Source organism: Colobus angolensis, unplaced genomic scaffold (assembly GCF_000951035.1).
Source record: "Colobus angolensis palliatus isolate OR3802 unplaced genomic scaffold, Cang.pa_1.0 Scaffold369, whole genome shotgun sequence".
In the NCBI taxonomy this organism is placed as follows: Eukaryota; Metazoa; Chordata; class Mammalia; order Primates; family Cercopithecidae; genus Colobus; species Colobus angolensis.
In genome coordinates, this window is record NW_012117032.1 from 1 (window position 1) to 72,089 (window position 72,089).

At 39.1% G+C, this 72,089-nt stretch overlaps 1 long non-coding RNA gene and 1 pseudogene across 2 annotated transcripts; one reads left to right on the forward strand and one right to left on the reverse strand.

Moving 5' to 3' along the window:
- Positions 1-17,850: 17,850 nt before the first annotated feature.
- On the forward strand, positions 17,851-38,435 carry LOC105520013. Its single transcript, XR_001003061.1, has 3 exons — positions 17,851-17,914; positions 18,468-18,624; positions 38,042-38,435. It is a non-coding gene; the product is annotated as an uncharacterized LOC105520013 (long non-coding RNA).
- A 9,215-nt stretch (positions 38,436-47,650) lies between these two features.
- LOC105520014 lies at positions 47,651-55,390 on the reverse strand (annotated as a pseudogene). Its single transcript, XR_001003062.1, has 2 exons — positions 53,534-55,390; positions 47,651-47,678 (listed from the first exon to the last, which is right to left on the reverse strand). The product of XR_001003062.1 is annotated as an aspartate aminotransferase, mitochondrial-like (transcript).
- Between the last annotated feature and the right edge of the window lie 16,699 nt (positions 55,391-72,089).

Consider the following 72,089-nt stretch of genomic DNA (forward strand, 5'->3'; position numbering starts at 1 on the left):
AGGCAGGGTGGGACCCTATCTAGGCAGGGTGGGACCCTATCTAGGGCCACCTGGTGCTAACTTTTTAGGTTTTGTAAGGCCTACTAGTTTCAAGATTAGGGATGGGGAGGAGGGATTTTAGGGCATCTGTTTGCTTATTGGCCTTACCCCATGGAAAAGTAAATTTTCTCCTATCTTCAGGACAGGAGGCAATTTTACAACTTGGAAAATGTTACGCTCCGATCCTCCCACAGAAACTGGGAGATAGGGATGCTATCTTTTTTGATGATTTCCTTTCAAAGAGATGACTCCCAGATCTCTGAGAAAGACAGTCCTGAGTTGCAAAACTAGCAAGAGGCTTTTTTTTTTTTTTTAAGACAGAGTCTGGCTCTGTCTCCCAGGCTGGAGTGCAGTGGCGCCATCTCGGCTCACTGCAAGCTCTGCCTCCCAGGTTCACGTCATTCTCCTGCGCAGCCTCCCGAGTAGCTGGGACTACAGGCGCGCACCACCGCGACCAGCTAGTTTTTCGTATTTTTAGTAGAGACGGGGTTCACCGTGTTAGCCAGGATGGTCTCGATCTCTTGACCTCTTGATCCTCCCTCCTCAACCTCCCAAAGTGCTGGGATTACAGGCGTGAGCCACCGCGCCCGGCTGGCAAGAGGCTTTCAGTAAGATTTGCAACTCAAAGACGTAGAGGAAGAATTGAAAATTGCAAATTTTTAAAAGTAAACACTTATTTTTAAAAAGGAAGGCGGGGATTCTAGAGGCATGAAGAACGGTCTAAAGTTTAGAAAAGCTGAGAGGAACATTGAGGCCTCCTTGAGCAGACTCGTCATAAAGGAGTTTTAACGAGAGAACCTGGGCTCCCCCACACTTCAGAATGTTCTATAATATCTCAGTACATAAAATGTGTCTTTGGGTTCTCATTCCACTGTCCCTTCTGACACCCTCATGTTCCACCTCCTAGCTTACCCCCATAGGCAGCCTCCCCACACACAAATGCACCTGCAAATCATTCCTACCTCATTTTCCTTCTTCTTTGCAAAGTCCTCAGGCTGCAAAACCTAATTTTTTTCCTCAGTGAGGCTTCCTTGCCTCATGCACCTCATCTGTGTTCTCAGTGGGTTGCCTGATGCCATAAACTCTGTGTTCATGCCCTAATGGAAGGCTCATGGTAGATTGTTGTGTCATCCTTCTAAGGATGCCTGCATATGTACAGTGGATATTTGGGAACACAATATCTAACTCACTAGACCGGCCCTCTAGAAATTAGTGTTAATGAAATGTGAATAAGGCAGACAATTTGGGTTGAAGATAAGGTAGAGATGAGTGTAGTCTTCAGAGCCTCCCCTAAATTTCAGCACAGGGCTTTCCCTTTCCCTGGTGTATTCTTTCGAAACCAATGGTGGCACTAAAGCATCCCAGATAGCTGACGACAAATGGGTGCAACACCTCAGCCCTGCATGGAGGAAGGTAGGAGGAGGGAAAAGGGCGTGTAGAAGCTCTCAGAAAGTTTTCAGGCTTTTTACCTCCTTATGTATATGTTCTTTTATGATCATCACAACACTCACTATCTTTATGCACAAGCTCATTTTCAAAAAAACATGAAATAGGCCAGGAGCGATGGCTCATGCCTGAAATCCCAGCACTTTGGGAGGCCGAGGCACGTGGATCATCTGAGGTCAGGAGTTCGAGACCAGCCTGGCCAACATGGCAAAACTCCATCTCTACTAAAAATACAAAAATTAGCTGGGTGTGGTGGCATGCGCCTGTAATCTCGGCTACTCCGGAGGCTAAGGCAGGAAGGAGAATCACCTGAACCCGGGAGGTGGAGGTTGAAGTGAACCGAGATTGCGGACTTACACTCTGGCCTGGGTGATAGAGGGAGATTCCATCTCAAAAACAACAACAACGACAACAACAAACAAACAAAAACCCATAAAATACATGAATATTTTTATGAATAAGTATCAAAGGAGATATCAGAAAGTTCCAGTATTGACATAGAGTGTAAATGTCATCAATCAAACCAGAATCCTCCTGACTCATAGCACACCCAGAATGTCCACTTAGTCCCATTCAGCAATCCTCTGGTTAAGGAGTTGGAATAAGAAATTGAGGCACCCGTCTCCTCTCCCAAAGTAGAATTCAGAAGACATCCCTAAATATACAGGCAGGGAGAACCTCTTTGGCAAGTTTGCACTGTAGAACCCTGAAAGTTATCTTTTCTTTCACTTTTATGTGCTTCCCATAAATTTCATGAATCTCTGCTTAAGATTTTGTAATTATTTGTTAACATAACAATAGAAATGGATATTTGAGAGAATTACAAGTTTCAGTGTGCTTTAGAAAGTCTACAGAGTCAGCCCCCAAAGAAACATTATGGAAAAGAGCAGCCTCTTCGTATCCATGACTGGGTGGGCTCCCAGCAGCAAAGATCAAGGTTATTGATCTCTTCTCTACACGTCTGCCCTACACATTTGGGTCTACTGCTGAAGTAGAGTATTACTGGCCATCTTTTCCCTACAGGTGAAACAAGGGCTTTCGGGTAATATAGCACAAATACAGCACTTACACTTTTCCCTGGAACTGGGAAGACAGCAGAAAGCATGTCTCCTCACTCTCATGGGCAGTGTAACTAACTTAGAGGTCTAAGCCTGTGGGTCTTCTAAGTCCTGTAAGTGCTTACCTTCCATTATGTGCAAACTACCTGGGGAAGGGTGCAGGGGCCAGGAACTTGGAGGGCACAAATTTTGAACTTGAAAGAAATAGTCAAATCAAGGAAAATAATTAAATAATTTATAGCTCTTTTCCAGGATAAATATGCAACTACTCTTCTTGGGGTAATAATGATAATAATCTCTTTTTCTGCTTTTTACTCAGACGTAAGCATTGTGCTACATTATCTGCTAGGTTTTTATTTTAAATTGGAAAGCTAAGTATCATTTTCACTGGAAAACTAAGTACATTGGTAAGGCAGTAAGTGGCAGAGTGAGGTGTGGTTCCCTGGTCCCTCTGACTATAGCCCACGCTTGTGCTGTCTCTGCCTCTGCTCTTACAGTATCTACCAGAGTAGGGAGTAGTTAATTCTAGAATACTGTGCAAGAGTGGAAAGACCAGGAGTTTGAGTGTCAGAATAACATGGCTTTCTTTGAATGCAAACTCTGCAATATACTCAATGTATAACCTTAGAAAAGTTGTCTAACACCTCTTACTGTCAGTTTCCAACCTATAAAATATAAGAAATCGTCATGATAGCTCTCAGTAGAAGGCTCAGGATATAGTAATAGGGTCACAGTAACTATTCTTTTCCTCCCTGGAGTATGGGGGGTGGGGAGAACTATTGTTTTCTTAACAAGGAATTGAGAAAAACCCAGTAAAATTGCTGGCATCTCAGTAGGGGGAATACTGTGCCCAGATGAAAAACCAAAAGTCATTGATTATGAAGTAAAATAGAAAAGATTCTTTCTGGAAAGAGAGATCAATGATTAGGGAAAGACACCCAGGTTAGAGCAGGTTGAAGATAGGCAAGATTTGTAATAAATATTTGTAAAACAATGAAGAGGGGAAATAAAAGAATTAATAGCCAGTCTGATAAAATGCTGCCCAATCCATAAGTATAGAATCTTGCTCCTCAAGATCAACAAAATCATACCACTAAATTGTATTATATTATTGTCCTCTGTTCTCAATAAAAATAAACACCAGAAATAGCATTTATCTTTGAGAAAAATGCATATGCTAATCTTAAGTCCACATATTTTATTCCAATGGAAATATGAATATTTTCCTGGTAAATCTGCCTTAACATCCTATGATGGATGTTCCCATTGTTCTTCAGGAACAAACAAGGTAGGATTTTTTTTTAAACAATGTGCAAAATGGAAACGTTTGAAAAATAGTTTCTTAAATCACAGTGTGTAGTCGCTAATGGGCTATGACAAGCTATTTTTCCAGTCTTCCAATTTCAATCCATATTTCTGAATAGCTTTGTGAGATTTTGCATTAGTTTCTCAGATTTCCCCAAATGATTATGCCGCAGTAATAGAATAAGGAGCATCTGCGGCAGGCTGATTGTATCACACAGTGTTTACTGAGAATGAAGGACTGTCACATGCATGCTGATCGGAGAAATAAGCTTGAAGATTACTATTATTAAACAACCAACTGTTAAAAGATCCACACAACATATTAAAGGGAAATACAGAATAAATTGGTTTTGTTGCTTAAGCCAAGTATTTTGGAATTCATCCACAATAAGCTCTGACTTTTTCTCACCATGGTCCTTGATTTTGTGATAAGTTTGCATACATTATTCTTCCCGGAGGTGCATTTAGTTTAATTAAATTTTACTATTAAAAAGTATTAAAGCCAGCTTCTCATAATCCTTAGGAAACCTGGCGTGGAAACACATTGCTTCCCTAACACTTTCCTGGGGGAGCTTGGACGACTTGACTCAGGCAGATTTAGAGACCCGAAAGCCATCCAGAGAGGGCAGGGACCCAGCCATCCACCACCTGGTTCTACTCCCACCCTAAGGTTTGCCTCCTCCAGGCAGCATCATACGGTAACAGGGTTAGAGGTTAAGATATTTGTGTTCTACTTTGGAATCTACCAGCTGACTTAGTCTTTTCATATTCTGTTTTAAAATATTATGATTACGTCTTTTCCTTACTATTCTATAAACAAGAATTCACATTTGAAGCACCAAAAATGACAGGGTATCAGGGAGCTTATTTTCCATTTTGGGCTGCACTCAGAAGTTTCTGCTCTCCTTAGACTCTCCCCCGGTGTTGGCTGAGAACCTACCGGGTGCCATATATTAGGCTGGAATCTGGGCGTACAGAGGTGAGTAAGGTCAAGTCCTCTCCGCCAGGAGATTTACAGTCTCATCCTGAAAATGCCCTGCCTTAATCCCTATCTCACACTGACAGCTGGTCTTGAAGGAGGAAGAGTTGCAAGTTCTGCTAGTCATTCTGAAGGGAGGAAATGGAAAAACACGGTATGCCACAATAAGGCAACCATCTTGACGAAATAAATGTGAAAGTATGCAAACTATATATTTGAAGGTAGTTTGTCATCTATTTTTTCTCACATAGTCTTCCCTCTGATGGATTACTGAGTGCTTATTTGATCCATGATTGTCAATCATCCATCCTTGCAATATTTAACAAAATAGAGACCCACTCGGTTCTCAGAAAGCACTGCACAGAGATTCTAAAGCACTAATCAGGATATACAAAAACACCCCAGTCACCCTGCATTGGAAACAGAGAAGTGCTTTCAGAGCCATACTTCCTGCTGCGAGGTCATTAGCAGTGCGTCCATTCACAGCAAAGTGTTTTGCCACAGGTAATAATGGCTTAGTTTTTCCTAATGTTTTCCAAGTATAGCATGCATGAACCAGTCAGTGTTTCTATCAGGCCAAAGCAAAGGCTCTTCTGTTGTTGTTTATTTTATTCTACATTTCTTACTTAGCAGCAGAGATCTTTTTAAACTTCTAAATAACTCGTGAAAAAAAAATTATCTAAAATATGGACACAGATACAGGTAAATGTCTAGAGAAGGCTAAGTCACTTCCAAAAAGAAGGCCCCCAAGTCCTCTGTGCCAGTAACTTTGTAGGTCACCATAAAAAAATCTCAAGCATTTTTTTCTTCAAAAAATGTCCCATTTATACCCCCAAAGTCTTTCCAATTTACCTTTCTATGCTACCATTCCTCTATAGTACTGTCAGTCTAGTATAACCCAGTTAGCTGGTTACATTGTTCAAACTATTTTACTATCATCCAGTTGTAGAGACAGAAACAGACAGGCTTATACTCCAGCTGAACTGAATGTGCAATACCAGCTTAAGGTATGTTCCTGTTCCAAGCCTCAGTTTTCTCAGTAAAATGCAACTAATAAGCAGATATTCTGTGCAGAGTGAGGAGAGGTTAGGTTATGCTACAATAACAAACAATCCTTCACTCAGTGGCTTTACACAATAAAATTTTATTTCTTATTCATGCAAAATCTTCTGTGGGACCAGAAGGCCTCTCAGGGATCCAAGATACCTAATAATTTTGACTCTACTATCTCAACACAAAGCTTCCTTTTAGATGTCCAGGAGAAGATGGAGTAGAACCGGTGTGTCCAATCTTCTGGCTTCCATGGGCCACATTGGAAGAAGAAGAATTGTCTTGGGCCACACGTAAAATACACTAACACTAACAATAGCTGATGAGCTAGGAAAAAAAAAAAAAAAAAAAAATCGCAAAAAAAAAAAAAAAAGAAAACCCTCATAATGATTTAAGAAAGTTTACAATTTTGTGTTGGGCTGCATTCAAAGCTACCTGGGCCACATGCGGCCCACAGGCCAAGGGTTGGACAGCTTGGAGTGGAGGGTCTTGCATTGGCAATTAATTGAGTAATTTAGCCTGAAGGTGGTGCACATCAATCCTCTTCCATGTCCAATGGCTAGAACAAAATAAATGGCTACATCCAACCACAGGGAGTCTAGGAACTGCAGTCTTCCATGTGCCAGGAAAAAAACACAAGATATTTCTGAACATTAGTAATAGTTATGTCTACCAGAGTTATTGTTAAGATTAATGAAGTTACAGATAAAAAACTTCCCAGCATACCCAGTATACTTTCAAAACTGGTAGATGCTGAATACATAGAAGACATGATCGTGATGATGATGATGAGGCCAATGATGACAGTGAATAGATGACTCAATATGTAAATAAGCAAATTATGAGTGTTTCATTTAATTACTTAAATATTCACATGCTTTATCACATGAAACACAAATTTGTTGTTAGTTCCAATTGTAAGCCTTCTGACCAAAGCTGTCCTGATCAGTAAGAATCATGGTCTTTTCCACTTAATTTCTCCAACCTTTCACACCGTCTTGCATTACAGGAGGTTCCTAACATGACAAGCTATCATACTCTTTCATTAATGGGAACCCTCTTGAGGTCTGTTTCCTGTACACTGACCCCAATTAAACAACTTTGTATTGGTGTCCCTGTTTCAAGACCCTGTTAGCCTACTTGCTAATGTTAGTCTCTTAAATTACTCATCAGAGTACCTCCCATGGCATCAAATACATTTTTCTCAAATCCTAAATGAAATTATTACTCTTCTACAAACCCATTTCACACATCTACAGCAGTGATTTTTCAAATGTGGGGGTAAGAGAGATTGATGTGTTGTAACACGTTCTAGAAAAGCTTTAGGCAGAGCTTTCTCCCCCTCCACATAGATAGGAAAAGAAATAAAAATTAGTTTTTAATCCCCTGAATGGGGAAAATAGCATTAGATGTATTATGTTTCTTTCTTTTTCTCCAGGTTCCATCTTCCATTGCATAAATACTTTGCAGTCTTTGCCAAGGCTCTACTCTATATGTTTTTACACAGAGGGATAGGTGAAAAAAATATATATAATCAAAGTATGTATTGGGTCCAATTGTACACTTGTTCAGGGCTGGTTCCTTAGTGACAGTGTCTACTACACACCTAACACTATCAGATTGTGGATGTGACTTTCTTGCCCTCCATCCTAGGGGCTGTATATGTAAGCACAGATAAGGAGTTGTTTCTCAATTCTTGTTTGTTTCACCCTTTATTTTCTTATCACCTCACATTTGTTCATCTGGTTCTAATTTATTCGTCCTGGGAGACAACTCAGGACTTCAGTGACCAAGGAATGGGAATATAAAGTCCTTGGCTCCAAAACAGCAGTAGCAGTTATGGTTAAACTAGCATAGTTACCTACTTCTCTGACTTGAGTTTTCATCTTTCCTTCTCTCTGTGCACCCACCTGAGGAGGGCGAATGGACCACCGTCAGCTTATCATGCTAACCCATGATATTCATGTGTTTCATTTCTTTCTTTTATGATTTCCCCTTATCTCTCATTTTTCAGGCACCCCAAGCCATCCTTAGCTTCCTTTATAGATTTAAGCAAGTTCTTAGCATGCTGGCAATTTTCCAGGAAAATCTTACCCTTCCTTCAACTTTAACAAAGTGGATATGTCGCTTCTTCAATTTGTAGAGTTGGATCATTCTCCAGAAATCAGAAATCCCCATTTTTTTTCTTAAGGCTAGTGGTCTCTCAACCTGGGTCTGAGGCTCTGCTACAAGTAATAGAAACCTGGATGTATAATTCTGTGCCTTTACCTTCATCAGTAGCACACCAATTGTAGATTTTTAGAGGTTGCTTGCCTGCCTTGTCTCAGCTCCCCTGCTTGTGCTCATTCTCTCCATAGTTACAGCAAAATAACTGGTGAAGCCACCTTCAGTGGCCTGAGCCTGTTCTGGAGAACCCTGCTCATGGAGATGTAGAACCAGCCTATTGTCATCCCCACGGCCTTGGATATTATGGATAGGTCTCAGGTGGTAGGGCCTTACTGAACTTTAATCCTCCCTCCAGAAGGTGGATTTCAATCCTCTAACTCTTCTCTCTAAAATCCATTGACCACATGCCTCTTCTTCTGCCAAATTAACACAAACATGAGAATCCAAAGTCCTTTTGTATCTCCAGTGTCACTCAGGCTGCAGTATATTTCTGTGCTTGGGCAAGCCTGGTTTCTATTCTCTAAACCCTCCACTGCCATGTCTCCTGGAACACATATGCAGAAGAGTTTTTCCATTCATTTTCACCAGTCAAAAATGCAGAAGGCAAAAGCCAACGCTTCCTCCATGCCCATCTGTCCCAATGCCTTCAGGTATGCAGCCATCATCACTCCAGCTCTGAAGCTTGAAGGACTTCAGAGATTTCCCTTCAGTTGCTCTCTTTCCTCGACACCATGCTGATTCACCAGGATTTATCACCTTTGTGGGAAGTACAAAACATAGGTCACAGTCCTCCTCCTTACTCCTTCACATTCTCTCTCCTCCACATGTCCCCAGTGTTTGGTAGCACAGGGCCTCTACCAAGCATTCTATTACTTGTCTTTTTTTCTGACCCAGAGTATGAGCCCGGGACAATCGAGGTTAGGCACTTCTAATCCAGGTTCATTTGCAATGAATCTTCCTCACCTCCACCAAAGACTATGATTTTCAGTGATAACTCGGGGATCTGAGCTCTTTTCTCCATGAGGCTCCACCATTTTGAATTTCTTCTCTTTCTGCCATGCAGAGATGAGAAAATGAGGTTGAGGATTTGGAAAAATATTTTACGGGCCAGGCCTGGAATTGGTGCACATCAGTTATACCCCATCTCTTAGCCTAAACATCACTGTCTGTAAACAGCAATCTGCTCACTAGCTTCCAAGATTTTTTCTTCATGTGTCATCCTCCAAGGTAACCAGGAGCCTTCATCTCTTCTGTGATCACATAAACAATGCAGGTGGCAAGTCTGCGACCTGAGCCACAATCAGGAACACAAAGAATGAAACGAAGTTGTGTTTTGTTTTCCTTTTCTTATTCTGCTTGCTCCTCTAATCCCAATTTTTCCTGCATCATTTTTCTGTTCCTTGACTCGCTGGAAGCATCATGACCATACTTGGGTCAGTGTGTTCTCATTCCAGAGATACACACGTGGGATGCCAGCCTGTGGGTTAATTATCAGAACACTGACAAGGCAGCATTGATTCAAATGACAAATTAGTGTTATTTATATATTGGGGTAGCAGAGGCATTTTGCAAGTGTCATCATAGAACCCAGAAACTCCAGATGACAATGGAGGAAGTGGGGTATGAATGACAGAAAGAGGAATGGACAGAGGGAGAGGGCATCTTTGAACATTTGTTATTGGAACTAGAAGCTTCTGGGTGGTGACAAAATAGATCTAAGTTTGTAAAGGTGGAAGTCAGTGAAACAGCCAGGAGCAGGTATGGAGTAAAGATGTGATTGCCAGGAAAGCCAGAGGGTAGGCAGAGTCACAGCCAACCTACGTCCAGACTTCTAGGCATAGCACATGTGCTCAGGTTTATGGAAACATGCTGGGAGAAGCTAATCTCAAGAGCAAGGGAATTCGGAGGCTAAGCAGAGGTGAGCAATGGATCACTGGAGAAAATATACACAACAGTTCTGAATTGAAGGGTAACCTGAAAATGCTGAGGTGCTATAGTATTAAATAAACCTTCTAAAGTTCAGGTGCCAATCAGGGCTTCAGTTTGTAGAAGTAGAAATCTCAAAGGCTAACTCTGTTAACAAATTGCTAGTATTCCCTTCCTTCCCTTAAGCCAGAATGTCATTGGAAACGATGTTACATGCATTCCTACAAACAGTAGCACCCAGGTATGGCCAATTGCAGGGCATGAGAAAGCACAGGGAGGAAAGCCTTTCTAATTATATCTCTTCATTTTCACTCGTAACTGCTATTTCTCCTAATTTGGTTGATGTAAAAGTAACTGTGAGCTATTGGAAATTGTGATGCTTCTCTCGCCTACTAATCAGGTTCTCCCTGTGTCATTTCAGAGATATTTATCATAGTATTGATATTATTGGATCAGCTGTGGCCTCTTTAAGAAAATGAGTTGAGCAACTGCGTGGATCACAATTTCATTTTAATGCAAATGTTGGGGGATAAGCACACCATTGCCATGCTATCCCTTACCATTACCATAGTGTAAATGTAAAGCATCATTTCTTTGAACACATGTATTCTACACTCACACACACCCCCCCAAAGAAAAAGAAATAACATATAATATTTATACAATTTTAGAGGGGTTTTTAAATTCTTTTTTTTTTTTTTTTTTTTGAGACGGAGTCTCGCTCTGTCGCCCAGGCTGGAGCGCAGTGGCCGGATCTCAGCTCACTGCAAGCTCCGCCTCCCGGGTTTACGCCATTCTCCTGCCTCAGCCTACCGGGTAGCTGGGACTACAGGCGCCCGCCACCTCGCCCGGCTAGTTTTTTGTATTTTTTTAGTAGAGACGGGGTTTCACCGTGTTAGCCAGGATGGTCTCGATCTCCTGACCTTGTGATCCACCCGTCTCGGCCTCCCAAAGTGCTGGAATTACAGGCTTGAGCCACTGCGCCCGGTCGGGTTTTTAAATTCTTAATGATCAATTTCACTAGATAACAGATAACATTCTTTTTTTTTTTTTTTTGAGCTGGAATCTCACTGTCACCCAGGCTGGAGTGCAGTGGTACAATCAGTTCACTGTAACCTCTGTTTCCCAGGCTCAACGGATCCTCCCGCCTCAGCCTCCTTAGTAGCTGGGACTACAGGTGTGTGTCACCAAGACCGGTTAATTTTTGTATTTTTAGTAGAGATGAGGTTTCACCATGTTAGCCAGGCTGGTCTCAAACTCCTGACCTCAGGTGATCCACCCACCTTAGCCTCCCAAAGTGCTGGGATTACAGCCGTGAGACACTGCACCCGGCCTAGAAAATATTTTTTATATGCACAGTGATACCTCAGGGAAGCTACATGCAGGTAGAAGCAGAAAAATAAAAAAATTTTTTTTCTGACTCTTGTTCTGAGGCCTTAGAGCACCCAAAGGGTTTGTGGAGGAGGTAAAGGGAGGGGAGCTGGGGGGTGGGTGCTGAAGTAGTAAAGAAAGAGACCAAGAACAGCATGCTGGAGATGCAGGGGGAGAGTGAGGGGTGTTACGCCCCCCAACCCCCACCACCGAGAATAGAACGATTCCACAGGGCCTGGAGGAGGAAGGGTAGACAGGCCTCTGGGTCCCAGGAGGCAGCCTGGGCCAGATTTCCTGGCTGTGTTAATCAGGAGAAATGGACATAAGGTGAGTGTCCAGACAGACAGGTCCCTGGGCAGCCTCAAAGAAAATCCTGTTTGTCCCAGGGAAGTGAAGAAGCAGCAGAGAACTGCCACTCCTGAAGGAGGCTCCCAAGCATAACACTTTCTAATTTCCCAAAGAGGTTTTGCCCCTTCAAGGTAGGCAGAGTCCTTGCTACTTCTCTCCCAGCAAAATAAAACAAAATCTGCTGTACAATAAATCCCAGTCAGGGAACCCAATCACTCCTCTTCTATGACATCCCCTGCCGTTGTCAAAATCTGAACCAAAGCTGCTGAAGTGCCAGCATGTGAAGGCAAGAATGATAATTGATTAAGGTGCAGATTGTGTTCTCAGGGGGAGGAATCTTCTTTCTATGGATGCTTACAGTTCAGACACACAAATGAACACTCCCTTTTCTCTGCCTCAAAATTAAGCTGAAGTCTGCCTTCCTCTGTAATACATATTATGTCTATATTTCTTTACACAACTCTCTAGAGGAAATAGAAAGCAGAGAAGATGAAGACTTCAGGAACCCACTTATTATCCAAGGAGGATGAGGAAGACTCCAAGTGATTATCCCATACCTACTCCCCACAATATGCATCTAGAAGGTTCTTTCTCAGACGAGCCTGCCACCTGCCACTCACAGTGGAAACTTCACTAGCAGCTTTGCTACCCATTCTGGGTGGTATTAGGCAATGGGTTCCTATGTAGGTACCACCTACATCTATAGGTCTTTGCAAAAGACTCAACACTATAAGAATAGAATCTTTCTTTCTGTCAAGAAATAAAAACTACACCAGATTCCATTGTAACGTAGGCAAGTCACGGATTGGCGTAAGAAATACATTTTTAAATAACCATATACATATGTAAATATTTGCCTATTTGAAAACCTCACAACGCTTTCTGTGCCTGTAATTGTGATGCTGTCTATGTCCACAGATCACTCTACATTTTTTGAGGCTAAAATTAACATCACCACTGACTCTAGTATCCAAGCAACACCAAAAGAGTAGTTAGAGATAAACACAGCATGGACAATAACTCAAAAAGAACAAATTAGGAATCTCCCCTTGGTGTAGGGTAGGTATTTTTGTCTTAAAACATACAATGCTGGTTATCAGCCATGGAGGTTAAAATTAAAAATTCAAACACATTTGGCAGGAGTTCCTGAACTGAGAAGAGAGAAAGCAGGGGAAGTATAATATTCTATAAGAAAATGACTAAAATAAAGACATACATTTTTAAGAAATGTATGAAAGAAACCAAGCCCTTGGACGGAATATAAAATCAAAATCAAACACATTTTAGACCCAGTTTAGTGAAACTGGAGAGTGCTGAAGACAACGAGAAAACAACCAGGATGAGAAGTGCCCCGAAAGGAAGATAATTAAGAGGCTTTTCATTAGTAACAAGAGAGACTGTGAATAAGAAATGCTATCCTCAGGCTACTTAGGAAAAAATAATTGTCTACCCATACTCATTTAAACTTTCAGTTCAACAGTGGAATCAAGAAATCTACACACAAATGAAGACTAAGAGACTACTATTTGAGAAAGACAGGAATTGATGAGGACAGAGGAATTAGTAGCAACATGGAGCAGAGAAAATGGCACACACATGTGGACAAATGCATACACTACAATTTTAAGTTTCTGTTTGTGTTTTATATCTTCTGATTCAGGAAGCTAGAAATAGAATGTGACCAAGAGGGTATGTCAATAAGAAAAACAAATCCAATAAGAAGAAACTAAGAGCTGCTTCGGGTGTTAGTAATCATGAGAACTAATCCACTACAGAGCGTGCTTGCCTGCCTGCCAAACATAAGTTGATCACTGGCCCGCTGATACGGTATGGATCTGTGTCCCCATCCACATCTTGCATTCAATTGTAATCTCCAATGTTGGAGGTTGGGCTTAATAGGAAGTGACTGGATCATGAGGTCAGAGTTTTCATAAATGGCTTAGCAACGTCCCTCCTTGATACTGTATAGTGAGTGAGTTCTTGTGAGAGCTGGTAGTTAAAACATGTGTGGCGTCTGCCCACTCTCTCTCCTTCTCCTGCTCCGACCATGTAAGACAAGCCTGCTTCCCCTTTGCCCTCCATCATGATTGTAAGTTTCCTGAGGTCTCCCTAGAAGCGGAAGCTATTATACTTCTTATAGCCTGCAGAACCATGAGCCAATTAAATCTCTTTTCTTTATAAGTTACCCAGTCTCAGGTATTTCTTTATAGCGATGAAAGAAAGGCCTAATATACCTACCTATCCTGATTTTTAGCATTTTGGTCATTTCTGGCATTTGGGTATGTATCTTCAGTTCTTTATTTAAATTTCCATTATATTTTACCCCTTACACTTACGTTCCCAATATAAAACAGGGGACTTGTAACCACAGAGTACGTATTGCTGGAAGCTGACATTCTAAATGTCTACTTATAATGAATCCAAAAAGTTGCTATGAAACTCTAGGGAAAGGTAGGAGATTAAAATGCTAAGTTCTATTATTGTTTTTTAGCTGTTGAGTATCAGTTAATATATCTTACCTCACTAGACCATAGGAAACGATGCTGAATGAGCACAGCAAACGGAAAATAACTGATAGACCTTTAGCCTTCTCTCATGAAAGCATTTTGTCCATTGCTGCTGAGGGCTTTGTGCTTGTGTATGTTTATGGGGCAAGTGAGGATGAATTTCAAATGTTTCTGATATGAATAGCAGTCACTGGGGCATCAGAACACAGGATGATGTTGTCGGTTTGTGAAATTGACTAGTTGTCAGGACTTGGGAAGGCACATGTTCTAGTGTGGAGTTACATCAAGCACTTCAGGAAATGTCTGGGGAATCTATTTTCCACTATAAAAATATGACTGGAAAAATGTTAAGTAGTAGCCCAAAAGAGTCAGCCACATTCAAGCAGCCATGTTCATTTGTGGGCTACAACCTACCGTGTGGAAAACTCTGGCTGTACAGTCACAGTATACTCAAGATGGATTTCCATTTGCGTAACTGATGCTGTAAATTTGGTTTTGCTCTTCTGTGAGGCTGCTGCAAGGAAATGAAGATGCCATAGAAAAATGTAGTGAGTTACACAGTGTTCCCCAAAAACTTCTTCCAGAAGAAGCTTTCCTCCCAAAGCCTCAGAATGTGACCCGATTTAAAAAAGAAGGTCTTATTAAATGTAATCTGTTAAGGTGAAGTCATAGTGGATTAGGGTGGGATGTAATTCAGTGACTGGTGTCCTTATAAGAAGGAAACTTGGACACACACACATACATAGAGAGAAGACAATGTGAACGCAGAGACACAGAGAAAATACCATGTGACAATGGGGGCAGGGATTGGAGTGATGTGGCCACAAACCAAAGAAAGCTAAAAATTGCCAGCAACCACCGGAAGCTAGCAACATTTTTCCCCAAAGCCCTCAGAGCATGCGCCTGTCAACAACTCAATTTTCTGCTGTTTTAAGCCACCCAGCTTCTGGAACTCTGTGACATCAACTCAAGGAAACCAATACAGAGGGCATTGTTCCTATATGAGCACTGTTATCTTTACCCTAAGCAGGGTGTCCCATTCTTGTCCCTCGATGCTGAGTTAATGATTATTGCTCAGGTTCATTTCATTCTGAAAATACAGCTTCTCAATCCCCTGCCCTGAACTGAGGCGATCGTGAAAAGGGGTTATCAAATACAAACCCACCATGAGATTCAACTTCGAATGGAGATAAACAGCACTTTGCAACAGCAGATGTGGGGTTGCTCAGATCATCTGCAAAGATGTCCAGCTTTGTGCTCCTGAGGGTCCAAGGGCCTTTCAAATCATTTGGAATTTTCACAGGAGGTTTTTGCGGAGGAATCCTAGAAAGGTCTCTGGAAAGCAAGCACCCTGTTTTCTCCATAAAATAAGTGAGGATACAAACACACTCTATTGCAAACAGAACAGTCACAACACTCTTCACCAGCACCCTTCCATGGGACATTCATTCATGGCTCTCCCACCCAAAAAGCCCCGAATCTGAACATAGCAGGCGGCTGCCTGATGTGACAAAACAGGAAGCCATATATGGGCGCACAGGTGCACGAGTCTCTCAAGTGCTGATTTTCAAATGCTGTAAATCCCAGGAGAAATACACAGCTATAACTGCACAGGAGGCAATTTGCCAGAGAAAAAAAGAGAACATTTATTTTTGATTTCAAGTAAAAAGAGAAAATCAATTCATTCAAAGACTTTATGAGTCATTTCAGTTATTTGCACTCACTTGCCTAGGCATGTGGGTAAAAGTAGGGTAAATTGGGCTTCCACAAATAACCAGTGAAGAAGATGGACTGATTTCACAATCCTGGCCCTGACTGCTTCAAGTTGTACTGGGAAGCCCCCTGAGGAAAAGCAAAGCTCAGCACCGGGACAGTCCTGAGGTTGTGGTGAACACACAAGCCCTCCTGTGACATTCTTTCTTCACACTTCCAAGAAGTTTCATGTAGTGGAGAGCTCCAATTGACTCTTTGTGTATTTAATTAAATGAAATATCATGCTCGAGTAGCTTTGAGGGGGTGTTAAAGAATCACACAGAGCAAACTACTTTGGTCTACACCTAATTACTTTATCTGTTACACAAGGCTTTCTATAAGGCAAAAGGATCCTGTCATAACAACCATTTCCCCTGAAGAAAAAAAAAATATTTAACTGAAAACTAGAACTTCTTGAAGTTAGTCAGCCAGCTTTCTTGTAAAAATAATTGGATATTAAGTCTTTCTTTAAAAATATATGTACTATGTCAAAGTAGGGGTGCATTATAAATAGAGACTGCTACTAATTCAGTTGCAAACTGTAACTAGCTTTCACTTCATATTAACGCCCAGAGCAATACGGAACATCTTACAGCTTTGCACAACTTTGAACTTATTTGTGTTCCGAAAAGCTGTATGTATGTTAACAAGGAACCATAGAACACATCTTTTTTGTGCCGTTTGACTGGCAGACTTTGCTTTGTAGAACATATCAATTATTCAGGAAAGGGCAACTCACAACCTGAAGGATGCAAACTACAAAATCCACCACCTGCAACGAGAAACAAGGATCCCAGTACCTAATAAAACCAAGGGGCTGGTTTTTATTCTCCCTGATGGTCAAAACCAAGTCTTTGCACTCAGTTCTGAGTTCCTACCATTACACGTTAAATCCTCTGTGAAATCCTACTACAGGAAAAAGACAAGGTAAACCAAATGAATTCAGGTGACCAGCTAGCAAAGAAGATTTTTATTTTCAGGAGTGAGACCATTTTAAACCTTAAGAGCAACTCTCTCACTGTTGGTGCCTCTTCCATCTCTGGGTCCATCTCTGCCTCAGCAGCACCTTGCATCTTACCACTGAAACCTGTACTTAGTTCTCAGCAGGTTTTAAACGTCTGCTGACCTCTCTGATTCTCCTATGAGGCTATGAGTTTCTACGACTGTGCCTCATTCATCTTTTCACCCATCACCACCTCCCCCAATGTTTGGCACAAGCTCAGTGATTAATAAGTAGGACTTCTAAATAAATGTTTAAAATCGCAAATTTAGAGAGTACACATGTATGAAATGTGACCATATTTAGGGACTATAGAATACACAAGCAAAACATTAAAAGTAATGTTTCCAGGGATACAGCATTTAATATATTATTATAAGGAATGTCTACTTTTTAAATTACAATATTTGTACCTCTTCAGACAGTAAAAGTAAACGAATGATCGGTGATAAGAAGAAGAAGATCAACAGTGGAACACAGACAGGATATCTTCTCCTCTTACTGATTTGAATAATATCCCTCTATATTCTCTCTCCTCAAACAGCCCACTTTTCTTCTATTACTGGGATGGCCGAGGTTCTTTCTCCCTCAGGTCTTTCTCCTTCCTTACATTGCACGAAACTTCAATGGTCCTTGTCACTTGGCTTAGTGCCTTGACCCTACCAAACATTTTTGTCAAATTTAAGCCAACAGCACATGTAACTTCAGAAAGAGGCTTAGGGTCATCTAAACCAGGCTGGGTGCAAATAGGGAATATGTCTAAGGCTGTACAGGTTCAGGCTTTAGATGAGCACGGATTCACACGAAAGAATGGGGGACTTTTACACTCCCGGGGTTACTCACTTTCGTTGTGTTTGGCAGCATTCACTGAAAATAACAATTTATTTTCTTTTTTCACTTGCAGGATGAAAAGCATCTGGTCCCACCCTGGATATGATCAACCTTCATATATGGTGTATTATACATGGTGAGTAACCATTTCAAATTCTTTCTTTAAAGTAACAAACCTAAGAAAACAATTAACCCTATTTATAGAGTTTGTCATAATTTGTTTCCCAAATTAGAATGTTACTTATGACTAGGTCATGAACTCACTTCAAATTTTCTACTTCTCTTTCAAGATGGAGAGCCACTGATTGAATACAGAACTGGTATGTGATCTATGCCAATGAAAAAAGAATTATCCTCCTTATCGTTGCATTCTGCACTCTGGGTTACACTTCTAACTGCCATGATTTTTATAATAACAGAACTCACTCCTGGGTCTTCATTTACTGCAGTACCTCTGAATACGGTTAGGTTTATGAAGAGCTTACAAAGGCACTAGGAACTAAGAGTTTTAAAATCTGAATATTGACATAGCAGAAGGCTTCAGATTAGATGGAGAGTTTCAACTTTTGTATTTCTAGCATTATCTTTAAAGAACAATGTTGGTCAATAATACATAATAAATCTTTAATTTTGCTGTTGGTTAGTTGTTACCACCTTGCTCTCCATTCTCTTGTCCCTTATCTCAGGAGCCATCTCTGCGACCTGCAAAGATGAAAAGGGAAAGCAGGAGGTGGAAACTGGTCAGCAGCCTTCTGGTTTATCAGTCATACCTGCAAAGGTCAAATGTGCAAAGCATCAGAAGACAGTGGTTAGAGTGAGATTCTACACTCTCAATGAAGAATAAAGGTATTTCATGAAACAAAAAAGTTTTTTTAATTTATTATAAAGGAATGTTTCTGTGGCTACTTTTTTATTAGTATTCAGTACAAGGACTTGAAATAATATTACTTCTGATAATAGAGTGCCTTAAAATTTTACTTTTTTTTGCAATCTAAAAGCTCCCTCTTCTGACCATGTGGAGTAATTCTTTATAGGCTCTTTTTTTAAATGTTCTTTTTTTTTTTTTTTTTTGTATATATTCTACTTTAAAAGTCTTCATAAGTCTTAATAGTAAGAACAAGCAAATCTGAAATTATAAAAAGGACACCTCGTGCTCAAACCTTGGACTGAAAACATAGCAATTATGAGTTTTGCATTATTGTTTTCCTCCAAAGTTACAGTAAGTTGTATTTCTAAGAGAGTAAGAATCCCTTGTCTTGAGTAGTAATTATAAGCTGCTTTTTGTGGCAAATATTGTGTTATTGAATCACCAGTGGTGGGGCAGACTCTTTGGTTTTTACAAAATGACATAATTGTATATAATATAAATCAAATACAGAAAATCTTGAAAATATACAAATAGATTTAATTCACGGCACATTAATTCAGCTATTAGCATATTTAAAAATACATCTTTCATGGCTGCATAATATTCTGTGATAAACATATATTACAACTTTCGTAAATAATCACATATACTTATATCCAGTTATAATGATGGAAATATCACTATACTAACATAACTTTATAAAGTCCCTTGCAGAAGCATTATGCAAACTTACAATTCTGCAGACTGTACATGAGTTCTCGCCATGTCCTCCAGAATTCTTAGCATTTTAAATATTTACCAAATTTATTAATTTTAAAAATGGTATTTAAAGTTTTATTAGAGTCATATAAAAATGTTATCCCTCTAGTTATTTTGGCCATTCTTCTTCCTATTGTACTTCTTTGTAAATTAACTTTGTGTTCATTAAACATTTTTCTAAGAAGGCATTCAAGATTTATTTGGGAATTTCAGTAGTCCCTCATATGTTCTTTAAATATTTTAGTATTGTGTTCTTTAACTCTAACTTATTATGTTTTGTAATACAAAGGAGATTTCAATATGTCATATAGTCAAATCCACATTCCTGAATGGATATATTTATTCCCATATTATATTCATTAATTTTTGGTATGATTGTTTATAGTTGGTGTTGTAATTCATCTAGAATTAATTTTGTTGTATACTGTAAATATATAAATAGCATTATATTTTCCTAATAGTTAACTTTCAACAACATTTAATAAATAAATTCATATGTATTCAATTGATTTTAATACCAACTGGATTATACACTATAAACTTCTGTGCATGTACCTATTTCTGGTTTTACTATTTTCATTTATTGATTTCTCCATCTAGTCAGCTACATTAAGCATTTTAACAGTATAGTTAAGTCACTTTTTATTATCCCTGTTTTTCAAAATATTTTTGCTGTTTCGCACTTTGATAATTTTACATTTCAGAACAATTTTGCCAAGTTTTTAAAAACTTCTATGATTTCTAAGTTTTTTGTTGGAATTGCATTAAATTTGGGAAAAATTGATATTCACACAATCCTGAGTCTTTACATCTAAGAGTAAGGACTAAATCTTCATTTCTTCATATCACTTTATCAAGTTTTATGTTATTATGCATAAAGATTCTTATGTATATAGGCACTTGCTTCTTAAGTCTATTTGAGTCATATTATTATCTGTAAACTCTATCCTTAGTAAACTCTTTTAACTAGTATATAGGAAAGTTTTATTCATTTTTTAATTTTTTTTTATCAGGACCATTATAGAACTCTGTGAGAATTCTTCTAGCATTTTTCCCATTTTATTGCTGAAATTCCGAATGTTCATAGGGAAAATGGAAATTTGTGTTGCCTTTCATAACATTTCCCATGTTTCATAAATTTTTCCAGATACTCATTGATCTCTTTTTATATGAAGGCTTGTGTATTTCTTCAGCTCATAAAAGTCCTTATTTCATATCTTCAAATAATTCCATTTTTTAGTCTTATTCAGAAACATCGATTACGTATATATTGAAACTCCAAATCTATTCCATTTGCTATTTCTCTCTGATCTGTTGCTTTTCTCCACCCACTTTCTTTGTGTTCTGTTAGGATCCTCAAGTGAGTTTTCTAGCCAGTAAGTAAAAATTCTGCAGTGTTGGTTCTGTTCTTTAATGACGAAATGCAGTTGTAAATTCCAAAATTGCATTTTTAATTTTCTTAAACTATTTCACTTCATTCAGATTCCTTTTGGCATGTTTTTAGTTTTCAGATAGCTTCTGTTTTACCTCGGTCTCATAGGATTCCATGTCATCTTTCACGTCTTCTATTAAAAAAAAAAACTCCTCTTGTCTTATATTTTAGTGAGATCATAAAGCAGGTATTGCCCAAATATAATTTATCTTCTGTAATAAATCTCTTCAAAACTAGTTCCTTCCCTGGATGTTGAATACTATGTCCCTCTCCTTATTTTGAGCTGCAAAAATCTTTTCACAGGCCTCCTGTTGGCTGTTTTCTATTTACACATCCTTGAGAAAGGAGAGGTCTCTCCTAGCCTCATGCTTGCCTGTAAATAGAGTAGGAGGATTATCCTTGTGTCTCCTCACTATCCATCTGCTTGCTGTTAGAAATCGTCTCTCAAATTTTAAGCTCAAAAGGGGTATTTTTTTGTCATCCTTGCTGTTTTAATTTAAAATTGCTTTGCCCTTTTAGTAAAGCCAACAGCCTAAAAGAAATAGGGAAGAATCATAACCATGATCAGTCAAGGCCAATTCTGCTCAATGTCTTCTCTGTGTGGCTCAGAGGTCAGTTTTCTGTATCCAGATTTGTTTGTCCTGGTCTCTATGACAGGTACACAGATTGAAGCTTCTTGGGAGTCTGTTTGCCCAGAAAGAAATTCTTTTTTTTTTTTTTTTTTTTTCTGAGACGAAATCTTGCTCCATCCCCCAGGCTGGAGTACAGTGCAGCTCACTGCAAGCTCCACCTCCCAGGTTCAAGCAGCTCTCCTGCCTCAGCCTCCCAAGTATCTGGGATTACAGACACCTGCCAACACACCTGGTTTATTTTTGTATTTTTAGTAGAGATGGGATTTTGCCATGTTGCCCAGGGTGGTCTTGAACCCCTGACTTCAGGTGATCTGCCCCCCTCAGCCTCCCAAAGGGGATTACAGGTGTGAGTTTGGCCCAGAAAGAAATTTTGCTTTACCAAGGGAAGGCTCACTGCTTAGGGGGATGCCTGGCTCACCACCAGCTCTCTGCCTGGTTCAGCCACGCTGGAAGCTCTGGACATCCTGGAGGATCTGCCCTGGGCTGATCCTTACTCCCCAGCAGCAGAAGTGATTCTGAGGGTCTTGTGCTCTCTGCCCACTGTCGACCCTCACCCCTCCCTTCACCACTCCAAATAAGGGAATATCCATGGGGTGCTGCCAGCACTTGCTTTCCTTAGTTTCCATGTTTGTATCACCTTCTCAGAAGGGAACATTGTGAAACAGTCTTCATCGGTGTTTTTGTTCAATTATCCTCCAATTTCTCTCTTCCGGCAGAAGTTATTTGCACTTTGTCTCAGATGATAGACTCTTTTCCCTAGTTTTCAGTAATAACATTTCTTCTAGTTTGCTATCATTTTGGCCATTTCACAGGAGATCTAGGAGGAGATAAATGAAATGCCTGGACTCCATCAAGTTTCATCTTACCAAATGCCATTCCCTCAACTCTTCTCCCACAGACCCCAGGTATAGCCAGGGATTTGCATTCCCCTGATCCAGAATTCCTTCAGCGGAAAACTATTTCCCCTTTTTTTCGCAATTGGGAGTACTTTTCTACTTCTCATATTCTGTGTGCACCTCTTTCCAATTAAACTGTAAGTTCTCTGAGTAAAGGTGGGGTGACCAATGCCTCCTGGTTTTCCCAGAACCTCTCATGTTTTGAAACCGAAAATCTCCTGTACTAGAAATCTTGTAAACACAGATGGGTGACCATGCTGCTCAAGGTCAGCATAAGCTCTATCTTTAAGCCCCTCCCCAGCTCTAATCATTTAAAACTGTCTTGCCTATAGCAGAAGTTAATGACACATATATTAAATGAGTCACTTTTCCCCATGGCTACAATCGCCTATGACTACACGCACATCTTAATAGGATAGGATTGGCCGGGTGCACTGGTTCATGCCCGTTATCCCAGCACTTCGGGAGGCCGAGGTGGGTGGATCATTTGAGGTCAGAAGTTTGAGACCAACCTGGCCAACGTGGTGAAACCCCATCTCTACTAAAAATACAAAAATTAGCCAGGCTTGGTGGTACACGCCTGTAATCCCAGCTACTCGGGAGGCTGAGGCAGGAGAATTGCTTGAACCCAGGAGGCAGAGCTTGCAGTGAGCCGAGATCGCACCACTGCACTCCAGCCCGGCAACAGAGGGAGACTCCGTCTCAAAAAGTAAATAAATCAAATAAATATAAAAATAGGGTAGGATTAGCCTGCTACTGCTAACCAGAGCAGCTAAGTGAACTAACTGGCAGTCAGGTATATTCATGTGGGGAAGTCGTGAACTTCTTGTAATAAATAAAGTAGCCTGGTTGATTATCTCTAGACACTTACACATTTTTTAAAAAGTCCTCATCACTGGAGTGGTTTCAGACGTACTTACTAATAGTAAAGTATGGGTGGAATGATTCCTTTAAGGCTAATATTTTTATAGAGTCGCTATGATGCCATTCAGTAGATATGCAAAATATATTTTCCAAAAGCATTGGTGCCTCAGGCTGTCCTCCACGGCCATTTAAAACATTATAATGAATTGCTTACTGGATGTGTGATAATACACTAAATGTGCTTTGAGACATGTTCTCTGTCCTAAAGAAGATTTTGTTCAGAAGGAGTGGTTAAGAGCTGTGACTGTTTACTGCTTCCCCACAGTCAACTCAAAATCACCCCAAGTACATCCTTAATGAAATGTATTCTGAGCAGCTTCTCATTTCTTAAATATTTTAAATGACTTTCCCTCTTTAAATAGGCAGAACAAGTCTTGCTCTCGGCATAATCACTGCACGCAAGCCACAGAGAGTTCACTTGAGAGGAGAACATTCACTGGGCCCGTGGTGAAGATCCACCCCAGTATTATTCACACCTGATCTCTGTTGGAGGTGTCAAAGACCAGGGGAAAGGAAAACATCCCATCGCCCTTAATTTGAAGAATCAGATTAGTCAGCAAATGTTGTTTGTTTGTTTGTTTGTTTGAGATGGAGTCTCACTCTGTCACTCAGACTAGAGTGCAATAGCGCTATCTCGGCTCACTGCAACCTCCACCTCCTGGGTTCAAGCGATTCTCCTGCCTCACCCTCCTGAGTAGTTGGGACTACAGGCACCCGCCACCACGCCTAGCTAATTTTTTGTATTTTTAGTAGAGAAGGGGTTTTACCATGTTGGCCAGGATGGTCTCGATCTTCTGACCTCATGATCCGCCCGCCTCAGCCTCCCAAAGTGCTGGGATTACAGGCATGAGCCGCCATGCCTGCCTGGCCTAGTCAGCAAATGTTTTACAAACCATAACAATATGCAGGAGACAAACTCATGAAAGCAGCCATGCAGTTGCTGTTGAAAAGAACGTGAAACTAGAAAAGGCACCCAGTAAGCACCAAGGAGAAATGAGGAGAAACAAAACCTGTGAGAAAAGCCAAAGGAGGTGACATGGGTGAAATTATCCTAAGGGAAATGTTGGTTTTTCAAACATATTTAAGTTTCCTAAGGGCAGAAATTGTGCCTTATGAACTAATCCATCTTTATTCTCATACCTCAGTGCACTCAGTGCATAGGAGTGGTTTTGTGTGGAAATAAGAGATCAAGTTAAATAAATACCACTATCAGGGCAGATAGTCTCTACTTAAATAATTTTAAAAGCCCTTTCAATATAGCACAAATTATACAAGCTTTTTCTCTGGAAAACTATGTAGGTGTGTGTTTACATCCTTAACAGGACTTGGAAATTAATCACATATTGATTATGGAGTGACTAATTAATCATTGAACCAAACTTCCCACAACTATGTCATCTGCCTTCAGATATGTCTAAATATAGCAACACGGGGGCCGAGTGTGGTGAAATGAAGAAGCAGATTTTATGTTCGCACAGGAGCTTTGCAGACCAATGGTCTGATTTGAACCCCAGGTCTGTCACTTTCCAGCTGAGTAGCCTTGAACATTACTTGACCTCTGTAAACCTCAGTTTCCTGATTTGCAAAATGAGGACAATAATAACTCCCTGGCACAAGGATAGCTTTATGGACATGGGACCTGTGCCATCGCACAGAAGGGCCCACACTTGATCTGAAGTTCTGCTGTACTCCTCCTGAAATCTTTAATAACGATTATCTCTGAACTTGTGTTTTGCACACGAAGTCCAACGAAACAATGGAGCATCCATGTGGGCAGTGAGAGACCCTTGCTGCCCCGTGTGCACACTGTGTGGGCAATGCTCCATGAGCACAGAACTCAGGTGAACACATGGTGTTTGGGAGTTTAGAGAGATCCAAAGGAAAGAAAAGGAAAGCATATATTATGTCTATCAGTAAGCAGGGGACAGACAGCCCAGAGAGGTCACACCTTCTATTTGAACCAGAACTTGCTTTCAATTCAGAAACAGGCAATGATGTTCCAAGAAACATGAAAAACCAGGGAACACTATCATGCTATTTGTCACTCATTTATTTCCCTGTATTAGTCACCCACTTAGTTGACAATGACCATGCAGTAGAAAAGGGAAAGACAGGGCAGCACATACCTCCTTTTCTTGTCAGTCCTGCCTTATTCATAAATAAGTCAATGGCAGAAAGTGTTGGTAAATGCTAATCAAGACGTGAATTAAAGATAGTTGAGTTAGTTTTGTGCAGCATTTCCACTGGTCTGGTAAGAAAGAAATACATACACCTGTGTAAGCTATGAAACATAAATGGTGTCGTGTCAGTGATTCCACATACAAGTTAAATGCTCTAATATTTGCATTTAAAACTGGCATCATACAACATAAAGACGAATGATACAATTCAGGCAGATAATTTACATTTTTAGTTTTTTACTTATAACATCGAAAAGCAAATAAAAAATACCATGACACATTAAGAGAGACTGCAGAGGAAAGGAAGAAGCTTCATATTTCAGTACCATTATCACATCACTATCTGAATACTTGAGCAAGGGGCCCCACATTTTCATTCTGCACCAAGTCCTGCAAGTGATCGCCAGTGGCACATACTGATCAATTGAAAAAAGCAGGTATTTTTCTCACATAAACCCTTTCGGGTAACATTTCCTCAATTTGCCTGATCATAAACATCACCATTAGCACTATTGATAGTAGCACAGATTACAGAAACTCTTTTCTGGAGAACCGATATTGTAGGTGTGTGTCTGCACGCTTAACAGGAGCACCAGGAGAATTTTATTATCAAGTAAGTTCAGAAAATGCCTCTTTAGAAGAATGAGGTTGTGAGAGATGATTTCACAACTTTCTATTATTTGATTCTTAGAATTTTATTCTGTGCTTGGCAACTATTCTAATTTGCCTCTAGTATCTATTGTATCTATGATATTTTCATATTCTACTAAAAAGCTCACTTAATGCTTTCTGCTTCCAGACACTTAGTGATATTGCCTATAAACTTTTCCACCTAGGTTTAATGATAGCTTCAAAATTGGCCTCTTCCTGCCTATTGAAACACATGCCTCTATTCTCCCAAATGCACGTTTCCATCCATGTCTTTGAGCCCACTATTTGCCCCTTAAGTATTTTCCCCTCTGCCTATTGTATGCCTGTCTGGAAACAGGCACTGATATGGTTTGGCTGTGTCCCCACCCAAATCTCATCTTGAATTACCACAGGTTGTAAGAGGGACCTGGTGGGAGGCAATTGAATCATGAGGGCAGGTCTTTCCCATGCTGTTCTCGTGATAGTGAATAAGTCTCATGACATCTGATGGTTTTATAAGGTGAAGTTCCCCTGCACAAGCTCTCTATTTCCCTGCTGCCATCCATATAAGTCGTGACTTGCTCCTCCTTGCTTTCCACTGTAATTGTGAGGCCTCTCTAGCCACGTGGAACTGTAAGTACACTAAACCTGTCTTTCTTTTGTACATCACGCAGTCCTGGGTATGTCTTTATCAGCAATCTGAAAATGGACTAACACAGGCACAATCCAGGATAATTCATTTCCTGCCTTTCCCCTACTCCTTATTTCTGTAAATGACATTTCTCAGGCTATTTTGACAAGTTGCTTTCCCTTGGGTTTAGCCAACAGAGAGCCTACAGAGCAGTGGAGGAAAAAAAGCCATCATGTGTGTTTGCGCTGTCTCTGTATTAGTCTGTTTTCACACTACTATATACTACCTGAGACTGGATAGTTTATAAAGGAAAGAGGCTTAATTGACTCACAGTTCAGCATAGTTGGGGAGGCCTCAGGAAACTTATGATCATGGCAGAAGGCAAAGCAGAAGCAAGCACCTTCTTCACAAGGTGGTGGCAGACAGAGAGGAGTGAGCATGGGAAACTGCCCTTTGTAAAACCATTGGATCTAATGAGACTTATCCACTATCACGGGAACAGCACGGGGAAAACCGTCCCCATGATCCAATCACCTCCCACCAGCTCCCTCTCTCTGCATCTGGGGATTGCAATTCGGATTACAATTCAAGATGAGATTTGAGTAGGGACACAGAACCAAACCATATCAGTCTCCATCTCTGGAATTACCTGTATCTTCATGTCTCCTACTTCTTCCTGACAGTCTATCCTTCTGTGATCATAGCTCACCACAGGTAGCTCTGTCTCCTTGGCTCTGGTAACCCCATATTCCCCTTGTGCCCCAGCCCTAAGGTTGGTCCTGTTTTCTGTTGATGCTGACTTTTGGTCACCTTCCTGTCCCTTTTTTTTTTTTTTTTTTTCTTGGCTCTGGTAACCCCATATTCCCCTTGTGCCCCAGCCCTAAGGTTGGTCCTGTTTTCTGTTGATGCTGACTTTTGGTCACCTCCCTGTCCCTTTTTTTTTTTTTAATCTGTTTAACTTTTTCAAGACTTCTGCAGCTAATCCTCCCTATTAAATATCACCTCTCATTACACCTGGCAAAGGCTTTGTTCTCATGATGAGGTCCTCCACCACTGCAATCTTCAAAATGCAAGTTTTCCAAAAATTAGGTAACACATAGTTTTTGAGTGTCTTAGGAGGGCATGACACTGAAGATACCAAAATGAAGAAGACATAGTCCTGTTGTCCTCAAGGAACTTACAGTCTCATGGGAGGCAGACAAATCCATGTATGATTACAATATGGTATTTTGGACAAACACATCTGCTCTAGAAGCACACCACATGGACATGAGTCCTGGCTCTACCACTTACTGACTCTGTGAATGTGGACAAGGCAGGCACCCTTCAAGAAGGATTTTGTGCATTGAACTAAAGAGCTAGATTGGGAGCTATTCTTTGTACACGTGGGAAATATTTAGGAAGATTGCCCAAGCAAGAGCACTGAGATGCATGAAGAATTCCTGATCAGGAAGAATTCCTGAAATACTTCCATATTTCAGGATGGTGGGAAAAGAAATAAGGAGATGGAAGCAGAAGAATTATTTGGCCAGTAAGGTCATCTGGAATTACTGGTCAACTAAAGAGGGAAAAGAAAGAGTTGAGAAAAATCACAAATTTCTGGTTATTTAGGAAGTCTTTCATGACTCTTCCAATGCTGCCTGATCTTGCTTCTCTCTGAATTTCTGTTGAGTAATGGTTAGTACCAGACAGTAATTCATTTCCTTATCTCTAATTCTGTTATGTATTCATCAGTGACTTCCCTTCACCCAGATCAAGAAATGGAGACTTAAAGGCAAAAGCAGTAGTATATTTTTTATACCCGAGAGTGTTCCCTATATTTCATATATAAAGGTATTTAACAGATTTCTTTGATGAATCTATGTTTTTAAAATATATTTCAAAAGTGTTATATCACTATAAGCAAGATTAAGTAACAATGTCAAGAATTCAATAAGGTAACTCTAAATTTTTAGCTTTCCAAAATATCAACTTACTAAATATTCATTATTAAATGGAATAAAAATGCAACTTACTTTCGAGTTTGATCTTCTATGGTTTCAGTTTAATTTTACTAACCATCTTTAGTAATAAAGAGCTGCTAATGGCATGATGATTCGAATTCAGAGAACCAATTTGATTGAATTTTCTGATTAAGTAGATTAATGTTAACTATGCAATATGATGCATAATTATCTATCAAACCCCATTTTTTAGCTCTCTTTTAATGGAGGGCTAACTGCATGATTAGAAAATGAAAAATACAGTTTTTCAGGATTCATTTACTGTAAGTTGACTGAAATTGAGTGGAATAAAACCCAAGTCTATTTGCCTTACAGATGCTATTTCCATGTGTATAATAATTATTTCCTAATATTGATTTGAGAAACTGTAATTTGCTTTCATATTTAATCAATGGAGAACAATATTTGGATCAGAATTCTTTTTGAGTAATATCATAATTGCCACATTATAGACCCTCTCTTTCCCTTTTCTTGCCAGCAATATGAGGTTTCTCTTTCCTGCTAAACTGTTTAGCCTGTTTGGAATTCATGTGACATTTTACATGGAAAGAAGTGTGAAATGCCACTTTCCATACTGCTACCTTATAAATTATTCATTCCTGCTGTTTATCAGGCAGCTTCTGCTTATAGATAAGAAGTCACCTCTCGTTTGCTGCACACATCATAGGGGCCTAAACAATCAAAAAGGGTGTGTAGCCTGCTAACAGAGCAAGGGGAAAATCCAAGCAAGAATCGTTTGGAATGAGACACTTCCATCCTGAAACAAGCCCCACCAATCTTCTTTGACATGCAGTGATAATATTTAGCTTGCTAAAGTGCACAGCTGAAAGAAAGATGCACACTCTCAATAGAGGACAGACAACAGAGGGTAAACTTTCCCAATCCTGAAGGGTAGCTTTAGTGAATCAGAGGTCAAATGAGCAGCTGTTGTTACCCTTTCAAGCAACCTTAGAAATTTCCAAAGCTACAACTATCAAGAAATTCCCTATTTGTTTTTTGAATTTTTGGAAAATATGACAGTGATCCTATCCACATTATCTAATTATCCATATTGTTTTTCCTGTAAATCCCCCACTGTGGTCAGGTTTTGATATGTCATATATGTTGATCTAGAATATCCATTTTTTAAACCAACTTAACATAAATCTATTGGTAAAAATCTAACAGCATCTTTATGCGCTTGAAAGCATAATGGATTACAATGAAGCCTATGAGAGGAACGGCTAAATTTATTATGACTTTAAGTGATTGTTAGTGATAAAAATACCACTGAACTAACTAGAACATTTTTGGGCCAGCTCAGTCTTCCCCATAGAGAAACTTTCTTCACTGCTCTTAATTCAATCCTAACTTTGCATGCAGTATAGGATTCGAGTTTATAAATCTCATTCCACATTTTACCAATCCACAAAATGCATATATTAAGAACATACTCTGTGTGTAACAGTATGTTAAATGAAATACTATGGACAACTGCAAAGAAACCTAAGACACACAGTGGAGGGCCTTCTTAACCCCCTCAGTTTAAGAAAGGCAATTCCCGACCGGGTGCGGTGGCTCACACCTGTAATCCCAGCACTTTGGGTGGCCAAGGTGGGTGGATCACGAGGTCAGCAGTTCGAGACCAGCCTGACCAACATGGTGAAACCCCGTCTCTACTAAAAATACAAAAAAATTAGCTGAGTGTGGTGGTGGGAGCCTGTAATCCCAGTGACCTGGGAGGCTGAGGCAGGAAAATCGCTTTAAACCATAAGGCAGAGGTTGCAGTGAGCCCAGATTGCACAACTGCACTCTAGCCTGGGCAATAAGAGCAAAACTCCATCTAAAAAAAAAGAAAGGCAATTCCCATTTATAGATTAAAACAGCTTCCTCATTAGCTAATGGCAGTCTGCACCAAAAGTCAAACTTCCACTCTTTAAAGCTAGAGTTGTCCCAATGTCTTCTTTTATGAGACTGCATGCTGCCTGGGCGGATAAAAATGACACATACAGCCAGGCATGGCTGCTCACACCTGTAATCCCAGCACTTTGGGAGGCTGAGGTGGGTGGATCACTTGAGGTCAGGAGTTTGAGACCAGCCTGGCTAACATGGTGAAACTCCATCTCTACTAAAAATACAAAAAATTAGCTGGGTGTGGTGGCGGGCACCTGTAGTCCCAGCTACTCGGGAGGCTGAGGCAGGAGAATGGTGTGAACCCTGGAGGCAGAGTTTGCAGTGAGCCGAGATCGCACCACTGCACTCCAGTCTGGGTGACAGAGTGAGACTCTGTCTCAAAAAAAAAAAAAAAAAGAAGGCATTATGTGACCAGAGTCAACTCTCCTTGAATGCACATCCACAGTTTTTTCATAGAGCACTAGTCACTAATATTCCACACTATATGTGGTTGATGACATCATTTGGCACTGATTCTTCACACATCCCTGTTCTCATACTCTTTTCCAAACAACTGCTCAGCCACATACCTGCTTTGATGGACCTGATGCTAGAAGAGATGAAGCCTTGAAGAGTTGTGCTTGGGTATTATTCTCTTGCACATCTACAAGCATCATGAGAAGACTGGCTCCTATCAGGTAAAAGATATATGTGGCTGAGTTTCATCAGCCAAGTTTAGCCTAGACCATCTAAGCCTCAGCTGCCTAAGTGAGCACAGCCAAAATGAGCAGAGCCCTCCAGGCAAGCCCAGTTTGGATGGACGAACCCTGCAGAAGCATGAGAAATGCATGTTTACTGTTGTTTGCCACTGACATTTTGTGGTTGTTTATTGCAGAGCAAAAATTTATTGATAAATCATGAAAGATATTCAAATGATGCTATTCACTGACTTTTATAATATGGAGTAAAATATCCAAAAGTATGAAGGCTAAAAAAAAGAGGTCAGCAACATTGTTTTTTAATTTTTTTAACTTTTATGTCAAGTTCAGGTTTGTTACCTAGGTAAACTTGTATCATGGGGGTTTGTCATACAAACTATTTCATCACCCAGTTTTGATGCCTACATTTTATGTACTCACTGCATACAGCTTAATGAAGTGGGGTCTTATGGGGATAGAAAGGATAAAAAACATCACCCCTGTTCTCAGGAAGCTTAAAACTGAGTTGATACTATATGCTATATACATGAGAAAAGAGACAGGAAAATTCACTCAGCTATTTCAATGTAGAAATTGCCTTTCTTGGATCACTGCATATGAGACACTGCCAGGCAGATTCAGAGAAAAGGGAACTAGCTTCAAGGTGTGAGGACACAAGACATCTGGATGAGGAGAGTGTGTTTTTTGTTGATGCTTCCACTAACAGCCTGCATGCAAACCATGGCGCTTCAGGGACTCTGGCCACCCCAGACTCCCATTTCTTCAGCGAAAAGAGAAGCCCAGCATGGGGATCCTCCCGACAGGAACTTTTGCTGGGGAACAAAGTGCATGTCTAAGAAAATGGGCTTTTCTTCTTAGGTAATGATATTCGAGTCAGATTCAAATTGCTAAATACAAATCGTAACAAATCAAGGTTACCATCAAGCAGGTTTATAATTGTCACTTTAAAAAAGCTGCTCTAAATAGATTCCCTTTGAGCATTATAATGAGAACGAGGAATTTAGAAAGAGCTCTAACAGGTGCTAAAAATTAGGATCCACTTATGCTCCAGGAGAAGAGAAGTGACAGCAACTTGGACATAAAGGCATTAAAAGGGGCCCATGCTCCTTTTCTCTGAGTTCCCATGTGCAGGTCAACACCACTTGGTTCTTTACCAAGGGCAAGACTTGCCAGACAAGGCTAGTGTGTAAAGTTCCTGGCATGACTGTTAGTGCTGTCATGTACTTTTTCTCTTGGCTGTTTGTCTCAAAGTTAATAGCACGTACAGTGTATTGAAGACTATAGATTTTAAATGCATATTGCCTAGGTAAAGACCAGACGGTATGAGAACTTAGGAAGAAACACTATTCCCGGAAATCAGAAGTGTCAGGCACACTAATAGAATTATAGCCAGCGGGAACAATGGGGTATCACGTTGAGGTTTCTGAAGAGCCAGCCTTAAGTGGACCAGGAAATCCATTAGGGGAAAGCAAGGGGAAGCTGCAAAGACAGTGGTGGGAGAGCTCCTCCGTAGCTCCTGTCTGGGGTGAGGAATGTCTGCATTTTTACCACTTCTTTGGCTAAACATTCTAAAGGTCACTTTAAAAATATTTATTAAAGGGGAGGGGAGTAAAAAATTTAAAAAAGAAAATTAAAGCAGGATGATAAAGGGAAGGTGAATGGCTAAAGAGACTAAAGATAAGTTTAAGGACAAGGTAAGGGAAAATTTAATGGAGTAAAATTTTTAATACAATTTAAAAACCCAATAATATTAAAAAGTTAAACTTTAACAATCAAATCAAACGTGAATTAGAAAGTTCTAAATGTTTTATCTGGAATTTTTTTCAAATATTTTAGAAACAAGAATTTTAAAAGAAGAAAGATTAAAATGAAAGAAAAGAGAAGCAAGAAGCCTAAAGAATGAACAGATGAAATTAACGGAAATGGAAACAGAAAATAAGTATAAAATAATCAGCATTTAGAAAGAGAGCAGAAAGTTCTAAAACTGTGTTGAGAAACTAATAAAACAAAACGGATCATTAAAGAAACCAGATAATACAGTCAGTGTGGGGGAGAAAGAGGGAACAAGACTGGAAAGGGGGATAGGTTGAGGATAGATACAGAATTCACACTGTCAGCAGGCCAGTTATGTGAATTCCTGGTTAAACTTTGTGCAATCCATTTCTGTCTCTGCCACTGTAGCTGCCCAAAGGATTCTCCTTACCCGCTGCCCAGATAGAGCCTATTTATCTAGACAGGGGAATTGCAACAGAGAAAGAATGCATTTCACACAGAGCCAGCTAAATGAGAAACTGGGGTTTTGTTACTCAAATCAGTCTCCCAGAAAATGTAGAGACCGAGGTTTTTGAAGGATAATTTGGCAGGAGTGGGGAGTGTTGATTGATTGGGCCATGGATGAAATTATTGGGGCTGTTGGTGGGTTCTTTCTGTTGTCTTCTATCCCTGTTCTGTTGTCTTCTGTTCCTGATTGAGCCAGATTACCAGTTTAGGTGGTGCCATCTGGTGCATCAGAATGGCAGTGTCTGAAAAAAATGTCTCGAGCACCAATTTACAATGGTGATGTTATCCCTAGGAGCAACTGGAGAAGTTAGGAATCTTGTGACCTTTGGCTGTATGACTCCTAAACCACAATTTCTAATCTCGTGGCCAATTTGTTAGTCTTACAACGGCAATCTGGTCCCCAGGCAAAAAAGGGTTTTATTTTAGGAAAGGACTTTCATCACATTTGTTTCAAAGTTAAAGTATAAACTAAATTTCTCCCAAAGTTAGTTTGGCCTACTCTCAGGAAGGAACAAAGGCAGCTTGGAGGTGAGAAGCAAGATGGAGTCAGTTAGGTCAGATCTCTTTCACGGTCATAATTTTCTCACCGTTTTAATTTTTGCAAAGGCAGTTTCACTACTCAGAAACATATTCCTCTTAAAACCTCAGGACCAAGATTAAAAGAGGCCACTTTTCCCTCCACCTTCATCATAGCCATGCTGTTTTTTTATTCGTTTGTTTTTGTTTTTTTTCCCCAGCTTGCCCAGAGAAGAGGCTTGCCAAACCATGTGGTCGTGTCCACCCGGAGGAGGCAGCTTTCTCCACTGTGTAGAAGGGCGTTATATGGGCCAGCTGTCGCCCCAGATGTTTTTTTTAAATCGTTCACATCATCTCACATAATATTTTCACAGTTTGGGCTTTTCAAAATTGAACTTCTTAAGTACTTAACTACTCAAATTCTTTTAATCCAATATTTAAATGAATACCCGAAATAATCAAGAAATGAAATCAAACAAGTATGCTAAACAAAAGCCATTTGAGTTTCACAATAAATAGTTATTTTATGTGCAGCAAATAAACCCAGGGAATTAATAATGTTGGTATCTTTTGAGAACATTTTTTCCTTTGTGACTTTGGTTTATGCAAATAACTATATCTTATGAGCTCATATCGTGAAGTTACAACTTGATGCCTGAGGATTGATTCTTGTATTCCTTTTAATCTTCCTCCAGTGTGACCTGGTACTTATATAGTTTAATCCTTGCATTAATATTTTAATATAGATTTGATTTGGATTGAAATGAGCAAGAAGATTCACTGGAATCTATCTAAAGAGATTACTTGTGTGATTTCATTTTGCTACATTAGTAGTCTGTGATAGATATACTCTATTTGCAGAGTACATCTACCTTCAAATCAAGTGTCCTGCCAAAAGGCAATATGACAGCTAAGCTTGAAGTTCATAAAAAACAGCTATTTGGTTCAGGAAAAAATAAAACAACTCACAACTTTTCACTAAAACCAAGCCTGCTCTTCTTTTCCAGATGGATTATATTGGATAAATGTGTTTATCCCTATTTTCAATACTTAAACACACAGACACACACAGATAATTTGTATCTTGAGACCAATTTCTTTTATCTGTCCAATAAAAAAATTGGACTAGATACTGTCTTTTGTTTTTAAAAAATAAAAATAGTTTCCTTTTCCTTTTATTAATAATTCATGGTTATGACAGAAAAGAAAGAGATTTAAAATAAGTGAAGGTCATTCTGGATTTACCAATAAAAATATTGTTAATATCTTCATATATAGTCTAACAGACATGTTTTGTATATGTATAAATACACAATTATATCTTTTAAATAATTTTATACTACATATTGCTTGATAACATCTTTCACTTATCACTGTATTGTTTATATAAGAGATTATCTTTTAATTTAACACACCATAAATTATAAACCTAGCTCCAATTAATGTACTTAAAATTATTTTCTAGTTTCTGCTTTATGAGTAATTCTATGATAATCATCCTTTTATAGATACCTGAACATTTATTCAATTATTTTTAGAATCACTGCCTGCAAGTAGAATTTGTTTTTAAAAGTATGCATATTCTAAATTTAGGTATGTATGAATTTTGAATCATTTGATCAAGTTTTTAAAAAATCTCTTGGGTTTTGATTGAGGTCTCATTGAATCTGTAGTGTAGGTTAATGATCATTCATTATTAATTTGTTTCACAGATATGTATCAAGTTCCTACTATGAACCAGACTAACTGCTAGAGCAGTGGAAAAAAAAAAGTCTTCCCTATGGAACATCTGCATAAAAGAGTCAAAACCATGGGGGACCCATAGCCATGGGCTCCCTAAACGTTTGCTGAAAAATCACTGGCATGGGGAAGATTGGTTCATGGGATAAAAGACATACAGACTTACTTAACATGTATACACAGGAGCCTTCAGGATGCAGAGGCAACCCAAAAATAAGATATGATAGTTTATATGCCATCCTGAGGCCGCAGTAAAGAATGCAGACTCAGAGCATGGCCAAAAGCAAGTTCTGTTGGTAAATCAGGTTTAGTGGCAAGACGGGGAGAAAAAAAGAAGCTTGGCTGGCAAGGGAAGCCTTGCTATGTAGATGAAGCCTCCCTGAGAGAGAATAGATGGCAAATGTTTCTTTTCAGACTGTTAAAGATCTCAGACTTACGAAGATGTCAGACTCTCAATCCCTCCTGGATCCTGAAAGGTAAGAAACCTACCTGGGGCGGGGGGGTGGGGGAGGTTGGCTAGTTGGTTACATTAATGAAGATTCTCTACAGGTGCAAATTTTCCCCACAAAAAATAGCTTTGCAGGCCACTTCTGTTTGCTGGCCAAGCAGCAGCCATTTCAAAGTATGTCAAAGAAATAAATTTTGGGGTGAAATATTTTAATTTACTTCAAAGTCAGCAAACAAATAGATAAACAACACAAAGTCAGGGTGTGGAGAGGGTGCTAGATGATAAGAGCTCTCAAGGTAAAGCAAAGAAAGGAGCCAAAGAGTGATGGGGTAATATTGTATATAAGATTATTGGAAAGGCTTCTTATATCAATACCGAATCATGAAACTGCCTTTGCAAAAATTATAACAGAAAATTATGACAGTGAAAATGATCTGACCTAACCAACTCCATCTTGCTTCTCACCTCCAAGCTGTCCTTGTTCATTCCAGGGCATAGGACTTTGGGAGGAAGTTAGTTTATAGCTTAACTTTGAAAGAAAGATAACAGCCTTTTCCTGAAATAAACTCTCTTCTTGCCTGGCGACCAGACTGTCGTTTGTAGTCACAATGTAGTCACAAGATTAGAAATTATGGCTAGTCATGCAGCTAGAGGCCACAAAGTTCCAAACCTTCCGGTTGCTCCTCAGGATAACATCACTACCATAAAACCTAAGAGGGATGCTGGAGATATTTTCCAGACCCTGCACTAGATGGATCAACCGGTGCCACACAGTTCAATAAACTGGCTCATCTGGTCATGTGACCCTCATCTAAGAACTGACTCAGTGCAAAAAGACTGCTTGAGCTCCCTATGATTTAATCTCCTACTCAACCGATCAATTCTCCCACCCCCTCCATGGCCCTCTACTGTAACCACCCAAGGGGTTCACCTTGCCTGCTGCCCAGACAGAGCCAACTCATCAAGACAGGGGAATTGCAATAAAGAGTAATTCACACAGAGCCAGCTGTGCGGGAGATGGGAGTTTTATTATTACTCAAATCAGTCTCCCTGAGCATTCAGGGATCAGAGTTTTTAAGGATAATTTGGTGGGTGAAGGAAGACCAGTGAGTTGAGACTGCTGACTGGTTGGGTCAGAGATGGAACCATAGGGAATTGAAGCTGTCCCTTGTGCTGAGTCGGTTCTTGGGTGGGGGCCACAAGATGAGATGAGTCAGTTTATCGATCTGGGTGATGCCAGATGATCCATCAAGGGCAGGGTTTGCAAAATATCTCAAGCACTAATCTTAGGAGCAGTTTATGGAGGGTTAGAATCTTGTAGCCGCCAGCTGCATGACTCCTAAACCATAATTTCTAATCCTGTGACTAATGTTGGTCTAGTCCTCAGGCAAGAAGAAGGTCTGCTTTGGGAAAAGGCTGTTACCATCTTTGTTTAAAGTATAAACTAAGTTACTCCCAAAGTTAGTTCAGCCTATGCGCGGGAATGAACAAAGACAGCTTGGAGGTTAGATGCAAGATGAAGTCAGTTAAGTTAGATCTCTTTCACTGTCTCACTCATAATTTTGCAAAGGCAGTTTTGCTACCAGTCAAATTATCCTCAAAAAACTCCAGTCTCTGAATCCTGGGGGAGATTGATTTGAGTAATAACTCTGTCTCCCACATGGCATGGCCAATCTCCTGTCGATTAAACTCTTTCTCTACTGTAATAATGTGGATTACTTTTGTTTGTACAGCATGCAGGAAAAAACTTTCAAAAGGTTACAACCAGAGACCTGAAGGAAGCAAGGAAGAAAGCCACATGGTTGTCAAAGAGAAGAGGAAAGGAGAACACTAAGCTGGATGACGTTCTCTGTTTCTTTGAAAACAGAGAAGATGACAAGTTAGGGAGAGATCAGCGGTCATACTGTGAAGCATCTTTGGATAAACGGCAGGGACTTTGGAATTTCTTTTTGAATGTGAGCATAATCCATTGAAAGGTGTCATGCAGGGAAGTGGCAAAACACTTTTAAAATTTTTCATCTTTTCTTTCTGAAGTAGAGCTCACTCTCCATTTATTTGTCTTCTTTGATATCTCTCAATAGAATGTTGCAGTTTTAGTATTCTCCTATTAAACATTGGTTTAACTTTCTTGTTCCTCTAAATCATAATTTATTTTCATAATTAGTATCTCTGAAATGCCAGTTTCTGACTAGGTCTGCTACTCACCACACAAAAAGCCAATCACTGAGACACAAGTATTGACAGGTAAGAAGGCTTTAATCAGGTGCTGCAGCCTAGTTAATGAGAGATTAGTCTCAAATCCACCTCCCTGATGGACTAAAATCTGGGGATTATGTAGTAGAGAAGAAATGTAACTATATCTGAGAAAATAGGAATCAGGGAGGGATAAGCAAGAGGAGTTGGTCAACAAGACGCAGGTGGTCAGTTAGGCCACCATGATGGGTGAGGGGTCTGGCATCCCATTGTCTAGATGCAGTGATCTCAGTGATCTCGTGAGTTTTAGCTCCTTGATACTATCTGGGAGGCCTGAGGGTTGGTTTCCTAAGAAATGAACTGAGGTAAGAGAGAAATGTCACTTTCTTAAGTTTCATGACTAGGAAGGTCAATTTCTATGTTTATTCAAAAAAACCCATAAACATCAGTTCTGTGGGACAATTGGGTTGGTTTCATCAGCATTTTAGCAAAAAACATCTTACAGGTCCCTTCAGTAGTTAATTATCAGGTTCTGTGAACACTGTTGTACCAATGATTCATAAGTAAGTCTCTGCAGATCCATTCAAGAACATAAGTTTCAAGGGAGCCAGGGAGAACGGTCTAGAGACAGAGGGACAGATTCAAGCACATTAAAATCAGATGAGCTGTACCTTCCTCTTAATTTTGCTATAAATCTAAAACTGCTCTAAAACAAATAGTCTTTTAAAAAATCAGATGAGTGATTTCTAGGAAAACTGTGACCTCATCCAACAAACTCTTACAGTTCTCTGGCTCTGGTGGACTCTGGTTCTCAGGTCCTTAGATCTTTCCTAAATTAAATACCTTAGATCAGCATCCCCCAAAATATATGTGGAAGCTCAGATCCTAAAGGTCTGGATTCTAATGTGTAACAAAATTTGAGAATAACTATTCGAGACTAACCTTTGATCTCCTACTTTTTTTTGGAAGATCCAGGATTCCCTATCACTGTACTAACAGTAATCAGGACAGGCCTTGGAAAGCAAGTAATCTGATTGGAGTTGCTCAACATGAAATTGCCATGAAGTTAAGTTTCCGATTCAGAGAAAAACAGATGAAGAGAAATTCAATATCAAATTTTATTTAGGCCTTCATTTATGTGAAAAAAGATATATGTATTTGTGATCTAACAATTTTATTTGTATCCTTATAATTTTCTAGGAAACACTCTGGGTAAAATTTAGAAAATGGGACAGATAGACCCAGAGCATATTGGAAAGGCTATACCGTGAGGTGATGCTTTGAAGGATAAGACCTTCTCAAGATGTAGAGAATAGCTTACTTTAATGAAACAAGAATGAGTTAGTATGGGAGAAGCCCTGGGTTCAAAGCTTTAGTCACTTAACTTGATAAAACCTTAGTTTACTCAGCTGTAAAATGGAGAAATAGCAGATATGTCTTTTATAAGATTTTTGTGAAAATCAAATATGAAAATGTATGTTAAAGTAATCAATCAAGGGATAGAAACATACAAACTACCAATCCACTTACATTTCTAGAAAGTATATATCATTGGTTCATGTGTTAAGAGAGAGCGCTCCTTCTCCAAATACATCCTTGGGATAAAGTTTGCCAGACACTCAGGCCTTGGGTGAAAGAAACTCCAGAGCTGAAACTCTTCCAAGTAATTTATAACCATAAAGCAAACATCTGCAAAGACTGAAATCTGTTTGAAATGTAGGCTACATTTATTTTTTCACACACCACTATTGTCATATAAAAATAACATGAAAATAGTGAAAAGTAAAATTAAGAAGTCATTGGGAAATACCCAATTGCCCTTTTCATGCTTGAAGTATAGAACTCCCTAGGATGTTCACAATCTACAATATGAAGCTACTAGTCTTGTAACACTTGCAAAAGACCACAGAGAAGGTACAGAGACTAGATGAAATAGGAAACCCAGTATTTGTATTTTATTCAACTTGTAGTTATCATCAAGCTGATCACATACTATGTGTAACATGCTATGGTAGGCACAGAAAGGAATACAGGGAAGCATTAACCATCAAAGAGCTTACAATGAGGGTGGGAAACAAAACATATACCTGTGAATATTTAACTAAAACTATGACAGATGAAACAGCAGCCATATCAGAAGATATGAAAATAAAAGCAACAATTAATATGACTCAATATGTAACAACTACAGAAAAATACCCCTCTCGTTTCTTAAAAGGATGACATTTAAGTGTCATTTATTAAAGGATAATTTTCAAAAATCAGGTAAAATCATGAGTCTCACATAGATATAAAATGAATACGTGTTAAAGATTGTTTTAAACTCATTATTAACATGGAAAACAGTAAGCTGGTACAATCAGTTTTAAAAATAAGTTAAAGGAGCAGAAAGTTATGTGTAGAAAAGGAAAGTTGAAATGCATTTACAAATAGAGAGAAATCTGGTTTTTTTCCTGAAGGGAGGGAAGTCAATTGAACCACCAAACAGAATTATTTTGCATGTCTATAGAAAAGAATTATTGCATCTTGCTATCAGTTATCTACAACTTACACAGTTGTAAAATGGATCAAAGGCAACACCAAGAGTCCCCATAGAATCAGAATCAGATAATGCAGAAAGGTGTGCTCAGAGCACTTAGTTTTCCACTGAAGCACACAAATTTCCCTACAAGGTTCAATCTAAATCTAAACTATCATTTCCTTACATGTAGTTTCCAAATGTGACATTTGTTATGAAGATATTACTAATATGAGAAGATTTATCAACGTTCATTACACATTTTCACTATGCAAAGTATTTTAAATGACTTTAATTAAAAATTAACAAAGTAAAGCAATATATTTGTATCACAATATGATACAGTATAATATGAACTATATTAATTGAAATCACATATTACTGTAACTGCCCAATAGGTTCACCTTGACCGCTACCTAGACACAGCTGATTTATCAAGACAGGGGAATTGCAATAGAGAAAGTGTAATTCATGCAGAGCTAGCTGTGTGGGAGACTGAAGTTTTATTATTACTCAAATCGGTCTCCCCAAGCATTTGGGCATTAGAGGATTTAAGGATAATTTGGTGGGTGAGGGAAAGCCAGTGAGTCAAGAGTGCTGGCTGGTTGGGTCAGAGGTGAAACCATAGGGAACTGAAGCTGTCCTCTTGTGCTGAGTCAGTTCTTGGGTGGGCGCCACAGGATCAGATGAGCCAGTTTAGGATCTGGGTGGTGCCCGCTGATCCATCAATGGCAGCGTCTCCAAAATATCTCAAGCATTTATCTTAGGAGCAGTTTAGGGAGCGTCAGAATCTTGTAGCCTCCAGCTGCATGACTCCTAAGCCGTCATTTCTAATCTTGTGGCTAATGTTAGTCCTACGAAAGCAGTCTAGTTCCCAGGCAAGCAGGAGGTTTGTTTTGGGAAAGGCCTGTTATCGCTTTTGTTTTTATGAACTATAAATTAAGTTCCCCCCAAAGATAGTTCAGCCTACACCCAGGAATGAACAGGACAATTTGGAGGTTAGAAGCAAGATGAAGTTGGTCAGGTCAGATCTGTTTCAATGTCTCAGTTACAATTTTGCAATGGCGGTTTCAATATGAAATTGAACAGAAAACATTAACTTGTTATGTAAAAAATTTGAGACACCTGTAAAATAATGCTCTGACACCCATCAATGGCTCTCCCAAAAAACCAAAATGTTGGTCTCAATAAAGTGTCAATCAGTAAAATGTCAAGATCAATTAAATTAATTGGGTTATATTATTTTTAAATTAACACCAGTGAAAATATATTCTTTCAGAAAATTCCTTTTTAGCAGCTTTAAGGAGCTTCTCTTTAAATTTTGTTTTCTGGTAAAATATACTACACCATTGCTTTTATGCTTGTTCCTTAAAATAAATATGACTTCATCCAATGTTGGGGACCTTATAGTCACTGAAATCATTTTATTCCTCCCAAAATACCCATGGTGTGGCATTCCTAAAGTAGATTGTACGTCCTACTGAGTCATATTTCTAGCTAGTCACCTTGTCCCCTGCTTCTCTTTTTGTCTTTTAATTACAAGACTAGGATCTACTAAATATAATATTTGGCTGCTTTTACGTCCTGTAGGGGTAATAGGTGATTTATAGGATGACATTGATATGGGTTGGCTGACTCATAGCTACCCAGCATTCAGATTAATGCATTGGACTTTTCTCTGGACTGTGAGTCCTAAAATTTGGTAGGATTGATGGCTTTATGTGCAACTCTTGTGAGTTTTAGAATATTTTTTCCTCTTAATTTCCCCTAGATTTGAAGCCATGTCCTAAGAAGGCATTAAATTCCAAATTTAATTATAAACTCAAGAATGGCAGAAGTGCTTCTCTATTAGAAGGTTAAGTAACAAAATAGTTAAGATCTAAAATTATATCATGCCATAAAGAATACATGTTTTACCTTCATTCTTTCCTCCACACGTATAACCAACTTTATCTCTACAGAAAAGGGTAGCCGCAGTCAAACCAGAAACACAATGGGCAGAGCCTTCACTTGCTTTGAAAGCTTGACAAGTACAGAGCTTGTTCCTATCTACAAAATACCAGGAACATACATTAATGGAAAAGCATCAGTGCTCCTCCAATAAATAACAAAAGAAGTGGGAAAGGTGACATGCATAACTTCTGTTTCATGAATTATCTATGTATGGTGATGAGATAAAGCAGTGTGGTATAGCAGACAGATGCAAGCATGGGAGTCAAGTTCACCTTGATTTTGATTTCAGCTCTACTGTTCATCTGCTCTCCAATCCTTTGAGCCTCAGTTTGTTCATGTGTAAAACTAAATATAATCGTGGCTACTTTATAATGCATTGCAATAAAAATAACATAAATTTTAATAATTGAAATATGAGCACAAAGTCATAGAAGGTTTCTCCAGTGGTTTTTTTTTTTTTTAATTTATTTTTGGAGTCTCCCTTTGTTGCCCAAGCTGGAATGCAGTGGCACGATCTCACTTGCTGCAACCTCCGCCTCCCAGGTTCAAGTGATTCTCCTGCCTCAGCCTCCCAAGTAGGTGGCAATACAGGTGCCCACCACTACAACTGGCTAATTTTTTGTATTTTTAGTAGAGAAGGGGTTTTGCCATGTTTCCCAGGCTGGTTTTGAACTCCTGAGCTCAGGCAATCTGCCCACCTTGGCCTCCCAAAGTGCTGGGATTACAGGCGTAAGCCACCACAGCTGGCCTCCACTGGTTCTTTAATTCTTCATCTAAAGTAGATTCAGGAGTCAGAGAGAATATAGAGCTCATCGTATCCAGCTCAAGCACTGCCCATACTGATCCATGGGCTTGGATTGACCTTCAGGCTGACCTAGACCCTTCTCCTTTCTCATCACTCTCAGAAGCAGTGGCTGCTCCTTGCAATGAATATTCACCCATGGTGAGGAAGAGCAATAATAACCCAGAGTCACATCTGGTATAGAGAAAACTGCATTCACTTTGGAGTCAGCAAGACCCAAATTTAAATTCTGTCTCCTTTACTGTCTCTGTGATCATGTTGAGGCTTTGCTTTTTTATCCTATGTATAAAAAAAAATAGCTTCCTTTAGAGACTTTTGTAAAAGTTAAATTCCATACGTGCTGTAAGCATTCTAGGCGTGGGGTATATTTTCATAACCCTTTCGCTTCCTGCCAGACACTGCCAATTGTTTCCTAACAGCTGCCAACTATTACTTTAAAAACACGCCTATTTTGACAAAATCAAGTTCTACCAAGAAATAATGAGGCAGAGTGACAACAGGCTGAAAGAAGAGAAGCAGGAGATCTGTCCTTTGCCCTGGGCTACTGGGAGGTGATCTTCAGGTCCCTCGAGTGCCCTGCCTGATGAGAATGTATTTTCTGGGGCTTTGTCTTTCAGGAAGTCCAAGAATGTGATTTGTGATGAAGACTTAGAGCAAGGTCATATCAGTTCTGACCTCCAAAGAAACTGATAATTAAAGATATTAGCTCTAACTCCAGGAAAGCTAGGGACTGAAGTTTAGCCACACAGGTAGTATGTTATTGACCTGAATAAAATTTTGGATACCAAAGGCTTGGGTGAGTTTTCACGGTTGGTGATTGTCTGTGTATATCATTACACACTGTGGCCAGGAGGAGGGAAGGCCACTCTTAAAGCCACAGGGAGAGGGCAACCAGAGCTCTACATTGAGCCCATCCTGGACTCTGCCCTATGCCTCTCTTTCCTTGGCTGATGTTAATTTGTATCTGAGCTGTAATAAACTTTAACTACGAGTATAGGAGCTGTCAGTGAGTTATATGAGTCTTTGTAGAAAATTATCAAACCTGAGGTGTTTACGGGAAACCCTTCAAACTTCCATTTGGTGTCAGCAGTGAGATTCGTCTTAAGGGAACCGTTTCCTCTAGCTTCACAGTTATTCTCAATTTCTCACCTTTCCAAAGAGAGGAAAAACGTCAAAAGGGCAAGGAAGTTTTCAAGGGATGCATGGAGATAGAAAAAAAAAAGACAGAAAAAGAAAAGGACAAATCAACTAATAGAAAAGATAGGTAGAAAAAGGACAAATGAATTTTTCTGAAAAGTTATGTGAGGACTAATAACGGATAGCAAGACAGCAGGACTAAAGAGGTAATTTCGGACAGTAAGCTGGGTTAGATACATAAGAATGTATTAGCAAGTTGCTAAAAAGTAAAGTCTCTAGGATCATACCCCCAGAGATTTTGATTCAGTAGGTTCAGAACTGAGCTCAAAGAATCTGTAATTGTTTTAAAGCACCATGAGTGATTCTGCCATGTTTGGGAATGACTAGTATATGGGAAAATCACAGACGACTTTAAATGTCAAGCTAAAGTGAATAAACTTTTGGTGGTTGAAATATTTTTCTTTGTACTCTTACCTAACTGGGAATTTCACCGCAGCACCATTGATGTCATCTGTGATATCGTGAGGGTGGAAGCGTCAACTTTGCAGCCAACAGACCACAGATTGGGCAGTGCCCAGGATCTCCTTATTGGTTCCACGGCGTTCTCTGCCAAAGATCCGTAGTCATCTGTCAGGAAATATTGACAATCTCACCAAAAGTGATATTCTCACAGTGTTTAGTGATTTTTACTTTCTTCTGTCTCTTGGCAGATCCTTGAGGGCTTTGATAATCAGGGCAGAGGCAGAAGTTACCCGTTTCCTCTGGGCCTGTCTGTTCTGAATGGTCAGTTTCCCTATAATCTTTAGACCCTTCCAGTCTCCAGTTACTTTGATGATGTCATCACCAACTTTTTTTGGAGACAGATCCAGAGGACCAATTTCGGGACTTTGGCAGATGTGGCATGTGTTTTCCACCAGTACACCTCAGGTATACAACTCTGATCTTCTTGGGGTTGAACTGAGGCAGAATAATAGAGAATGTTGGTGTGGGATAAACCTGGATATTGGACAAATAAAGTTGCACCTTGGCTTTCTTCAAGCCAAAAACTGGAAGCCGGACAAGTTTTTCTAAGCGCTTGTCCCATAGATTATTTCTTCTAAGTTTTTTCATTTAATACACAAGAACAGAATTGTTTATTAAAAATTAACTTATGATGTCTAAGTATGCCACATTTAGCAATGCAGAAAGAGTGTCCTTCAATTCCAGACCACTTGAGGAGGCACAGAAGGTATGCTTCAAGCTCTGAATACTTGCTTTAGCATCGTTCTCATTCTTCCTAGAGAGGGCATCTCTACCAATACAAATTTAGTTGATCTAAAGTAGAAACCAGGGCAGTCCTACATGACATAGCAAAGCTCTTAAGTTTAGAGTGATCAGTTTTCCCATTTCAATGGGATCTCAACTGTAGGATCTCCCAATAGCTAAGTACCTACAGTCTGGCAGTCCCATTTGTCAATGAATGACTCATAGTCTCACAGTGTTGCAATACCTGCCTCATTCTTCAAAATTACATTTTACAGCCTAGTGGCAGTTGCAATTTTGAAAAGAAATGTATTAAACTTTATCACACTAAACTTGTATGACTTCAGAAAGTATTGTAAGGATTAATGGATTTTAGGCATTACTTTTTAAGACTCTGTAAAGTATACCAACTGTAAGCTATGGGAAGGAGGAGTAAGAGCCTTAGAGCAGAGCTTGGCAAACTTTGGTGGAAAGGGAAAAATAGTAAATATTTTAGACTTTGTGGGCCATTCACAGTCTCTGTCACAACTACTAAACTCTGCCATCATGCAAAAGCAGCTACAGGCAATATGTAAACTTTATTTACAAAAACAGTTGTCAGGATGGATTTGGTACTAAAGCCAGAGCTGCCTGACCCCTGGCTTATAGAAATGAGGAAAATAGAAAAGTGTGAGAGAATCAGTAGACTCAGTGGACAAATTATTAGAATTGATAAGAGATTTTAGTAAGCCTGCCAGATATTGAATCAATTACAAGAATAATAGTATTTCTACACGACAGCAATAACAATAAAAGACTGCAACTAAAAATAAGATACTATTTACATTAGTAACAAAAATTATAGAGAATCTGGGAATTAACCAAGAGTGCACAATACTACTGTGGGGAAAAGTATGAAACTCTCATACAGGATACAGTGATTGATCTCTCTAAAAAGAGAAGTAGGCCACCTTAAATTTTCCCTAAGTTTTTCTGTAAATGTGATGCAATTCTGGGATAGTCCAAATAATGGATTCCCAAAGATGCCCACATGCTAATCCCCACAACCTGTGAATATGTGAATATGTCACCTTCCATGACAAAAAAAAAGAAAAAGATCTGCAAATGTGATTAAGATGATCAATGTTGAGATAAGGAGACTATATTGTAGTATCCAAGTGGGTATATTTAATCATCAGGACATTTACATTTCTTTTTTTTTTTTTTTGAGACAGAGTCTCGCTCTGTCGCCCAGGCTGGAATGCAGTGGCCGGATCTCAGCTCACTGCAAGCTCCGCCTCCCGGGTTCACGCCATTCTCCTGCCTCAGCCTCCCGAGTAGCTGGGACTACAGGCGCCCTCGCCCGGCTAGTTTTTTGTATTTTTTAGTAGAGACGGGGTTTCACCGTTTTAGTCAGGATGGTCTCGATCTCCTGACCTCGTGATCCGCCCATCTCCGCCTCCCAAAGTGCTGGGATTACAGGCTTGAGCCACCGCGCCCGGCCTTCATCAGGACATTTAAAAGCAGAGGGCCTTTCCCAGCTGTGGTCAGAGGGACATATGACAATGTCACTGGCTCTTAAGATGGAACAAGAAGGTGATGAGCTTAAGATATCTTCTAAAAGCTGAAAAAGGCAAGGAAATAGATTCTCCCTTAAATCTTCCAGAAGAGAACACAGCCCTGCAGGTGACTTATTTTTTATGCAAGTGAGATCATGTGGGATTTCTGACTTACAGAACTGTAAAACAATACATTTCTGTAAAGTTTGTGGTAATTTATCATAGCAACAATAGGAAACTAACACAGATTTTTTTTTTTTTGAGACAGAGTCTCGCTCTGTCACCCAGGCTGGAGTGCAGTGGTGTGATCTTAGCTCACTGCAAGCTCCGCCTCCCAGGTTCACACCATTCTCCTGCCTCAGCCTCCTGAGTAGCTGAGATTACGGATGGTCACCACCACACCCGGCTAATTTTTTGTATTTTTAGTAGAGATGGGGTTTCACCATGTTAACCAAGATGGTCTCAATCTCCTGATCTCATGATCTACCTGCCTCGGCCTCCCAAAGTGCTGGGATTACAGGCATGAGCCACCACGCCCGGCCACTAATACAGATTTTTATCAAAGTTCCAGTTGAAATGTTTTGCGAATTTTGTAATCTTAGTCTAAAATCTATAATGGCCACAAAAAATTAATTCAGCTTTGAAAAAGAAGAGTGAAGACAAGGAGTCATTCATTACCTGTATTAACATAGTATAAAGCGATAGTAATTACTGTATGAGATGTATGTAAAAACAAATAGCCCAATAAAATAGAGTACTCAGAAATATACTCATTTATGTATACATGCAGATTATATTTGATAAAGGTGTTCCACAAATCATCAGGAAACACAAGTTTTTAAATATATATATATTTGCACCCTGTACCTGCCTACCACAACCAGCGACTGCATGCACCATCAGGAGGCCTGAGAACAGGTCCGCCCAGCCCAGCTCTGGCCCTCCCAGTACCTAAGCATGCCATCCAGGTTTCTGGGGATTGCCCAGCTCAGTCCACAACCATTGGTACTTAAGCTCTTCTACTGGGATCTGAAGTCAGGCCCAACCAACCTACCACTACCTACACAGCTGGAAGGCATCCACACACAGGCTTGGGGATTCACCCACCCCACCTATCACAGCCATTGCCAACATCAGCATGAACCACTTGGGTCCCAGAAGGTTGGCCAACTATTGCTACCACCATTGCCCATACCACACACACTACGCAAGGGCTAAGAACCTAATCCCTCATCCAGCCCACCACTGTCATTTCCAGCACCCAAGCAAGCTACATGAAGGCCCAAGAATTGGCCTGCCTGAACCCACTAACACCAGTGCCAGCATATGCCACTCTGAAGCCCAAGGACAGGAATACTCAGCCCACTGCTGCCATGACTGGAGCCTGAAGACTGGCCCATGTAGCAGCTCAGGGCTCAGCAAAACTTCACCACAGTATCCACTAACAACCACACCCTAAGCCACCAAGGAAATCACAGACATCACTGATGCTATTTACAGTCGAAGAAATCATACAGAGAGTACACTACTACATATGCCAAGAAACAAAGCCAAAGCACCCTACACAACCAACACTATACATACAGCTTCAGGAAGAAGTCCTCCCCCTTTGAAAGCAAATTCAAAAAGTTGGAAGCAGTGACTGTTATACTAGATGTGCAGATATCAACATAGAGACACAGGAAATATGAAAAAAACAAGGAAATATAATATTTCCAAAGGAACACAATAGTTTTCCAGCAATCTATCTTGATTTTAAAATGATATTTAAGAAATTATAGAAAAAAGGAATTTAAGGAATTTAAACAATTTGAAATATTAAAGAAGCTCAGTGAGATACAAAAGAATTATGAAAAACAATAAAAAGAATTCAGAGAAACAGAACAATGAATGAGAAATTTACCAAAGAGATAGATATCATGAAAAAGAACCAAACAGAAATTCTGGAACTGAAGAATTAATTGAATGCATACAAAATATGTTCAAAAGCTTCAACAATAGACTACATCAAGCAGAAGAAAGAATCTCAGAACTTGAAGACAGGTCTTTTAATGTAAGCCAGTTAGACAAAAATAAAGAAAAAAGAGGCCGGGCATGGTGGCTCACACCTGTGATCTCAACACTTTGGGAGGCCAAGGCAGATGGATCACCTGAGGTCAGGAGTTCAAGACCAGCCTGACCAACATGGAGAAACCCTATCTCTACTAAAAATACAAAATTAGCTGGGTGTGGTGGAGCATGCCTCTAATCCCAGCTACTTGGGTGGCTGAGGCAGGAGAATCCCTTGAACCTGGGAGGCAGAGGTTGCAGTGAGCTGAGATTGAACCACTGCACTCCAGCCTGGGCAACAAGAGAAAACTCCATCTCAAAAAAAAGAAAAAAGAACAAAGAATTTTTTTTAAATGAGCAAAGCCTACCTGACAGATGGGACACCATAAAATGACTGAATATTCAAATATTTGGTATCCCAGAAGGTAAAGAAAAAACGAATTGATTATAAAACCTACTTAAAGATATAATAGATGAAAACTTTCTGTCTAGTAAGATATTTACACATCCACAAATAGGAGGCTCAGAAATCCCCAAGCAGATACAATTAAAAAGCTCTTCACAACATGTTATAGTCATATTGTCAGAAGTCACAGACAAACAAATAATTCTAAAAACATCAATAGAAAAGTGTCTAGTCAGTTATAAGAGAATTCTCATCACACTAAGAGTGGATTTCTCAGCAGAAACCTTACAGGCCAGAAAGAATGGGATAATACATTTAAAGTCCTGAAAGAAAAAAACTGCTAGCCAAGGATATTATACCAACAACGTTATTCTTCATACATGAAGGAGAACTGATGACTTTGCCAAACAAACAAGCTGAGGGAATTCATCGCCACTAAATTGGCACTGCGAAAACCCTTTAGTCCTGTGCCTGAAAGCAAAATAATAATATGTACCATCATTAAAATATATATATAAACCACTGGTGGAGCAAACACACAAACAAAGAAGAGAAAAAACACAAATATTACCATGACAAAAATCCACCAAACAACAACGACAAACAATAAGAGAGAAAGAAACAAAAAATAAGTACAGAACCAGAAATCAGTTAATAAAATAAGAGGACTATGCCCTCACATATAATAATAACCTTGAATGTAAATAAATTAAGCCTGCCACTGAAAAGCTACAGCCTGGCTGAATGAATTTTAAAAATGACCCAACTCTATGTTACCTACAAGAATCTTATCTCACCTGTAAAGACACATATAGACTGAAAGTAAGGGAATGTAATGTAATATTCCATGCAAACAGAAACCAAAAGTAAGCAGGAGTAGCTATACCTATATCAGGTAAAACAGACTTAGACCAAGTGGACCTAACAGACATTTAAAGAACATTTCGTACAACCAATACAGAATACACATTCTTCTCATCGGCACACAGAACATTGTCCAGAATAGATCATATGTTAGGACACAAAACAAGTCTCAACAAATATTTAAAAATAGAAATCATGTCAATTATCTTTTCAAACCACAATCAACAAAACTAGAAGTCACTAACAAAAGAAACTTTGGAAACTTTACAAATACATGGAAATTAAATAACATGTCCTGGGAGAAATTAAGGATGAAATTTAAAAATTAAATAACCTGCTCAAGAAAGAAATTAAGAAGGAAATTTTTTAAAAAATTTCTTGTAACAAATCAAAATAAAAACACAACATACCAAAACCTATGGGATACAGCAAAAACAGTGCTAAGAGGAAGGTTAAAGCAATAAACACCTACATCCAAAAAGTAGAAATTTTTTTTTTAAATCTAACCATGCACCTAAGAAACTAGAAAAGCAAGAGCAAACCAAAACCAAAATTAGTAGAAGGAATAAAATAAAGATCAGAACAGAATTAAACAAAATAGAGACAAAATAATACAAAGGGTGAACAAAAAAGTTTGTATTTTGAAAAGATAACATCAATAAGCCACTTGCTGGAGTAATCAAGAACTCTTATATACTGTTAGTGAAAATGTAAATTAGTATAGCCACTATGGAAAACAGTGTGGAACTTCTCAAAAATCTAAAAATAAAACTACCATACAATCCAGCCATTTCACTACTGGGTATTTATCCTAAAGAAAAGGAATCAGTATAACAAAGAGATACAAGCACTCCAATGTTTATTGCAGCACTATTCACAATAACATATATATGAAACAAAACCAAATGTTCAGCAATGGAAGGATGAAGAAAACGTGGTGTGTATATATAAACGTATATATATACACAATGGAATACCATTCAGACTTAAGAAGAGTAAAATCATGTCATCTGTGTCATCTGCAGCAACATGGATGGAACTGGAAGTCATTATGTTAAATATTAAGTTTAGAAAGCTAGGCATAGAAAGACAAATACTCATGTCCTCACTCACATGTGGGAGCTAAAAAAGTTGATTTCATGGAGGTAGAGAGTAGAATGATAGATACCAGAGGCTGGGAAGAGTATGTGAGTGGGAGAGGGGATGAAGAGAGGTTGGTTAATGGGTGCAAACATACAGTTAGATAGAAGATATAACTTCTAATGTTTGACAGTGAACTAGAATGATTAGAAATGACAATAATATACAGCATATAACAAAGTAGCTACAAGAGAGGACTTGAAATGTTCCCAAGTGATAGAAATGATAAGTATTCAAGATGATGGATATCCCAAATACCCTGACTTGATCATTACACATTTTATGCATGTAACAAAATATCACATTACTCCATAAACAAGTAAAATATTATGGATCAATAAAAAATAATGTATTTGAAAAACTAACTTCTTTAAAAAATAAAACTGAATTCCTACATTACACATATAAAAAATTGATTAAAAACTAAATGTGTAAGAAGAAAAAAACTTTATATTAAAGTTAATAGAAATACAGGATTTATATGCATATATATACATATTTATAAAGCATGACTTGGTAAAACTTCAAAAGTAAAAATAATAAGGCATATGCATGATAAATTTGGTTGTATCAAAATTAAAGATTTCTATTCAAAGACATATAGTAAGGATGGTTCTTATAGCAAAAAAAATGAGAGAAGATTCTTATATGTCTTGGCTAAAAAGTGAATAATATTCAGAAAATACCATGTACAAATGTATAGACATTGTTAATTGATAGGAAAATGACATTAACTGCAATAGAAAAATGGGCAAAGGGTCTGAATAAGAAACTCCAAACTTAGGAAGTATGGTCAGCTCTCTGTATCTATGGGTTTTGTTTTGTAATTTTTTTTTGGTGGGGGGCGTCTACAGTAATTTTATTGTAACAGAGAAACCAGGCCTCAATAAGTCTACATGGTTAGAGCAGATGGTGGTTCTTTCCAGTGGGTGAAGGCTGAACCCAGCTAGCAGCATACCAAGCCTAGAATATCCTCTTTCCTGGTACCACCCTGCGCCACTGGACTCGCGGTGTGAGAGGAGTGGCTGTATACCACATTCAACAAAGGGAGGAGGTCCATCTGGGCAGAGACAGCATCCCAACCGGAGAAACTTACACAATCATTCAAGAGGATGCCTAGATAAAGTACAGTTTCCTACTCACCACTATTCTTTGCTAAGAAAGGGGAGGGTATGGCATCAGCAGAAAATTATGTTCTTCATTCTTAAATAAATCTCGATAGGATGGAGTTGATGGTCAGTCAAGCAGTGAATGGGATGAAAATCTGCAGTAGTTAAAAATGTTTGTACGTAAGGAAAAGAACAGCAATGACAAGGGAGAAAAAGAGAGCCTTCTCTTTTTCTTACATAAGACAGGAAACTACATTATTTTCCTTGCTGAAATGGCAGCAGCCTCATTGGTTTTCATAAAACATCATTTCTGCAGTGCGGCCTGTTGATGAGGTTGCTCCAAGATGGGAGGACAGACACAAGGCCGACTGTTCATGACAGAACTAGGTCTTCTCTCAAAGCCTCTAAGGTGTCCTATTTCTCACAAGGAACCTGACACTTCAGTTAAAGCTTCTGAAATACTGCAATGGCATAATTGACAGGTTTTTTGGTGCGATGACTTTCTTGCACATATAAACTCTTTGAAAAAAGTTGGAGATAAAAGGACAGGGGAGAGAGTTTGGTTTAATGTTCCAGATGCCAGCCACAGATGCCTCTGCCCTGTGTCACTACATGTTCTTTTCTGAGAAACATTTAAATGCTGAGTGTTACACACTGTGGTTGAAAGAAATGATCCACTCACCACCATCCACCTTTTCTCATCGTCTGTGTGAAGCTCTCAACAGCAGAGGCTGAAGACAGAAAGGTTGTCTCTGTTTCCTTGCACCAGGGACATTACTTGGTGACCTGGTGAATGGCATGGGCAAGGTAGCCCACGTTGCTGGAGGTGAATCCTGCCACAGAGATGCGGCCGTCCTTGGTCATGTAGATGGAGAACTCCTTGGTCAGTAGCTCCACCTGTTCAGGCTTTAACCCTGTGAAACAGAACATGCCAATTTGGTCAGTGATGTGTTGCCAGTTGTGGGTGGAACCCTCCTTCTTGAGGTCGGAGACCAGTTGAGTCCATATGCCAATGATGCGATCAGCCATGCCTTTCACTTCTTGCAACCATTGTTTTCACAAATCTGGGGTGTTCAGAATGGCAGCAGCAATCTGGGCCCCATTGAGGGGAGGGTTGGAATACATGGGATGGATCAAGATCTTCAACTGTGACTCTACCCTTTTGGCTTCATCCGCATCTTTGCAGACCATAGTGAAGGCTCCTACACGCTCACCATATAAGCCCATGTTCTTGGCATACGATTGGCAGAGACAAACATTAATGCCCTGTTCGATGAAGTGGCGCACAGCCCAGGCATCCTTATCACCATCTCCACTGGCAAAGCCTTGGTAGGCCATGTCAAAGAACGCAGAGATTCCTTTTCTTCGCCACTGTTGCTATTTCCTTCCACCGTTCCGGACGCGGGTCCACTCCCGTGGGATTGTGGGCGCAGGCACGCAGAAGAACACTCTGCGCTGGTATTTTTGAAATATCCTCCACAGCGCCTGTGAAGTCAAAACCGCAAGTCTTGGGGTCATAATACCGATAACCTCATAGCTGCATGCCAGCATCCATGAAGATGGGTGTGCGGTTTTCCCAGCTTGGTGTGCGCGGAAAGACATCTCGGCTGGACTTATCTCTGCAGGAAACTGGCTCCGATCCTTAAGGCTCCAGCTCCAGAAATGGTCTGCACAGTGAAAAACCAGCCACTCTTCAAGACTTCGCTGTTCTCACCCAGGGCTAGTTTTGCAGATGCCTTGCAAAATTCAGCCAGTCCCTCAATGGGCAGGTATTCCTTGTCCACACTTTTGGCGGCAATCTGGGCCGCTGCCTTGTGGACGATAGGCAGCACGTAAGGCTTTCCGTTATCATCCCGGTAGGCACCAACTCCCAGATTCATCTTTTTGCTATTGGTGTCCCTCTTAAAGGCTTCAGTGACACCCAGAATGGGATCTGGAGGTCCCATTTCCACATGGGTCCACCAGGAGCTGGCTCTGGCAGAGGCCGCGGCAGCGAGGCCCGGGTGGAAGGTGGCGACGATCCCGGAGAGGACGCGGCCGGAGTGCAGCAGAGCCACGGTGGATGGTAGGAGGGCAGTAGGACGCCGCGGGACGCAGCAGAGGGCGGGCGGACACACGCACAGGGAGCCAGCTCCTGTGTATGGGTTTTATATTAGTGGGTTCAACCAACTGAGGATGCAAAATATTCACATATAAAAATGAATGGTTGTGTCTGTACTAAACATGCACAGACTTTTCTTCTTGTCATCATTCCCTAAACAATACAGTATAATCAATATTGACATAGAGTTTACATTGTCTTAGGTATTATATGTAATCTAGGGATAATTTAAATCATATGGGAGCATGTGCATATGCTATATGCAAATACTACACCATTTTATATCAGGGACTTGAGCATCTGATGGATCCAATCTCCCACGGACACCAAAAGACTTAACTGTACATGAATACATAAAGAGACACTCAAACTTACTAGAAATCAGAGGCATGCAAATCAAAGCAAAGCAACATCACTTGACACCTATTGGATTAACAAAAATTGGAAAGATGGATAACTGATGGGGTGTGGAGACCTGGAATTGTAAACTGCAGCAGACCCTGTGGAGAGCATCTGGTACATTTAACTAAATTTTGTATAATCCAACCTGCAGTGTGATTCAGCAGTTCCACTACTAGTTAGATATGCCAATAAATTTCTCATGCAGACTTCTTTTTTTTGAGACGGAGTCTCACTCTGTTGCCAGGCTGGAGTGTGGTGGCACGATCTCGGCTCACTGCAACCTCCGACTCCCTGGTTCAAGCTATTTTCCTGCCTCAGCCTCCCGAGTAGCTGGGATTACATGTAGGCAGGTGCCAACATGCCCGGCTAATTTTTTTTGTATTTTAGTAGAGACGGGGTTTCACCATGTTGGCCAGGATGGTGTTGATCTCCTGACTTCGTGACCTGCCTGCCTCGGCCTCCGAAAGTGCTGGGGTTACAGGCGTGAGCCACCGCGCCCGGCTCTCATGCAGACTTCTAAGAGGACAAGTGTAACATTTATTACAGCATTATTTGGGGAAGTCTGGTGTTGAAGGTGAGGTTTGGCAAGTTCATTGCAAGGAGAATGGATAGATAAAGGTTGATGGATGCCCTTCATATGGTACTAAAGAGTAAAAGGAAGCAACGGACTAGATGTACATATAGTCACATGGATGAATCTTATAAACATAATGCCAAGTAACAATATTTTTAAAAACATATTATCTTATATGTAAACTAATAGCATTTACATAAGTTGAAATGTACACACATAAAAAAAAAATGCCTTTTCCAAAAGCACTTATAAACAAAAAGACATGAGAATAGATGCTTATGTTGAGAAGGAAGAATACAAAATGGGTACTGGTGATTAAATGGAATGAATTAAAAGTATTGATTGAATGAATGAAGAGCAGGGATTTTACTGGATGAATGATGATTCAGGTTCCATTAACGTACCTTCTGCATTTGAGCACAGAAAATAGGAACAGAAAATTTGAATGGCAAGCAAGGAATTATGTGAGCTCTTCCTCCAAAATTTACGTCATATAAGTTGAAAAATGGGTGAAGCATAAGCCGGGAGCATTTTTGCAATGCTTAAAGTCCTAATTCATAATTTTGAATTGTGTTTTTCTTAAATGGCTCCTTAAATGTAAGATTGTATTTTAGCAAAGTCAGTAATGTTTTCATATTCCTATCGATGTGATCTACAAAGGCAAAAACAATTTTTAAAGATTAATTTCTAATCTTACTTTAATTCCTAAACTAGATTTTCAGTGGATATGTCTTTCTGTGACATTAATTGCTACAAGAGAATATAGACATTTCCCCATAAATAAATAAATCAAAAATTATTCTTGACCTCAGATATTTTTACAGACTTTTGACCAGTTTGTTCTATTTTATATAAATTCACTTCTTACACAAATTTGTACATAAAAGAAAAAATTAGAAATTCTCTGTATTTGACACTGATCCCTTCTGGTTGATTTTTTATTTCTTGAAGGAACTAGCGGTGGTGCCTTGCAATCATAGCTCACTGCAACCTCAAATTCCTGGGCTCAAGCCATCCTCCTACTTCAGCCTCCTAAATATCTGGGACTACAGGTGTGTACCACCATACCTGACATATATATATACATATATATACACACACACACATACACACACACATATATGTATATGTATATTTGTACAGACAAGATTTGGCTATGTTGTCTGGGCTCATCTCAAATTCCTGGCATCAAGCAAACCCCCCACCTCAGCTTCCCAAATTGCTGAGATTAGAGGTACCAGCCACAACTGTTGGCTTTGAGCACACTTCTTTATTTAAAGGTAATCTTTCTCTTGAAAATATTTGATTTCAAACAAGTCAATTTCCTGATTTTTTTTCCAGGAATTTATTTTTCACTGTTTCATTTATGCTTAATGCTGTTTTTAAAATTCTAGTTATTTTCAGCTATTCTTACAAAAGATGAATAGCCACAGGGGTTCACCAAAAAGAAATGGAATGACGTTTATCAAAGATAATCACATTCATTAAAATTGGAGATACTGGTTTTACAAAGGATTATGACTTCAGTCCTTAAACATGACTATTTTTAATACTGAGATTTAGGCATTAGAATATAGGGAAAAAACATTTGTCAAAGAGTTTTGAAACTGCAATAATTCTGCTTTCTTCAATGAATATCTTGACAGAATCCTCTGGGAACAAAATGTCTAAGAGCACAGATTCTATGACAAGGACAAATTCTCACACATTCTCTGATTATTCTAACAAAATAATCACAGAGAGAAGAAAAGGAAAGAAACATCTATTTCTTCCAAGCAGTTCAGATCTATCTTCCATGATGCTGACTACCATTGTGGGGAGGGGGCCAGAGTGAGGTTGTTTAATCAAGTTTGATAATGAAGCAGTTGTCACTACATAAAGTGTAAAATAATATATAAAATATTAGGATTCAGATTCTAAAGGTAAATCAAATATGCACTGCCTGATTATATAATGAGACCTTTTCCCTCCCTGTTTCTCTCCCTACCTGCCCCTTTTCCTTTCTTCCTTTTCTTTATAACACTTGCAGAATGATACCGTAGGGAAAGACCAAAATATTATCCCTAGATGAATGTGAACATATTGTATGACTGTGAGGAAGTCACCAACCTTCATGGATTTAAAGAACACAGTTTTGGTATATAGTGAAATGACAAAATTGGACTAAAATTTCTTCTAAAGAGGCAATGGGTACTTTTGTCACCCTTTGGAATCTGAAATACAAAATAAAAAGGAGGAAGACTTAGCCAAAGCAATCAGGCAAGAGAAAGAAATAAAAGGCATTCAAATAGAAAAAAAAAAAAACAAAGGAAGGCAGCTTATTTCTATTCAAAGACAATATTATTCTATACCTAGAAAACCCCAAAGACTCTGCCAAAAGTCTCCTGGATCTAAACTTCAGTAAAGTTTCAGGATACAAAAATCAATGAACAAAAATCAGTAGTATTTCTATACACCAATAGCATTCAAGCTGAGAATAAAATCAAGAATGCAATATCATTAAAAGAGCTGCCAAAAAAAAAAAAGAAAAAAAGAAAAACCTAGGAATACATCTAACCAAGGAGGTGAAACATCTCTACAACTTTTTTAGCTCCCACATGTGAGTGAGAACGTGAGTCATTTTCTTTCTATGCCTGGCTTCTTAAACTTAATACTTAACATAATGACTTCTAGTTCCATCCATGTTGCTGCAGATGACATGATTTTATTTTTCTTATGTCTGAATAGTATTCCATTGTGTGTGTGTATATATATGTGTGTGTGTGTGTGTGTGTGTGTGTGTGTGTATACACCACATTTTCTTCATCCATCCATTGCTGAACATTTAGTTTGGTTTCATATTCTTCACACATGAAGGAGAACTGACGTCTTTGACCCAAACAAACAAGCTGAGGGAATTCATCGCCACAAAATTGGCACTACACAAACTCTGTAGTCCTATGACTGGAAGCAAAAGAATAAAATCTACCATCATTAAAAATATATATATATAAACCACTGCTGGAGCAAACACACAAACAAAGAAGAGATAAAACACAAATATTACCATGACAAAAAAAAACACCAAACAACAATGACAAACAATAAGAGAGAAAGAAACCAAAAATAAGTATAGAACCAGAAATCAATTAATAAAGTGAGAGGAGTATGCCCTCACGTATAAATAATAACCTTGAATGTAAATGAATTAAAAAGTCAAGAAACAATAGATACTGGTGAGACTGCAGAGAAAAAGGGAAAAAGGAAGGCTTATACACCATTGACGGGAATGTAAATTAGTTTAGCCATTGTGGAAAGCAGTTTAGAGATTTCTCACAGGAGTTAGAACTATTATTCAAACCAGAAACCCCATTATTGGGTATATGTTTAAAAGAAAATAAATTTTCTGCCATAAAGACAAACATGCACCTGTATGTTCATTGCAGCACTATTCACAATAGCAAAGACATGGAATCAACTTAGGTGCCCATCAGTGGTGGATTGGATAAAGAAAATGTGGTGTGTATATATCATGGAATACTACACATCCATAAAAAAGAATGAGACCATATCTTCTGCAGTAACTTGGATGCAGCTGGAGGCCATTAACCTAAGCAAATTAACAGAGGAACGGAAAACCAAATACCACATGTTCTTACTTATAAGTGGGAGCTAAACATTGGGTACTCATAGACATAAAGACAGCAGCAATAGACACTGAACTACTAGACGGGGAAGAGAGGGCTGAAAACCAATCTACTGGGTACTATGCTCAGTACCTGGGTGATAAAATCAATTGTACTCCAAATCTCAGCATCACACAATACACTCATGTAATGACTCTGCACATGTACACCTAAAATCTAAAATAAAAGTTGAAATTATTTTTAAAAATTTAAATTAAAATAATAAAATAAAATAAAAATAATTCTTTTCACTTCTACTTTCTCCATTAACTTTGTCTATTTAAGAACTGATTGCTTATGGTCGGGCATGGTAGCTCACACCTGTGATCCCAGCACTTTGGGAGGCCAAGGTGGGTGGATCACCTAAGGTCAAGAATTCAAGACCACCCTGGCCAACATGGTGAAACACTGTCTCTACTAAAAATACAAAAGTTACCCAGGCATGGTGGCACGTGCCTGTGATTCCAGCTACTAAGGAGGCTGAGGCAGGAGAATTGCTTGAACCCAGGAGGTGGGGTTTGCAGTGAGCTGAGATTGCATCACCATACTCCATCCTGGGCAAGAGAACGAGACTCCATCTCAAAAAAAAAAAAAAAAAAAACTGATTGTTTCTTATCTTTAGTGTGATCCGAATGTTAAGAGGGAAATTCTCCATCACCATTCCTGAAACAAAAGAATAACTCTCTACAATAAAGTTCTAGTCATTTGGCTGATGCCAATTGGTGAAATTTTACAGCAAGAAGATTTTACTGGCACTCTTTAACACTTACTGCACACTGTATGCTCTAAGAAATTAAAACTAGGGAAACTGAGGTCAACGGGACAAAAGGAAAACAAAGTCCAAGTCATTTGACTTAGAGATAACAGGAAGAATCCTGACATTAAAAACTTCATTAACAGCTCACACTACCACACGCTTGTGTGTACTGAGACATGCAACACTAAGGAAAATAAATCCGAACGGGAATACGTAACCAGGGGTATGGCCACCTGGGACTCTGAGGACAAAACAGCATCATGCTAATAAGAGTGCTCTTGGGCAGGGGGCAGTGGCTCACGCCTGTAATTCCAGCACTTTGGGAGGCTGAGGCGGCTGGATCATGAGGTCAGGAGATCGAGACCATCCCGGCTACGGTGAAACCCTGTCTCTACTAAAAATACAAAAAAAAAAATTAACCGGGCATGGTGGCGGGAGCCTGTAGTCCCAGCTACTCGGGAGGCTGAGGCAGGAGAATAGTGTAAACCCGGCAGGCGGAGCTTGCGGTGAGCTGAGATTGCACCGCTGCACTCTAGCCTGGATGACAGAGCGAGACTCCATCTCAAAAAAAAAAAAAAAAAAAAAAAAAGAGTGCTCTTGTTGGAAAAGAGCTGCTTGATCTCTTGATCTGTGTGGGGGCTGAATACTGTAAGTGTATGAGAGTTCACAGGCGTCTCCCTATAGCCACCTATGATTGAACAAGCAATGGTTGGTGTTTGGCATCTTCCATACATTTATGTCATCTTCCCTTTACGAAAAAATATATGAAAGGTACATGCAAAGATTTTTAAAGAGTGAAGTTTCTTACATGTTGTGAGTAAAGTCTTAATTTTGGTTTCAACTATGCCTCTCTCAATATTATAGCTTGAAAACTAGACCATATACATTCCAGTTCGTAGGCATTACACATGGCATGAATTCTTTGAAAACGGATAATGTATTTAAAATGGTGACATCAAAGCAAAACGACTTTCAGAGAGTGGCTTTAAGTAGCACCTTTTCTCCCAACAACCCCATATACTTGCTCATCTGGTCCCACCCTACTCCAACAATTAAATGCCAAACACAGTTTTTTGATCCCACAGTGTCTTCCAAACTCCCAACTCAGTACTATGGCACTTTAATGCTTTATATACATAGTGGGGAAGTTTTAAATGTTTAGAACTCCCATTGCAGAGAGGAGAGGAAGGATGCCCTACTCTGCATTTGGTTAAAGCTAACTCTTTTATTACACTGAGCTTCAACATTTGATCATGGGCTTATGTATTAGTCCATTCTCACACTGCTATAAAGAACTGCCTGAGACTGTGTAATTTATAAAGGAAAGAGGTTTAATTGACTCACAGTTCCACAGGGATGGAGAGATCTCAGGAAATTGACAATAATGGTGGAAGGGGAAGCAAACACATCCTATTTCACATGACGGCAGGAAGAAGTGCCGAGTACAGCGGGGAAAGCCCCTTATAAAACCGTCAGATCTCGTGAGAACTCACTATTGTGAGAACAGCATGAGGGTTACCGCCCGCATGATTCAATCACCTCCCACCGGGTCTCTCTCAGCATGTGGGGATTATCAATTCAAGATGAGATCTGGGGGGGACACAGTCAAACCGTATCAGCCTATATTATTTGGTTTCCTGTGTTTTCTCTTTACCCTTTTCCCACGTGTATGAATTTTTGGTTCTTCCCTACCAGGACTGAAACTGTGCTCTACAAACTGTAAATACTCAACCTTATGAACACTAATGATGACACAGAAAAGAGAGGTGTCGAGTGAATAATTGGATGCTGAGGGTTAACCATTTAGTGAGTTGAAAACATTGACCATTGGCCACTCCATAACAAAGTATTTCCTTAAAGCTGATTTTATGAGTGAGGGAGGCTATATGCATTATGTTATTTTCTTATCTCAAGGCCCATATTTATTCCAACACATTCAGTGTTAACACTATATCAATGCTATAGTTCAAATCTCAACACTACAAGATGTTGACTTTGGGGAAATCACTTAATTGGCTCCTCACCTGTCAAAGGAGATAAGGCTAGTCATCCCCTTGCAGTATTATTGCAAGAATTTTGTGAGATATTTCTCTAGCAGTGTTCTTAACTAGGTCAAACTTGAAATTTGACTAAATGTGGCATGTACAGTGAAGTATTTATTATAGGCAAGGATTTACTCCAGAGAGAGAAGAGCTGAAGAATACCATGGGAAATAAATTTGAATTGTTTCATGATGGTAGATCCCAGATTCCACAGTAACGGATTAGAAGAGACAGAGACGTAAGACGAATTTGAAGTTTTTCTGCAGGACAACAGGGAAGGAAATTTGGCACAAGAAATCTGGGGGAAAGGGTGCTAAAAATGTGTAAACTACAAGAGTTATCTCAGAACTTCTGGGACCCATCAGTTCCGCTGCAGTGTCACTTTCAATAAATGAAACAGTGTGCAACAGAGGGGTGGACGCCTTCCTCACCAGTGGAACCAGAGTGGGCAGCTATGAGAACAGGATCATGAGAGCCTGGGAAACAGCGCGGAAGAATTCTCATAGATAATAGAAGAAACCTTGAAAGTGAACCTGCGTCCCCATAGGCACATGAGATAGAAAAGGCATATATAGCAAGGTAACTTCATTTGTATGTTCACAGTCAGTGCAGGACTGAATGAATACAAGTCTCAAATGAAAAACACTAAGCACAAACCCTGGTGTATAGTAGGTCCTCAATAATAAATGTTTGTTCTCTTTCCCTTGAAAGACAGACCTCTTAATTAAGACATCCTCGAAAGAGATTTCTCAACTTTTTCATTAGCATCCTCTGCATACCTTCACTCTCATTACCTTCAGCACTATGATTAGCTTCAAAAAGAATTCTTCATGTAAAGAGTCTATAATTAGGATACCAGGGAGAGCTCAGCACCTGAAAAGGACTGCAGCGCCTGCCTATTGTCTCAGTTGCTTTTTTATCTCTCTAGGCCTGCAATATCAAAAGCGCCCAGTACAAATTAAAGATGCAAAAACCTGGCTGGTCTCAAAGTTGGTTCATTTCCCGTTAGAAATACTGGCTGTGCAGTTTTCTTGAAATTAGAACTTCAGAACAGCACATCCAGTAATTAGTGCATGATTTTCTTTTCACTTGAATGTTTTCTGCTTTTTTTTTTTTTTTTTACTATTGCAGCAATTGGGTATTTGAGAGAGAAAAATAATGTCTCAAAGCATGCTTCATTTCCCAAAGCAGGCAGCAGAGTCCAGATTCTTGATGAAAGCCTCAACCTTTTAATTCAGATGAACTGAAGCTAAATTTATTTTGTTGGAAAGTTTGAAGTGGTCTGCGAGGGAGTTCAACAGTTCAGGCTTACTGTAATTAACTGTCAAATAAGAGTCCGGGACTAAGCAGAGAAATGCAAGTGGGTCAGCATCAGAAGGGTTTAAATTCTGATGAAATTTTACGAGAAGAATGGCCTTTCGTGGAAACATTCATCCGAGTCAATAGTTCACTGCATAAGCAGCAGCAAGTGTAGGTGGTTATCAAAAACACAGCTTGAACTCCCATTAGGCTTCCCATGCCCTCCCTTTCTGGTTATCACTGATGCTCCTTTACTAGAAACATTAATTCGGGGTTTCTGGTAACCTTACCTCTGATAAACTCTTCTACTGGAGCTTGTCTGCATAAAGAGAGCAGGCCTTTGAGGCTGTGGAAGTCTGAGGGGAATACCTAGAACACTCCTATTGCTATTGTGCTAACACATAGACTGCATTGAATGGCAAAACGCATAAGAAAAATGTCCTTAGCCAAATGCAGTGGATGACACCTGTAATCCCAGCACTTTGGGAGGCCTAAGAGGGCACATCACTTGAGGACAGGAGTTCGAGACCAGCCTGGCCAACATGATGAAACCTATCTCTACTAAAAGTACAAAAAATTAGCCAGGTATGGTGGCATATGCCTGCAATCCCAGCTACGTGGGAGACTGAGGCACAAGAACTGCTTGAACCAGCGGGGCGGAGGTTGCATTGAGTCAAGATTGCACCACTGCACTCCAGCCTGGATGAAGGAGTGACACTTTATCTCAAAAAAAAAAGAAAAAGAAAAATGTCCTATATAATTACTTATGTGGTTACCTTCCCGTGTCTTCATGTAAGTCCAGATTCCATTTAGTGTTGCTTTCCTCCTGCTTGGAGGCCTTCTATTCACATTTCTTGTACTGTAGGTCCCCTGGTGATAAATATTTTCAGGTTTTGTATGTCTGAAAAACCTTAAACACGATATGGAAATAACAGACCAACAACACTGAGCAGAAAATATTAGAATTTAATGTAGGCAAATTTAATTTGCAGTGTTTCCAAGACCAAACCCCTTTCATTTAGAACCTTCATATCTAAGGAAGGCCATTTTGGGAGAAAGTAAATGGCATGACCTTTGTGATAATTTTCATAAAAATCCATTTTTAGGTCTCCATTGAGCTAACATAAAACAAGTCTGCTTTTGACCCATATACTGCATTAATAACATCCAAAAAAGGCTCCATATCTGAAGTAGTGTTCCGGGGTAAAAGAATGTATAAGCAAAAGGAGACAACCTTTCAAAGAACTCTAGATATGAAACAGGAAAAAATTGATGTATTTACCTGAAGCAGGCTTGTAATACGATGACCCCAAATCCACAGAAATCAACTCAGCCTCATGTCACCTTCTCAGTGAACCTGGAGGACTGAGTTTTCAGTTTTCTTAAACACACTCACTTGCACATGTACATATGTGTGTGCGCGCGCACACACACACACACACAACACACACAGGCAGAATAATGTTAATAGAGCTTTGCTTACAGATCTCCAGAGGAGAAAAATCAATTTCTATCTTCTTTATTTCTTACTTTTAAAAAGCTGACCTACATGGCCTTAACATTCCCCTCAGCTTGGCTAAACTTTAGACAGGTTTGTTCCTCACTACAGGTCCCTGACCTCTTTTTTTCCCTAGAACATTTGCTTTAGAAAACATGCATCGTAAGTCCTTTCTCTGCCCCTTTGAGAAACAAATCTGATGTGAGAGCCATCCCTTTGAAATGTGATCATAAAGATAGTGCCCCTATCTCCCAGTCTCTGTGGAAAGGTCAGAACCTAACTTCAATCAGTCACAATCAGCAAACACAGATGGCCTAATCACACTGACCAGCCTCTGCCTTACTATCCTGCAGTACTTTTTCCCCAGCTCTCCTCAGGGATTACAAACTCTCCTGCCTTTTGTTTCAGTGCAGTCGAGTTCCATCTCTCTTCTTTATTGCAGTAGTCCTGAATAAGTCTTCCTTGCCATTTTTCACAAGTATCCGGTGCAATTTCTCTTTGACAAAGCCCATACTTGTATTTTCTAGTAAAAAGATAATGCGAACCCAAGTACCTGACAGTCTATAATTTCCATCCTGTTTCTTAGAAATCACCAAATTAAATGCAAAAAATGTGGAAACAATTAAAGTTTTGCAAATCTATTAGGTACTTTATCTAGATTCTGCTTGTCTTGCACACTCTGACCACTTCTATAAGTACGTAAGAAAGAATTAAATGTCATCCCATAATCACACACTAGTACCCTAGAGTGATGGGCATAATTTTATGGAGTGTATAGAAGCTAGAAGGGACCTAGATGTTCATTTACTCCAGAATTGAAGAGCCAAAGTCATCTCAGAGATGTTTTGTTTGCTCATTACAATGTTAGAAGATGAAAGAAGAGGAGGATTGAAATGCTTCTGGTGGGACAAGCCCTCCAGTTTATCCCGGAAAATGTCCTGTCTATTATCTTATACTTGGCTGCTCCCCAGAACATATTTACCATCTTTCCTTATCCATGAAAGCCTTTGGGGTTGTTATGCTTGAACCCTCATTTTACTTTATAAATGAAGTTATATGCTCACGGAAGTAAAATAATTTTGCTCCCAGTCCTGATAAGTAGAAACTGAATTCAGTATTCCAGAAGTACCAGTGAAATACTTCTTAACCTTGATTGGATATCAGAATCACCTGAAGTGCTTTTAAAAACTATCTACACCTGAGACTTACCCATAGCATTCTAAATACACCCGTCTTGGATGGGGCCTTAGAATTGGCAATTTCCAGTATGCAGCTAAGATGAAAACCCATTGACACAACATACTACAAGACTGTCTTAGAGATTCTGTTTCAGAATGTAGACTGAGACAAAGTTGCTCTCAATAAATAAATTTTTCATTATTTTGATAAATTTTTCATTACTATAATAAAGAGATTAAAACATTCAATGATTTTATTAAGAATTCTATACCAATAAGTTCAGTTAGATAAAATTGACAAATTCCTCCAAAAAACAATATCAAAACACACAAAATTGTGAATATGAATAATCCTGTCATTAATAAAGAAATGAAATTTTTCATTGAAAGCCTTTATGTGTGTGTGCAGACCATAAACACCCTATATACTATAAAGCTATACAATCTTGGAAAAATAATAAAATCCAATATTATTGATGGTTTTAAAAAGTGATCACTACTAACAACAGAAGGAAAGTACCCAAACCTAATCAAAAGTATCCTTAAAAAATATTGAAAACTTTTTCTCTATTACTGGGTGCAAAAAAACAAAAAGATTGCCTACATCACTCAGGTTCAATAAGTACTGGAGATTCTGTTAGGTTGGTACAAAACTAATTGCAGTTTTTGCCTTTTCCCCCCAAAAAAATCACAATTACTTTTGCAACAACCTAATCAGTAACCAAGTAGGGCAAAATAAAACTGTATCAATAGCTATACATAAAACAAAAGTTTAAAGCTTTTCAAAGAAAGTGATAACACTTCTGTTATTTATGGAAGATATAACTATTGCATAAGAAATCCAAGGTAGGCCCGGCGCAGTCGCTCATGCCTGTAATCCCAGCACTTTGGGAGGCTGAGATGGGCAAATCACAAGGTCACAAGTTCAAGACCAGCCTGGCCAACAGGCCTGGGTTTCCCCAAACCCATTTCTACTAAAAACACAAAAAATTAGCTGGGTATAGTGGCAGGCATCTGTAATCCCAGCTACTCGGGAGGCTGAGGCAGGAGAATCGCTTGAACCTGGGAGGCAGAGGTTGCAGTGAGCCAAGATCCTGGAGACAGACTGAGACTCTGTCTCAAAAAAAAAAAAAAAGAAAAAAAAAAAGAAATCCAAGGTAATCCACAGATAAATTATTAGAATCAACAAATTATTTCATCAAAGCATCAAAGTTGTTTGATTAAAGATCAACATATTGAAATGAATTGCAGTTGTATATACCAGCAAGAAACAAAATGAAATTTTAGAACCACTTTCAAAAGTATTAAAAATACTAAATATCGGCCGGGCGCGGTGGCTCAAGCCTGTAATCCCAGCACTTTGGGAGGCCGAGACGGGCGGATCACGAGGTCAGGAGATCGAGACCATCCTGGCTAACACGGTGAAACCCCGTCTCTACTAAAAAATACAAAAAACTAGCCAGGCGAGGTGGCGGGCGCCTGTAGTCCCAGCTACTCCGGAGGCTGAGGCAGGAGAATGGCGTAAACCCGGGAGGCGGAGCTTGCAGTGAGCTGAGATCCGGCCACTGCACTCCAGCCTGGGCGACAGAGCAAGACTCCGTCTCAAAAAAAATAAATAAATAAAAATTAAAAAAATAAAAATACTAAATATCAAGGAATAAACCTAAAAAAAATGCAAGGCCTTTATGTAGGAACCTATGAAATGTTGCTAAGATAAATGAAAGAATACTTGAATAAAGATATTTATCAAGTCCATGCATTAAAAACTCAATACGTAATATGTCGGTTGTAATATGTCAGTTCTCTACAAACTGATCTATAAGTTCAAGGAATTCTAACCACAATCCCAATTAGTGAGTGAATTTAACAAGTGGATTATACAATTTATATGAATATTCAAAGGGTCAAGAATATTCAAGACACCCTTGAAAAGGACAAGATGTCAAGGTTTCGTCTAGGTTATTACATCTTATAATAAAACTACAGTAATTAAGATATTGCAGTATTAGCATAAGGATGGAGAATGTGCCCGTGGAGGAAGATAGAGTGTAAAAATATACGATGCATGTATAAACATTTAATTTTTTAATAGGTGGCATTGCACAGGCATGGGATAATAGTCTTTATTAATAGTTCTGGGACATTTTGGTATGCATCAGAAAAAAAATAATGAAGCTAAACCCCTATATCACACTATTCATAAAAACTCCAATTAGATTATGGAAATATATGTAAAAAGCAAATCAAAATGTTTTCTTAGAAAATAATGCCAGAGAATATTCTCATGAATTTAGGATAAGGTCAGTTTATTTTATAACCGAAATGCATAAAGCAATCATGATGAGCACATTAAAATTAAGAAATCATGCTTATCAAATAAATAGCATCAAGGAAGTGAAAAGGCAAGCCATACAAAGATAAAAGATGTTTGCTAAATGTATGACCAGCAAAGGATTAGTGGGTGCCAGGGGTCAGCAGACCTTTTCTGTAAAGGGCCAGATAGTAGATAATTCAGACTTTGCAAGCCATATGGCTTCTGTCTCAGCTACTAAACTGTGTCATTGCAGCATGATAGCAGCATGAAAGTAAGTGTGGCTGAGTTTCAATAGCATTGCATTCACCAAAATACTGCAGGTCAGATTTGGCCCATGGTCCAGAGTTTACCCATTATTGGTGTATAGAATATATAAAAGGTTTCTACAAAACAATTAAAAGACTGGCAACCCAAAATAAAGAAAGAAAAGAAAAAAGGAAGGAAGGCTGTTAAACAGTGTTAATCACCAGATAAAGGTTAACTAAAATCATAGGAAATATTATTTTATACCCTCCCAGTAACTAAAATTAGACAGAATGAAAACACCAAGTGTTGCCAAGGATTTAGAGTAAGCAAGCAGAACTGATGAGCAATGTACTGATGTTGAGAGTGTAAATTAGTACCACTACTTTAGAAAGTTCGTTGGCATTATTGACTAAGATACATAAACTTCATGACCCTTCAACTCCACACTTAGATATACCACAAAGAAATGAATGCACGCATGTTCCTGGGACATGGGTTCACAGCATCCTTGTTCATAAGAGCCCAAAGCAAAAGCAGCCCAAATGTCCATCAGTACTGTAGATAAACAAACGCTGGCATATCATTCAGTGGAATGCTTCATCGTAATAAACACATTACAGCTATTTTGCACCAATGTACATTGATCTCACGAACATGATATTGGATAAAAGAAGCCAGCCCAAAATAATATTTGCTTTATGCTTCCATTTAAATACATTTCAAAACTAAATCAAATTTCAATCGTGTTTGGGCAGTAAAGGTAGGAAGAAAAAGTATGAAGACAAGCAAGGAAATGATTAGCATGGAAGTCAAGATTATGGTTAACTTTGAAGAGAAGGGAGGAATTTGGATTGGAAAGGGTGCACAGGGGTTTCTGGACACTGTCAACTTTATGCCTCCTAATCTGCATGATACATACATGAGTGTCAGCTTTATAAGGCATGTAGCTGTGACCTTACATTTTACACAGTTTCCTGTATACACTAAAAAGGCAGTTTAGAACAAAGTTCATGTAGTATGATTTCTAATTGTCTAAATATATAAAGATAGAATGGTATTTATAGAGCATTAAAATGTCTATTAAAAACAGGTGCCAAAATATATTAACAGGGAGATTATGTATCAATAATAGGATTTGATGTAATTAAAAATAAATCTTATATTTGGTTATGTTTTTATATTTTCTACTCTGATCTTGGATTGCTTAGATTCTATAAAACAATAATAATGAGACAAATATTTCCCCAAGTGAAATGCACATATCTACCTTCTGCTTGAATAAAAGCTAGGTGGTATTATAATTAATAGTATTTAAATATAAATTTACCAAAGGAGTCTTAAGTTCTGATCTTCATTACTTAGAAATCAAAATGTGAGAAAATGTGGGTAACCGTACTTATCCTTCCTCTACCTTCTCTAGGTCTTTCTTTTCTCCACAAGCATAAAAATGCATATGTGGGTCGAACAAAATAAACTGGGTTTTCCCAGAGTGTGGCCTACTATATGTGAATATTTTAAGTCCCGTGCATATATACAGACGCACCCACGCGCACGCACGTGCGCACACACACACACAGAGTATGGTGCTTCAAAGAGTTAATGCACACATATTTCGTGTAGAATTTGCAGACACATGATCTGAAGTGCATCCTCATGAACCCAATGCCCTCCTGAGGAATAATTTAAACAGAGGAAGAGTTTCGCTGTCCAGGAAGGTACTTGGACTTCCTATGAATTCAAATACACTGAGGTTGAAGTGACTTTGTAAAAAGTATCTGAGGCAACTCTTAGTGCCTCTGGGAAAATTTAGTCTAATAATGCATGTTGAATATTTTTACATCTTTATATACTTCATAATATCTTTGTTTTCCCCAGCCTTTATTATTACTTATGTATACTTCTCTATTCAATACTTACCACACCCTGAGGCTACCCAATAATAGTGTAATGTTCTTCACTTCAGTCAATGAACTTTAACAGAAACCAATGCATTTTAACTGAATTTTTGTTTATCTCAAGGAGCACATTTTAATGAAATCAATACATTCTTGCTGAAAGCCACATGAATCCATCAGAAAGAATACATTGTTACCGAAACCAATATACACTTTTATAATGTCTGTATGTTTTAGCGTAAGCATAGCCATGCATTTTAGCTGTAACCAATATATTTCTGCAGGACTGATACCGAGAAAGCCTTATTTCATAGTGAAGTCAATTCAGTCTTACAGAAACTAATACCGTATTCCATATTCCTGAGCCAGCAGTGTCAGGCTAAATGAAGACTATGATTTATATTGCTGAAAAATGTAAATATTTCCAGAAATGACTTTAAAATAAAAGTAGTTTTGAAAGTATATAAAGTATTTTAGTATCTTGATTAGAGTTACAAAAGCAGCTGGAGAAAAGCTTTTGAATGGAAAAGTTAAGGGCCTTGTGTATAATGTGTGTTTCGGTTAAATATGCGTTAAATATATGCACTAAAATATATTTATTATTATATTTAGGTATTAGTTGTTGAATTTTCAAAAGCTCCTGTTTATTTATTTGAATGCCCAGAAAAAGGATATCCTTCAAGAAAAATCAGATGTTAAAATATTTAGAGATTTCCTGTCCTAGAAATATCACATCTTCATCCAACCTAAAAATGACACAAACTCTTAAGAGCCTCCCTGTAATTCCCCTCATCCTTCAAAAATGTGAATAATAATAGAGTTATTACTAGTCAAAAACTAATAGAGGAACACCGAAGGA